This window comes from Pinus tabuliformis, chromosome 1_2 (assembly GCF_031772625.1).
Source record: "Pinus tabuliformis cultivar Carrire ecotype Pingquan chromosome 1_2, CPIR1, whole genome shotgun sequence".
Lineage (NCBI taxonomy): Eukaryota > Viridiplantae > Streptophyta > Pinopsida > Pinales > Pinaceae > Pinus > Pinus tabuliformis.
Genome location: NC_142298.1, coordinates 1212636321 through 1212708409, shown reverse-complemented (window position 1 = coordinate 1212708409; position 72089 = coordinate 1212636321). Strand labels below are relative to the sequence as shown.

The following is a 72089-nucleotide window of genomic DNA, read 5'->3' as shown; positions in this document are numbered from 1 at the left end:
TTTATGTGCCAGGGATGAGGAAGAACCTCATATCCGTCTCAGCTTTGGAGGACAGAGGATATGAGGTACTGTTCAGGGGAGGACAGGTGTTGATGTATCCCAGGGGCACTCCAGCTGATTCAGCTAGAGTGATAGGGGTACGCCATGCAAAGGTGTACAAGTTTGCATTCCAACCCCTTTTGGCATTGAGCAGTAGTACCGACAGCAGAGCTAGCAGTTCTGAGCTGTGTGAGATTTGGCACCGCAGGATGGGACATATGTATCATGTAGCCTTGAGGACATTGCGGGAGATCACTACAGGTGTGCCAGATTTCAGTACTGATCACTTTGATACTTGCAGAGGTTGTGCGATGGGCAAGTTTGCCAAATCCCCTTTTCCCAGCAGTGACAGCAGAGCGACGGGGATACTTGATTTGATTCATTCTGATGTGAGCGGTCGGATGTCTCATGTTTCCTTGAGTGGATATGAGTACTATGTTTTATTCATTGATGATCACTCCAGGAAGACCTGGATTTATTTTTTGAAGACCAAGAGTGAGGTCTTCAAGCGGTTTCAGGAGTTCAGAGCTCTTGTGGAGACTCAGACAGGTCGAAAGATCAAGTCCCTGAGGTCGAACAATGGAGGAGAGTACACCCTTGGAGAGTTTGTTGATTATTGTGCAGAGGCAGGCATTAGGAGGGAGTTCATTGTTCCTTACAACCCCCAGCAGAACGGGGTTGCGGAGAGGAAGAACAGATCCATCATAGGGGCTGCCAAAGCCATGATACATGATCAGGGGTTGCCATTATTCTTGTGGGCAGAGGCCTGCAACACAGTTGTTTACTTGCAGAACAGGAGTCCGCATCATGCCTTGGGGCACATGACTCCAGAGGAGGCTTTCTCTGGGAAGAAGCCTGATCTTGGTCATCTTCATATCTTTGGATGCGTTACATACTCCTATATACCCAAGGAGAAGAGGACCAAACTAGAGCCCACCGCAGAGAAGGGTATCTTTGTGGGCTACAGTGAGACCTCAAAGGCCTTTCGGATTTACATTCCTGCACAGAGGATAGTTGTTGTCAGACGGGATGTGAAGTTCGAGGAGGACAGGGCCTTTAGGAGGTCACGGGAGTTAGAGTATCTGGATCAGCCAGACCCTCAGCAGCAGTTGAGTCAGTCGCAGGGATCCAGTGGGCAGGGATCAGAAGGATCAGGAGGTACATCTATGAGGATGTCAGGTCCGTCAGTGAGCAGTGGCTCATCGAGCCAGAGGGGTGGTGCTCCGGGCAGCATGCAAAGCAGTTCACTAGGGAGTCCATTGATGGATAGTTCACACGGTACCTCAGCTTCTACAGGTTCAGGTGCAGGCAGGAGGACAGCAGACAGACAGTCAGGAGTTCAGGCTACTGATGATGATGAGGAGGAGGAGTTTCATTCTCCGGTGGGAGAAGTGCGCTCAGGGAAGAGGAAGCCCAAGTGGCTTCTGGACACCTTGAGAGATGCCACATCTGTTGCTGAGCCGAAGAGGCCGGTCAGAGAGAGTAGACCACCTGAGAGGTTTTGTAGCTATATGGCGATGGTTACCAGCATCCTTGACTCTGAGCCTTCTAGCTATGAGGAGGCAGCTAGCCAGCAGGTCTGGAGAGAGGCCATGCAGGAGGAGTATTCTTCTATCATGAAGAATGATGTTTGGGAGGAGGTGCCGAGGCTTGAGGGAAAATCCGTGGTTACTTCCAGATGGCTTTACAAGGTAAAGCATGCTGCAGATGGCAGCATTGAGAAATTCAAAGCGAGGTTTGTGGCTAGAGGGTTCTCCCAGGTAGAGGGAGTTGATTATGAGGAGACCTTCGCTCCCGTGGCTCGATATACTTCGATCCGCTCCATTATATTGATAGGAGCAGAGATGGGTTGGAAGATCCACCAGATGGATGTGAAGACCGCATTTCTCAATGGCTTCATACAGGAGGAGGTGTACATTGAGCAGCCACAGGGCTTTGAGGTGCATGGGAAGGAGTCCCATGTGTGCAGATTGAAGAAGGCCCTTTATGGCCTGAAGCAAGCTCCCAGAGCTTGGTACTCCAGGATAGATGCATACTTGCAGGGGATGGGTTTCACAAAGAGTGAGGCAGATCCGAACCTTTACTTTATTGTGATTGGTGAGGAGCCTCTCATTCTAGTGCTGTATGTGGATGACTTGATCATTACAGGTGCAGAGAGACTCATAGAGCACTGCAAGAGAGATCTTGCGACTAAGTTTGAGATGAAGGACATCGGCTTGATGCATTACTTTTTGGGTTTGGAGGTGTGGCAGGAGGAGGGGCATTTCTTCCTGGGGCAGGGGAAGTATATTGTGGACATCCTTAGCAGATTCCACATGGAGGATTGTAGACCCATGTCGACACCGATGATCACCAACTGGAAGAAGCTTCATGCTTCGGATTCCGAGTTGGTGGATCCCACATTGTACAGGCAGCTGATTGGTTCCTTGATGTATTTGGTAAACACTAGACAAGATATCTGTTTTGCAGTCAACACGATGAGTCAGTTTATGTGTGAGCCTAGGAAGGTTCACTGGGTGGCTGCAAAACACATTTTGTGGTACTTGCAGGGGACAGTGGATTATGGTTTGGACTACAGGCAGGGAGATGGAGTGAGATTGGCAGGATACACTGATTATGATTGGGCAGGTTGTGCTTCTGATAGGAAGAGCACTTCAGGGTGTTGTTTTGGGTTGGGTTCAGCAGTAGTGTCATGGTTCAGCCGGAAGCAGCAGTCAGTAGCACTGAGTTCAGCGGAAGCAGAGTATATGGCAGCCAGTCTAGCTAGTTGTGAGGCTATCTGGCTTCGCAAGATGTTGTTTGGCTTATTTGGTCAGTCGTTGAGACCTTCAGTGATTTACTGCGATAATCAGAGTTGCATTAAACTCACGGAGAATCTAGTATTTCATGACAGGTCAAAGCATATCGGGATCAGATATCATTTCATCAGAGACTATGTTCAGAAGGGAGTTGTGAAGCTTGAGTATATTTCCACTGATGAGCAGGTTGCAGATATCCTTACCAAAGCCTTACCACGGGGCAAGCATGTCTACTTCAGGGACAAGATGGGTGTGGTGAGGAACACCTTCCTCGGTAAGAGGGAGTGTTGAAATTTGGTACCGGAGGACAGGTGGTTCCCTTAGGCTTTGATCTTTGGCTTAGGGAAAAGTGTCCAAAAGAATTTAATTTTTCTCCTAAAGTGACTTTATAATTTTATAAAGTTAAATCTAATATAAAAGTGACTTTAAGTGATAAAGTTACTAAGTCTAATTTTAAAGTGACTTTTATAAAGTCAATGAAAAATTAGAAAGGAAAAGTGACTTTGGAAATAAATGACTAAGTGGGTCTTTATTAAAGTGGGGTGAATTAAAAAATAAAAAGTGAGATTTAAATGAGCATTTAATCTCAGCCATTGATCTAAATCTATTTCAGCCATTGGATTTAGAGATCACCCAAAAGTCACTTGGATCACCCAAAAGTCACTTGGAGTTATATTAAAGGAGGAAAAAGAGGAAAAGGTCATTCATTCTTTCATGAGCAGATTGGGAGAAGGAGAGCAAGAGAGCAAGAGAGATTTCTGAGCAGGGAGGAGAAGGAGACAGTAGTTTGGCATACATTCCAAGGCAGCAGTTGAGCATATTTGTACAGCTGATTCAGCACATAGTGAAAGGCAGATTTTTGCACAAAAATCGAGGAGCAGTTTGTTGATTTTTCTGCACACAAAACGGAGGCCGTACAGCATTTATTGCTGTCTTGTTTGCTGTAATTTCCAGATTGCTGTGAGGCACGGGAAAGGAGATAAGTTGTAAATTTTCTTGCTGATTTTTTGCTGAATAATTCTCACTGTAAAAAGACAATTTTCAGAAATAAAGAAGAGCTCTCAAACTGGTTTTCCCCAAGAGTTGTAGGGGGTTTTTCCAAGGTCAAGTTGACCAAAAATATCAGTGTTTTAATGTGTTTTAATGGCTGTTTTTGATTGCTGATTTTTAATTCTGCAATTTCCAACATTCTGAAAAATTTCCAGAATTTGTGTTTTCAGCAATATTTATTTTTTCAGTCTGTTAAATGTATGGTTATGGGAATGGGCATTTAACTACATGGGAGAAATAAGGAGAAACTGAAAACTGGGGTGGGAAAACAGAAATTTCTACATCAATAATAGGAAAGTTGCCACACCCACTAAAGCACCTATTAATACTACATGTGATATTCCAAATGAGGTAGTTGATCATGCAAATGACAATGAAAAATTTGGTTTCAAATGATAATGTAACAGGAATCAACAATTACTAATTGAGCACGCCAACCCAAGTAACCCCACCATCATGGTTGGTAGAGGCCATGATGAATAACAACAAACATAATGTGTCATCCACCAATGTGGAAAGAATGGTCATGCCTTCACAATCATTGTATCTAGCATTTGCCAACAAGTGTATTATAATTAATATAATACTCCTTAACTAAACCCTTTCAGTTTTATGTAAGGATCCAAAAACTACTATAGTTGTGCTTAACGAAAGTGAGAGAAATGTCTTATATGAGAATTATGTGTAGGTTTTAACCCGGTACAGAAATTACCTGCATACAAATTCTAAAACACAGAAAATAAACAATGCGAGAACATAACACATAAAACACATATACATAGAGATTTTCCCCTGGATCCCAAAACTGGGACTACCGGCTTGATTTTTCATTATATTCCTTTCAATGTTACAATACATATTTCTACATGCCGAAGCATCCAATACCATGGACCAAAAACCATCGCATCCAAAACCAAGGACCGAAAACCATCGCGTCCAAAAAACATGTGCAAAAATCATGCACAAAACCAAAACCAAAATTTTCAGGTCCAAAACCAAAATTTTCCGGGGCGCTGCCCCCGACCCCATAAAGTGGGGTTACGGGTACCCCTCAAACCCCCTCTGACCTCCCCCGCTCTAACCCCTGGTTAACTACGTGGGCTAGTCGTGGAAAGAATATAACACAACCCAACATTCTCCCACTTGTTGTTTTCTTTCCACAGGGGGCCACAAGAGAGCTTAGTCATTTATCCAGCGCTGTAATTCCCATTGTTTCTCTACACCAAGAGAACTTCTCAAAGCTCACATATTTTTTCAATGCATCTGTAGTATTCTTCAAAGTGTCAACCTTTACAAGCAACACCTTTTTGTCTTCTATCATATCCCTCACAAAGTGATACTGAACATCAATGTGCTTTGTCTTTGAATGATATGCGGGGTTCTTTGCCAAGAAAATTGCACTTTGACTGTCACAGCCTATCCTTATAGCTTCCTGTACTAACCCCATACTTGAACACAATCTCTACAACTAGATTGCTTCCTTGCTTGCATGAGTGGCTGCCATGTATTCTACCTCTGTAATTGATAGTGCCACTACAGATTTTTTCTTACTCATCCAGCTGACTGCACCTCCAAATAGGTTAAACACATACCCACTTGTAGATCTTCTCTGATCCAGGTCTCCAGCCCAGTCTACACCAACAAAGCCACGAATATCCAATACTCTGTCCAATCCTGGTCTTCCTTGGTATCACAAACCATAATCACTAGTACCACGCAAATACCTAAAAACCCACTTCACTATTGTCCAATGCTCCTTTCCCGGTTTTGACATAAACCTGCTCAATACTCCCACTACATGTGCAATGTCTAGTCTAGTACAGACCATTGCATACATCAGGCTACCGATTGCACTTGCATATGGAACACGAGACATGTCCTCTTCCTCTTCTTGTGTCTTGGGACACTATTCAACAGATAACCTTACACCTACAGGAATAGGAACCTTCACCAGTTTACTATCCTACATATTAAACCTCTGCAGTATTGTCTTGACATACTTCCTCTGGTTTCACCAGAGCTTCCTCTTTGCCCGATCTCATTTAATTTCCATGCCCAAAATATAGTTTGCAGCACCAAGATCTTTCATGTCGAATTTGGAGGACAATTGGGTCTTCAAATCCTGGATAATTTCTTTGTCATTTCCAACCAGCAACATATCATCCACATACAAAACCAGATAAATAACACGGTCACCAATTAATTTAAAATACACACAGTGATCTGCTTTGCTTCTGGTGAAGCCAAGTCCCCATATAAATGTATCAAATTTCTGATACCACATCCTTGGTGACTGTTTTAACCCATACAGAGACTTCTTTAACTTGCATACCAGTTCTTTCTTACCCTTCACCGCAAAGCCTTCAGGTTGCTTCATGTAGATTTCCTCTTCCAGATCCTCATGAAGAAATGTTGTCTTCACATCCATCTATTCTACCTCAAAATCAAAAGCAGCAGCAATAGATAAAAGTAATCTAATAGAAGTTACCTTGGCAACAGGAGAAAAAAAATCACCAAAATCAATTCCCGACACTTGGGAATAACCTTTTGCTACCAACCGAGCTTTGTATTTATCCATTTTTCCTTCTGGATTTGTCTTCTTTTTGAACACCCATTTGCTGCCAATGGGTTTCCTTCCAACCGACAACTCCACCAGATCCCAAGCCTCATTTTTGTGCAAAGATGCCATTTCATCAACCATGGCCTCTTTCTAGAGTTTTTCGTCCTCTAAATCCACTACTTCCTTCAGAGTTCTAGGATCATCATCAGTGATAGACAAAGAAAAATTTGAACAGAAAGCAGATGGACTATACCTTTCTAGCTTCCTTCTTTCTCGAACTGATCTTCTCATAACCGTAGTTTGTGGCTCTTCATCTTCTGATTCCTCCTATGTTGTAGAGTCTGATTCCTCCTCCTTTAGCTCAAACTCTATCTTCTCATATTCCTTTGGTTGGACTTCATGTTTAATAACATCTTTCAACTCTCTGAACACCACATCTCGGTTGTACACAATCTTCCTTGTTACTAGGTTCCAAAGCTTATAACCCTTTAAACCATCCTTATACCCAATAAAGATGCACTTTTCAAATTTACTATCCAACTTGGTTCGTTTCTCCTTTGTAACATGTACATATGCATCACATCCAAATACCCTTAGATGTGAAATAGAGGGCTTCTTACCAGTCCATACCTCTTGTGGAGTCTTATCCTCCAACACTGATGAAGGTGACCTATTGACCAGGTAACACGTAGTATCCACCGCCTCTGCCCAAAATTCTTGTCCTATCCCGGCACCACTGAGCATGCTTCTTGCCCTTTCCATCAACGTCTTGTTCATTCTTTCTACAACTCCACTTTTCTTAGGTGTATATGGAGTAGTCTTATGCCGTGATATACCACACTTCTTACAGAATTCTTCAAATTCCTTACTGCAAAACTCTCCACCAGTATTCATCCTCAACACCTTTATCTTCTTCTCTGTCTGATTTTCCACGAGAGCCTTAAATTCTTTAAACCTATCAAAGACTTCAGATTTCTTCTTAAGGAAATATATCCATGTATTCCTTGAGAAGTCATCTATAAATGATACATAGTAAACAGACTTACCCAGTGATGGAACCTTCATAGGTCCAAACACATCACTGTGCACAAGCTCTAATATCTGTTTCGCCCTCTTACTACCAGAGGGGAAACTCACCCGATTCTTCTTCCCATATACACAATTTTCACAGAAATCAAAATCCAGAGACCTATTACTCATACCTTCTACCATACCTATACCATGAAGTATTTGAAGGCCTTTCTCTCCGATATGTCCAAGATTTTGATGCCACAACATGGTCTTTTCTCCAGAGACCACTAGATTTTCTACTCCACTTTCAAGAACCACAGGACTGTTGCACCCATCAACAACAGTGCTACCTTGCAGCTTGTACAGATTTCCAATCCGAACTCCCCGCATCAATACCAGTGCTCCCCAAACCAATTTGCAGGTATCCTTCTTGAACACTGTTTTTACACCTACATCATCCAACTTGCTTACAGAAATCAGATTTCTGGCCAATGCAGGAATATGCAAAACACCCGAAAGTGTTCTAACCCTTCCACCTTGCAACTTCAATTTTACTTTTCTGCAACCAACAATTCTAGCCTTCCTGTCATCGCCCAAGAAGACATCACCACCATCGTATTTCTCATACTCGCAGAACCACTCTCTATGGGGAGTGAAGTGAAAGGATTCACCTGAGTCAATCAACCATGCCTCATGATCTACATGTGTACTTGAAGAAGCCAAGTACACATCCCCACCTTCATTTGAGGTGGTTTTCGCCTCTGCAGAAGGAGCATCATCAGATCCCTTTCCTTTGTCAGAAGCTTTAGATTTACAGTCCCTTTTGTAGTGCCCTTCCTTTCCGCATTTCTAGCACACCACCTTTATAGGTTTTCCTAGAGATTTAGATCTCCCTCTAGATTTAGATCTCCCACTCGATGACTTATTTTTGTTTCTATTCTGGGACCATCCTCGTACAGACAAGGCATCACCATTCTGGCTCTCCATATTTTTCCGTCTCATCTCCTCCGTCAGCAAGGATGAGACTATTTCATCAAATTGCAAGGCAATTGCATTGCTACCTATTGCAATAACTAGACTATCCCACGAATCTAGTAGAGAACACAACAAACTGATGCACTTATCTTCATCTGAAATTTTAATATCAACAAATGCTAACTGACTTACCACAGTATTAAATTCATTCAGATGCTCTATCACCAAGTCTCCATCTTTCATCCTCAGATTATACAGCTTTTTCTATAGGAACAGTTTATTCACCAGAGAATTAGATTGGTACAAAGTCCCTAACTTGTCCCACAAATCCTTCGTCGTAGCTTCCCCTGATACATTCAGCAATACTAAATCTGAGACACATAATCGTATTGTGCTCTTTGCCTTCCGATCCAACTTCTTCCATTCTTCATCGGACACTCCCGTTGGTTTAGTACCTGGATCTACCACAATCCACTGATCTTTATCCAACGACATATCCTCCATCTTGAGTTTCCACAACTCAAAACTCTAAGCATTAAATTTCTCAATCTCTATCTTTCCACTACTCACCATCTTCTTTCACCAACAGAATCAATCTCGTGGATCTCCCACTGAACAAGGTCTACCACAGGCCCGAGCGAAATCCCTCAGCAACAAAGGCGTCCCCTTGAAGCCAAAACAACTCTGATACCAAATGTAGGTTTTAACCCCATACAGAAATTACCTGCATATGAATTCTAAAACACAGAAAATAAACAATGCAAGATCATAACACATAAAACACATATACACAGAGATTTCCCCTGGATCCCAAAACTGTGACTACCAGCTTGATTTTTCATTATATTCCTTTCAATGTTACAATACATATTTATACATGCCGAAGCATCCAATACCATGGACCGAAAACCATCTCATCCAAAACCACGGACCGAAAACCATCGCGTCCAAAAACATGTGTGAAAATCATGCACAAAACCATAGGTGGATCTGCCCAACCTAACATAGGGTCCAAAACCAAAATTTTCTGGGGCGCTGCCCCAGACCCCATAAAGTGGGGTTACGGGTACTCCTCAAACCCCCTGTGACCTCCCCCCCTCTAAACCCTGGTTAACTACATGGGCTAGTCGTGGAAAGAATATAACACAACCCAACATTATGATCCATTGACAATGCTCATGACACATGAACCCTCTAACGAACCCCTTTGGAAGACCTGACATCCAGAACTATTAACCAGTTTTTGAAATAATAAGTTGAGGAAAAATAACCTTCCGTATAATCACTATATATTAGCATAGTAAAATTAGCAACAAACTAAAAGTAGCATTTTCATTGGGACAATATATCAACAAAACCATAATGGTAGCATCAACCATTCAGGATATAGGACATAACAATACTCAGCAAATTAGAAACATCAAACAATATTGCAACATATCAAAACTCTTGTCAAGATAATCCCCTCAAATTCAAGCAACAACATTCCCTGTGTTATAGCATATGGAAATCTTAAGATAATTGGCAATTCCAAGCTTATTATATAGTGGGAAAATAGAAAATATAAGATGAAAAACTCAATATTGCTACCCAAATCATCCACAAAACTATACAGGTAAGAACTCAATTTGTATATATTAATTTCCAATACAAATACATAAAACTGAAATCAAATTATTGGTCAATATTAAATTTTTCCAATTCTTGCAGGTACTCATCTAATATCATGAAATATAAAATTCATAAGCCACCGAAAAACCCTGCATCCACAAAATCCATGTAATAACCCACAGAAGCCATAAAAAATCCCAAAATCCCAAATATCCTTTAAAACCGTTTAACTAAGTGGAAAACCCCCAAATTTTATCTCAACCTAAGTCATAGAAACCACCAATTTTGGCAGCCACATAAGCCACAGAAAAAGCTTGCATCCACAGAAGCCACAAAAACCACATAATAACCTATAGAAGGCATAGAAAAACTCCAAATCCCAAATATCCCATAAAACCCTTTAACCAGTGGAAAACCCCCAAATTTTATCTCAACCTAAGCCACAGAACCCACCAATTGAAGCCATGGAAAAACCCTGCATCCACAAAAGCCATAGAATAACCCACAAAAGCCGTGAATGGTGTGAATATCAAGAAAATTGATGTGTTGACAAACACAGTTGCAGGTATGGCTGGCAGGATGAAGAATCATACAAGAGAATAACAACACCAACCTCCAAAATTCTATTGTAGCGAGGCAACCATTATGTCCAGTGTTGAGTCAAACAGGGTCAAGTGAGCGAGATAAATCAAACAAGGTTCCTTCCAATTCCAAACCAGAATCGCCAACATAGAAACCTTCAACAATGTCGTGCAACCAAAGAACTGGAACCCTTTACTACGCCCACATCCCACCTCTATGGCTGAACAGCACACCTCTACATCTGAACAACATAACTCCGCAATTGAACAACATGTCATTATGCGTTAGAAACGAACACCAAATACACCAAAAATGAACACCTCACACACAGGAACTGGCACAGAAAAAAAAACAGGTTTAGGGCTTGAACAACAATGAACAGGCAGGCAAACAACCTCCATAGGTGGCCCATACAATATCCCTAGACGACGCGAAAACATGGAGGTGGGCACCTTGATGCAAAGGAGATATGTGGAGGAGTGAGATGGACATGTGTCGTACAACTTATTCGGCTAGACAGGTGTCATTGTATGTCCACGTAAGGAGGTCACGCAACTGCTGGCCTCCCTCCCCTATTTCATATCTAAAAATTAGTTGAAGAAGTTTTACAAAATGATTTTAAAGGATTTTAATTAGGAATCTCCATTCCACTTTAAGTTGTAAAAACCACTTAGGTTGCAGATGCTTTTATGGGAATGAGTTGCTTTGTAAATTCAAAATATAGTTACGTTGATATGCATACTTATTTCAACCTCTAGATGTGGACTTCCAGAATTTGGATTTTTTTTGTGAATGAATGCACAAGATTAAATTTTAGTTGAATATTCTTCTCCATATAACCTAATTGACGATTGCGATTTCATTGAGGGTTATCAAAGGGTTGTCTCTTTCTCATTGCAAACACTTTAATGAATATTTTAATAAATCTTTAAGTGGTTGGGTGACATGTTAGTGGCAAAGGGAATCGGTTCATTACGAACATCCTTAGCAGTTGCCAATGCTTTATAATTACAAAGGATGCATGCGTCTATAATCACATTCACATTTCAGAATCAAATCTCCACCCGTCAAACACTCATGAATCAAGTAGGTATCACCTTTCAGAAGTAGATCTCCACTCGTCAAATTTTCATGAATATGGTAGTAAGAAAAATTCCCAACATCACCCCACACCCAGGTCGTTGTACCTTACCCCAACTTCCAATGCCGCCTCTTTGTGTCCCTTTGCCCCACTTCACTGTCCCCATTGTTTTCCCACCTCGGCCTGCTTGCGATCTGCCTTAACCACCACAAGCCCTCGAAGCCACCCAACCCGAGCTATCAATGGTTCTACATCCCCTAACATAGTGTAGAGGCTTCTCAACACCCATCACCACCTGTAAATGCGAATGACGCCCCCCATGGATGACCAAAATTCTCTTTAACAGGGGTAAAGAGCAAGAAATGTGTGGCACGGGGTGCATTGTAACAGAGCGAAGAGCACAAATTAACTGTGGAGATTCCCAACTAATTCCAAATCACACCAATGAAATTGCTGCAAAGAAACTCCCCAAGAAAACCAGAGGGTCACCAACAGCCTTGACCAACGAATCTACAGGGAACAAAGACACAAGCCAAGTAGCAACACAGTTAGCCATCAACTCAGAAGTCCCAAGACCCCCCAGATAATTCACTCTGTGGAAATCCCTAAGACAACCAACCTCTTGCCAACCCAAGTAACTAATTACCCAACTATGGGTCAAAGTCAACCACATAAATCCTTCAAGAGACAACCTGATAGCCATATATAAAGCTCTAAGACTGCAAAAAAATGTCAGAAACCACACATAGGAAAGGATATTTAACAATTTTTTGACCCTAATGTTGAGGAGGGGGCGTCGATTTCAGAAGTGACACCATTCCGAGACAGGGCACTAGCTGGAGAGGTCGAAAATACCAAAAAACTCAACGACTGACAACAGACCAATAAAAATCCATAGCTTCATACTAGACCTGAAGATCGCCAATATCCATATACCAACGTCCTTCGCCCGCTCCCACTCCCAATGAAGCTAATAGGTATTTTGAATGCCACACATTTACTCCCACCGTACTCCTAATTTGGTGAGAGGATAGGGAGGCCGACATCCACACCAACACCCAGGTGTTCAACATCATTTACCATGCATTCGGATCCCCTCGATGTTTGTCACTCCCATCAGGGATTTCCAATCTTTAATATGGGATGCAAAGGTACTACGATTTTTCTTTATAATTCTTCCAAAAAACAAATTCAACCAGGAATGAGTGTTTGCAAAGTTTATAAAACAACTTATGTGCATCAAAAGAGATTTGAATGTTCATTGAAAACTCATAATTGTTTATAGTATCTCCTTTATCCCACATATCTTACATCTATCCATTAGTGGGAATAACTATAGATAGATGTATAAAACACAGGCTAAGAAAGAAGAAAATCAACCCAGTCTAAGAAACAAAGTATATGATTCAAAGTTTGAAAAGGCAGGCAGGAATAGGTGAAGTAAATCAAGTCTATGTTACATACTTGATAACAATATTTATCTAAAACCATCATAAATATGAAAATTAAATTCCTTTGGTCTACTAACATTTCCTTCTATAGGAATTAGAATTATCAGACAAGATTTTTCATAAATGCCAACAAGGCAGATGTAATAGTAATAATGTAACAAAAGTAATACGATTACATCTTTCAACAAATGCACATAATGACATGAACAATAAATTTAAACTTTACGGTATTGGATAAATTTTGTATAATAAATTAATTCCTAAATACCCAAGTCATTTGAGAGTGTTGATGCGGGGACAAGCATGGGTGTGGGTAAGGGGATGCCATTTTTAAAATCAAATTGTGTGGGGGTTTAGGGGAGGAGGCATTAGACACACAAAAGATATAACATAAACCCCAAAAAAAATTGTTTAGCAGATTTCAATTATATGTAGATCATAAACACTAAAAGCATAAAACAGATTGCATTGGTGGTGGAATGCACGAGTTGTTAAAAGAGTTAGTAGGCACACAATTAAGTAATTTGGCATTATTGTCCCAGGGGGGAAATCAATTGGTTAATTCGAAGCTTGTGAAATTGTGGAAACAAGGTAACCCAAGTTCAAATCCCTCATGTAGTGAGCCTAGTTTACGGCGAGGAAACTTGAAAGTAAGAATAATTGCCATCATGCATGGAATTAGACCTTACAAACCAAAATTTTGGATTTTTTAGAGGGATCCCCCAGCTGGGAACATTCTGCACAAGTAAAAATGATGCATTTCCTAGCTCTGAGACATTTACTTTGGCAACACAACTTTATAATTTGGGGAATGATGTAACATAAGATAACACCTATCCACCTTTCCTCCATGCCAAAATAAATAAATTGTGTTTCTTCGGAAGGAAATACCAAATAAATATATCCTTCAAAAACCGAAGCTAACTCCATTAAGAACAATGAAACCAAAAAGCCAAAATCACCTTTTATGTAAGAATAAATGGACTGTGTTTAAATAGATTTCATCTTGCTTGAAATATATTACTCAAACCCTGGAATCTCATGCATGCCACAATTCCAACACATACAACTGTCTATGATGCAACACTAACCAAGAAAGTAAATCAATTAGTTATACATATCTTGCTGAAACCAATCATGTACTAAAAATACAAACCGCACTAGACAGAACGACCGATTAAAATTTACAAATTATTGGTGGATGCATCAAATGCCTCCAACTTTAGCAGTCTAGTGAAAAAAAACCTTGGGATATGGAACCCTTCATCTCTACAATGTTTTTCATATTCATCTCTACAATGTTTTTCAGATTCCCAATTTCCCGAGGAATCTTTCCTTGCAATCTCACAGTGGCGAAATACATAATACACGGTTGGCTATAATTTTTTATTATGGGCAGTAAAGAGCCACTGAAATAGTTGGAGTATGCAGTCATTGTCTCATCATTGGCAAGCTTTCCAATAGACAAAGGAATGATACATTGAGATTATTTGTATCCACCAATAGTGTAGTTAGGCTTATTATATTACCCAATCCAGGCGGAATAATACCTGATGTGTTGCTTGTACTGATATTTGGAACTGTAAGAAGGCTATAGTTTGCGATATCCAGAGGGATGAAGTGCATGAAGAAATTGTTGGCGACATTGAGTTCCTGAATCCCTATCCAGTTGGTTATGTGGCTAGGAACCGTGCCCGATAACCTATTGCCTAAAAGGTCGAGCTTCTCTAGGGAAACAATCTTGCCAATTACACTCGAAAAAAAGGGTAGAGTGTCCTTTGTATGGCAGGTAAATTGATGTGACCCACCTTCCATCACTGTTGTAGTGGACACCTTCCATCCTAAACAGATTGACATCAGAAGAGTTTTCGTTTCTCCAAATTGAAAGAACATTCAAAGAATTGAAAAATATGACTTGATTTGTAAAAGCGCCACTCCATCTGTTGATAGAGCGTTACCACTGCAAATAAGTGCAGGTAATCATCCAAAATAACTTACCTATGTATTAATCACAATAAAAATTAATATTAGACATGGAATATTATACACCATATTGTCTGCATTGTTGCTTGGATAAAGCAATATCCTAAACAACTGGCATTATTCATAGCTCAAGGTATATTTTGATCTAACTATTGGCATTAGTGAGGTTTCCTAGTACTCTATTTTCTTTGTGAAAAATATACTTCCCCAACGTGGAACTCTAATAGTTGAAAAACAACATGATTTTTTTCACTATTGGCAAAAGCCATTTCACATGTGCACGACATGGAGCCACCCTTACCATAAGCGTAATAGTAGCAGGGTGAATTTATCAGCTAAAGAAGTTGCATAGATGTCATGGATTTAAAATATTGGACAAATGTCACAACGTAACATATTGGACAAATGTCACAAGCATAACAAAAGGGGAGAGGAAAATGGATCATGAATGGATTCAAAAGAAAGGCCTATCAGACTTCCTAATTATAAGTGGAGAGAGATTACATTAATGGTCGGCAGTGTTTCCAAAATATGTTAAACAAGGTTAAACATGTTTCCAAAAGACTAAGAAACCTCGTTAAACATGTTACCACCATAAATTGATCCAATATCTGATTCAAATATATATTTTTTAGAGTTGTAATGCGCAAGAGGATAGCGCTACCATAAATGGCAGTCGTATATGTGGTAATCAAAACATATTGCATGAATATTTAATCTTGTTAGTTGATTTTAAAAAAATTGAAATTCCACAAGTCTACATTCACCCTGAGTTTTTGGTTTTGATTAATATTTAGAATTATAATTTAATTGTTTTATATTTTAAAAAAATTGACGAATTTTTCAAAATAAATCAAAAATTTATTGAAATTACAATTTTAAATTATATAATTTTAATTTGAATGTATTACTTTTTTTAATATTAAATATATTTATACATCGAAAACTATATATGTATATATATATAACAAACATAAAATGATTAAACAAATTAATTTATATCATCAATATCATGAGTGATCCATTAAAAGCATGAAATTACAAATTTAAAACTAGCAATTGTACCAGATGTTGTAAAGGAAACCTCGTAAGTCATACATTTGAGAAAAAGTGTGACATATAAAAATGTATTGAATATTTACCACTACCAAAAGAGAAAACTTAGTAACAAATCTCCATTTGAAGCTAGAATGTAAAAAGAACTCAGTTACATTATGCCAAATTTACATATTCTATAACCTTTCCAACATAGATTGTCTCTTAATTTTCAAAGATGTTCTTTCAATTTTCAATAAACACATTTCATAGATATTGAAGAAATACATGTAGTGAGTGACATTAGGTAAGCTAATTGAATAATATTAATTCACAAACAACATGATGGCTATATTTCCAAATCTAAATTTCCATCACAACTTTACAAATTTCTAACATCATCACCTGTTAGATGATGAAAATGAGCCAGATATTAGCTCCTAGTTATTCATAATTTTTGGTGTAAAATCTACAACTTTGATGGGAAACTAGTGCAATGCAATTGATAATGTTCATTATCTCTAGCGTTTCCTATGAGAACATCACTTCTCAAATGAAATACTTATAATCTCATAGATGGTCACTTCCAAGAGCACATTATTTGACTAGTTGATTTAAATGCTCTTTTGCTGAGATTTCACGTTGAATGTCCACCAATGAGAAGTAAATTGCACCTCGAAAATGTGAAGGTTAGGTGTGTCACCTTATCCAAAATTTTCTTTCAATGTGACAACTATTACTACTTTTGGAAAATAAGGTCAAAGAGGGTGGCGATGATGGTGTTGGAACTCCACTAAAGTCAAACGACTTGTGTATATAATATATTATTTCATATTTGATACGTATTTGATATTTTGTTATTTTCATTTCAATATTTTTCCCAAGTTACATATTTATTTTACCTGCAGCTGGATATAACATATTCAGTATTTCATTGACTTTTTATTAGTTTTTCTTTGACTAAAAAAATTAAAATCTATCCAAAGTTAAACATTATGAAATTAAATTTATAATTTTTAAATAAAATTTATTTCTATTTATCTCAAATATGATTGGTTGAAATGTCTCCCCTCTTATTGTGTAATGATGACAAGAATTGACTTTTGTGTACTCTATTATTAATTACTATGTACTATATCACTAATTACTATATACAATAAATATAAATAATTTGAAAAATAACATTATATATTAATTACTATGTACCATAAACACAAATGGTTTGTAATTAAATTCAAAAATTCCATTTTCTCATTGGTGTAAAGTATTGAATAGACAATTTTTATGGGTTTTATTTTTTAATTTACAATATATATAAATAGACAATTTTTATGGGTTTTATTTTTTAATTTACAATATATATATATATATATATATATATATATATATATTTGAAAATAATATCTAAAAATAACATGTGTATAGTTTGTACAACTCTCATTATATCAATCTATACTCTAATAACATGACATGTGTACTATAATATGAGCATTATATAAAAAATTTGTCATCATTCAATATTAAATAAATAATTATTAATGACATGACATGTGTACTACAATATGAGCATTATTTTTAAAAAATTGTTATCATTCAATATTAAGTAAATAATTATTAACTTGTTATCACTCTCTTCAATGTCAATTATATATATATAACATTTATATACCAAAAAAATGTTTAATTATATTGAAAAAATTAATAAAAAAAGGTTAAAAAATACTCATATAACTCATTTTACAATTTTATTATTGTTTGGAGTACATACAACACATCATGACATTAAAAATTTTTAAAAAACTAAGCGGCATGGAATGCTAGCTATGTGGCCTTGTTTAATATTAGGTTAAATATGTATATACCAAGTTCAGACATGTGATGTTTCCTTTATATCGGGTTAATCATTACCAACATCCAAAAATGTCAATGTCATAAAAATATAATATTATTTAATTTATTACGCTAATCTTATCAACATATCTTTTATAGTATGTAAACATGTGTTTCGTTAGTACTATTTATGTTACAACATATTCTTTATAGTAATTGAACATTTAAGTTTTGTTTATGTGATGGAATTCCAAAATCCGTGTATGCAACGCATGAGACCAAAGTTTAAGCTACGATGAAATCATCATAATGAGGGCAATGGAGATGCTTTTCATCATCAGGGGGTTGAAAATGTCATTATATAAGCAAGGTTTGTGGTGTTCGAAATCAAGAAAAAGTTTTTACTAATGCAGTGTTGACAAGGAGATGTGCATCTAAAAAATGAAGTCCATGAGCTTAGCAGTGATGGCAATCGGTCTAGTCACCATGGCGCTGGTTTAAGCCTAATGCGTCATTTACTCTTACCGATCAAGGTCTTCACTAATATCTACATCCTTAAATGAAATCAACAGAATACACAACCAGTGTAATCACATGGCGTAATTAGAAACCCTTATTAAGAATTGTAGGCATAAATAAGCCAAAAGAAAACCTCTTGAATTTCGCAATCTGCACTCTTAGCATAAACTATTTTTTAAAGATTGGATCAAATTAAATCATTAAAACCAAAAACATAAGAGAAAAATGAATCCTCCTGGGACATAAAGGCCATTCAACATATAGGCCATAACCTGACAACTACTATATGTTTAAAATTAGGAAGAAAAAGGGGCAGAGAACAAGGAAAATATTTGAAACCAAAATCGAAGATGGGAAAATAATCGACTATATGAAAGATGAACAAATAGATAAAATTGATACTTGAAGCAAATCAAAGGCAAGAAAGTACAACAATTTCTTTCGAAAAATAAGCAAAAACTGGAAAACATAATGAAGAAGACCATGTGTATAGCCATATTTAAATGACAGCAAGGGGAAGATGGTTTGTTCATAAACCATCTCTATCCCAGCCATCCAGGGCTCCAGAGCGTTTGTTCCAACTAAGCCTCTAGGACTAGTAACTCAACCCACAACTGTTGTCGGGCTACATTGCATTTGTCCAACCAAGGCTACGAGACAAGGAACTCAACCCACAAGGGGATCCATAGTGTTTTTCCAACCAAGGCTACGAGACTAGTAACTCAACCTAAGTTGTTACAGGGCTCCAGAGCATTTGTCCAACCAAGGCTCCAGGAACTAGTAACTCAACCCAATCTAAGGAAACATGAGAACCAACCAAAACAAAACAAGGAAGTAAACCCACAATATCCATGGTTATCTAAGAAATGGCAAGTCTAGGAAATCCACTTCCAATCGAGGAAATCCTCCATGTCAGTGACAGATCATGACCAATAATCCACATGCATATCCCATGCATGCCAAAACTTGTGAGGAAAACATACATACAACTCGGTACCTGCAAGCAAATCTCGTTGTAGCTATTGATCTCGATGTCCTCTTGCGCTTTCCTGCTCTTCCTTTGCCTTATTGCTCTAAAAATCCAAGTATGCCACACCCTCCAACAGTGGTCCAGGAAAACTCTAAGTATCCAAGAGTATGAGAGAGAGAAGAATGAGAGAGCTCCAAAACTAAATTGAAAAAAGGTTACCAACTAATCCTCAAAATCCTTTCTATGATTGAAGCCTCTATTTCTTTCATTTTCCATCATTTTACATCATTTTCCTTCATTTTCCTCCTCACATGCAACTTGTGGCCTTTCACCTCCCTTTTCTCCTAATTTCCATTATTTTCATAAATAAATGTGCCAAAAAATGCCATTTTGCCTTTCCAAAGCCTTAGTCATTTCCTTTGCCAATCTCCTTAGCCATTAAACAATCACAAGTGATCCCCATCACTAGGATTTTGTCCAACATTTAGCTTTGAATAAGTAACCCATCAACCATGGTTATTATTTTGCCTTTATTAACTTTTATTACATGGAATTTTCACCAGGGTTATTACATGGACAAAGGAAGACATGCTATGTGCAATTGATAACATATAGTTTAGGGGATATTTTGTATGTTCATTTGCAAAAAACAATGGAATTGCAACCTCAAGCATACATTATTGGATTAATGGGCTCACTCATACAAAGCGTAGAGGGCCTGTTACAGTTATGACTGAAGAGGAGGAGGCCAAGGTGGTTGTGTGGTGTAAGGAGATGGCCCAATTGGGACATGGGTTAGAGTTGATACAACTCAAATCCATAGTAGCTCAAATATATCAGGAGAGGCCAAACCCCTTCAAAGATGGGTTTCCTGGAAAATCTTGGTGGAGTGGGTTTAAAAAAAGGCATCTAGACCTTGTGTTATGAACAACCGAGGGCCTTGACAGAGACATGGTTTTAAATTTACGCCCTGCAATTGTGTCTAATTTCTATGAGACCCTTTCGCATGCATATGAGAAATACTCTTATGCCCCAAACCATATCTAGAATTGTGACGAAATAGACTTACAAGCTGGAAGGAATTGTGGCATGCGGGTAATTGCCAAGAGAGGGAGCATACGTGTGCCAAAATGTTTTCCTAGGAGCACGGCGTAGATCACTATTCTTTGTTGTGTCAATGCAACTATTTCTTCAATCTTATGCTTTTATTTATTTAAAGGTAAAACTCAACTTAAAAACAATATAAAAAATTGTAAACCAGGTGCATTCATGGTTGCACACCCCCATGCGTGGATGACAAAGAAACTCTTCTTGAATTGGCTTTTTCACTTTGTTGAATCTGCTTTAGGTGGTGTCTCGCCTAAAAATAGGCACCTACTAGTTTTAGATGGCCATCGAAGCCACATGGTTGTGTAGGAAATCGAGTAGGCCAACCATTTGGGCATTGACCTATTAACACTACCAACTCATACCACTCATAGATTGCAACCCCTTGATGTCAGGGTGTTTGGGCCTTTCAAGGACTATTTTAGGTCAAATCGAGCTTCAAGGATGACAAAGAATCTAGGGGTGGAGGTAAAAAGGTTTGAGCTAGCTAAGCTTTCAAGTAAAGCATCTAAAAGGGCTCTAACACCTTCTAATATCAAGGTTGGATTTAGGAGGACTCAAATTTGGCCACTGAATGTTGATGCTCTTATTCATGATACTAAATGCAACTAGGCATTTCTTGTGGAAGGTCAAGAAGCAGAGGACTTACATGACTGGTTTGATGCCCAAGAAGATGTGGATTGGTAGGAAGATGTTATTGTTGCTGAAGATATGATAGCCCTTTCTCAAGGGAACTTATATGGTGTTGATGATGAACATGTAAGTGAGACACAATTCAGTAATGAACCAATTGTCAATAATAGGGAGGTTGTCACACCCACTGAAGCACCTATTAATTTTACATGTGATATTCCAAATGAGGCAGTTGATCATGCAAATGACAATGAAAATGTGGTTTCAAATGATAATGTAACAGGAATCAACAATTACCAATTGAGCATGTCAACCTAAGTAACCCCACCATCATGGTTGGTAGAGGCCAGGATGAATAACAACATACATAATGTGTCATCCACCAATGAGGAAAGAATGGCCATGCCTTCACAATCATTGTATGTAGCATTTACTGACGAGTGTATTATAATTAATATAATACTCCTTGTTGGACACCTAATCCTCTAAGGGTTGGTGTGGAAGTTGAACAGCCAAAGGGAGTCCAAGAGACCACTTGGAATATGAATCCAAGGGTCACACCATGTACTATAAATGTATATCATGTCAATAATAGAGGTACTCTCATGCTTATCTTTCATATTCTGTTGCTGCCATGTATGTGTCTAACATGGTATAAGAGCCATGATGTGTTGCCTGTGTAGTCTTCTTCCTCACCATTTATGCCTTAGGTAGAAAAGAAAAAAAATGGCATGTTGTTATTCCCTGCAAAGTTGATCTAAGCTACCTTGAATAGCATTGGTATGGTCTTCATTACCTGTTGTGATTGCAATTTAGTAAGGACAGCACATAAAATCCTATGCGCCCAGAACTTGTCAACGCTACCTATCCTCAGTAAATAAAAAAAATATTAGAAATGACCTTTATAAGAAACAGAGACGTTACTCTTGAACATTTGGGATCTGAGCCAGCCTCTATTTTTAGTTTTCTGCTCTTTCTGGCAGCTCCAGAATCTGTCCTCTGTCAAATCTCTGCATTTGGACAGACCATCCTCTGCATTCAATGCATTTTTGAATTACCTCTGCGATGATTGGAAGGATTGCTGAGTTAACCTCTAGCTGAATAACTCTCATTGAAGTTGTTTGGAGTGGACCTTCAAATAGTCAAGGAATTTAGACTTCTGTGATCCATAACGTTTGTTTAGAAAAATCTTTGGCGAAATCACATAATTGATCATTTGTCGACGCGTTTCGAACCAACTAGTGTGGTTCATCGTCAGGACAAGTTGAAGATACAGATCCAGTATAGCGAGTTAAATAGTCCAAGCAGAGACTCCAACGGCTAAAAAGACTAACGGCTATTTTTCAACTTAAGGACCCAGTCAAACCCCTTTAACTAAATTAATATTAATATTCTTTATAATTATTATTATACTACTAGAGCTAAGTAAACTGGGTAAAAATTAACTAGATCAGAGATTATTAATCTATTTATATATTTAATATATAATTATATATAATATTTTTCAATACCTAATATAATACTATATTTAATATTTAGTTTTTAAATTATTAGAAAACTATAATTTTTACTAAAAATTGAATTAGATCAATGGTTAGTTATCAAACTAAATCATTTATTTATTTAAAATATTATATATATATATATATATATAAATTAATATATTACCATACCTAACATTCTAATAATATTATATTTAATGTTTAAATATATATATATATATATATATGTTTTTTTTTTTTTTTTTTTTTTTTTTTTTAATTATATATATATATAAATATATCAATTTAAAATTCTTTAATAACTAATCATTCTAATAAAAATTTTATTTAAAGTATAGATATTAAAATATTATATCAATTTCTATTTATATAATTAAAAAACTTTTTTTTAAATTTTTATCCTACACTATCTCTTAAGGTTAGTTCAATTAACTAGAACTAACAAAAAATCAAAATTAATCAAATGAATAAATGAAAAGTAATATTGATTAGTTAAGAAAAATGCATATTTTAATTATACATGTATTTATATTATAAGGATGTTAAAAATATAAGGTTAATAAAAAGTAAATAATTACCGTACAATCTAAGGATAGTTCAATCATATATTATGTTAAATATTCCCAGGTTGCCAAATTTAATAATCTTCGAATATAAAGGGAAAAAGAGGGGACTAAATCAAGATCATAAGGGCGATAATTAAAAGGAGAACAAATCAAATCAAGAGAAAAGCAAGCAAATAAACCACAAACACAGAGGAAACAAATCTTAAGGAAAGGAAACAAGAAACACAGAGACCATACCAAGCAAGGACCGTGGAGGCTAGGAAGATAGGGCTGGGACCAGCAGCTGCTGATCTTCCAGCTCAGCGAGATAGTGTAGGATAAAAATTTTAAAAAAGTTTTTTAATTATATAAATAGAAATTGATATAATATTTTAATATCTATACTTTAAATAAAAATTTTATTAGAATGATTAGTTATTAAAGAATTTTAAATTGATATATTTATATATATATATAATTAAAAATAAAAAATAAAAAAAAAAAAAAAAATAAAAACAGACATATATATATATATATATATTTAAACATTAAATATAATATTATTAGAATGTTAGGTATGGTAATATATTAATTTATATATATACTTATATATATATATATATATATATATATATATATATAATATTTTAAATAAATAAATGATTTAGTTTGATAACTAACCATTGATCTAATTCAATTTTTAGTAAAAATTATAGTTTTCTAATAATTTAAAAACTAAATATTAAATATAGTATTATATTAGGTATTGAAAAATATTATATATAATTATATATTAAATATATAAATAGATTAATAATCTCTGATCTAGTTAATTTTTACCCAGTTTATTTAGCTCTAGTAGTATAATAATAATTATAAAGAATATTAATATTAATTTAGTTAAAGGGGTTTGACTGGGTCCTTAAGTTGAAAAATAGCCGTTAGTCTTTTTAGCCGTTGGAGTCTCTGCTTGGACTATTTAACTCGCTATACTGGATCTGTATCTTCAACTTGTCCTGACGATGAACCACACTAGTTGGTTTGAAACGCGTCGACAAATGATCAATTATGTGATTTCGCCAAAGATTTTTCTAAACAAACTTCAAATAGTCGTTGAAATCGTTGAAGCCTTGGTGCAGTGAGCGTTCCACCTGTGTGTTAAAACACTGTGAGCTTGACCTAGACGTGTTGCAAGACTGCAATATGCATTTTGTGTCAACTGTTTCAAATATTGATGGCGTTTGGTAAGTACTTTTTGATGGTCGATGGCATATATGGTGAATGCATAAAGTTTTTATAGTCTATTGAATAGCCTAACATTGCATGACCCTTCTACTGTATTAAACCACCTCTGCGCTGAAACCACCTATGCACACAATTATTACCATAAAACAATGTCTCCATACCTATACCGCTCTTTACATACCTATACTGCTCTCCATATGCGATTAACCGTCGCTCCCCCATACGCTTCTAAAGTTTGGAACATCATTGCTCTTTTAACACTGTTGTTTGGAACACGACGACTCTTTTAACACTGGTGTCCCGCTCCAGGTTATATACATTAACGTAGTTGGTAGAGATAGTTAAACGTTGTCCTTCCAATACCACTAAGTTGACAATGTGCCTCTCCTGGTTCATTACCATGGAGTTAACGTTGTCTCCATAATACGCTTGGTTCATATTAATGTTGTCCAACATTTGAAGGCATCATACCAGGTGAAGGTCATATCGAAGGTACTGGTGATATCTGAGAAAGTGGGGATGGAGGCATTGTTGGGCCAACTTTAACCTGATAACTACACTTGTTCATGTCCATTCAAGTTTATCTTTAGCCATATCCTCCATCCACTCTCTCTGAAGCTTCTGTAATAATAACACAAGTATACTTTGCAACTCAGGATGAAAGCCGGGGGTAAACAGCTTGGGAATTTCCTCTTCACTGGTGTTTGCATGAACACACCTCCAGATCAACATTCGAAGGCATACTGCAACAGGGTCTAATTCTTCCTCTGAGGAAAGCGCAAGGAGTTCTTGAATGTGGGTTTTCTCGGTTGAATCCAATCCAGGTTTGCGAGTCCGCCAGAGAGACTGTAGAATGTATTCGATTGTCTCTTGGGTTTTTTCTCTCACCAGCTTTGGCAGATGCTCAAACAAGGATTGCTCCATTACATCACTGTAATATGCTCACTTGCCTCTTGTCTGAAACATCCGGTTTATCAGTGAGACTTCATGGTTGTAGAGACTTGTATGTGAATCTTGACTCAGACGAACGGTGATGGAAGTAAAGCAAGTTACGTGGCTGGAGTGATGAATCACCCAACTAGGTGAAGGTCACAGTGTTGAAACGGATATGGGTTTGTTCACTTTGAAACGGAGGAAGCTGCAAACACAGCCATTGAGAATTTTAATGGGACGTTGTTAGAGGGCAAGCAAGTATATGTGGGAAAGTTCATTAAAAGGAATGATAGGATTGGACCTTCTACCATCAAAAATTCACCAATTTGTATGTCAAGAATCTGGAAGATGATTGCATTTGTGAATCTGGACTGAAAAGATGTTTTGTAAGTAGGCTCTAGAACTAAAAAATTTCATTTGCAAAGAAAGTAGAAGATTGGCTCTTCTTTTGCACAGTGTGAGTAGTTTGAGAAGTAAGTACATTGAAGCAGCGAGTCATTTGCTGCGTTGAAATTGGTACTGGGTTGTCTACTACAATGAATTGGTGATATTGGTATCCTGCTACTCATCTAATAGTTGCAGCTATTTATCATTTTATAGGTCAATTTGTAGTTAAAGATAACATCATTTCTATGATTATATTGGTTTGAAATGGATCGAATGGATGATGTATTGAAACTACTGAATAATTTAATACATTCCATTGTTGACGAGATGGTTAAGATCAACAAAACCTCTCTTTCCAATATTAAAATTTGTCTCCAAAATGCACAGGAGAATATTGAGTTTTTGCAGCTTGAGACAAAGCTACAACAAGAAGAGCTACAACATTGTAAGCATCATTTTGTTTAGAACATTGAGATAGACTCCCATCAACAGCAAGTCAATAATGTTGAAGTTCATTCAGATTTAGTACCCAATGAAGCAGCATAGTTACATGCAGATGCAGAAATTCAGCCTACACTTCCCAAGTCGGTCATTAGACCTTGGGAAGAACTTGTCCATAAAAATCACATAACTGGTCTTGGATACGACAAGGATGTGTTCTTTCATATTCCAGACTATTCCAAACCCATCAAATTTCAGAGTGCAGGATTTCTTCATGAGACTTCACCTTCACCTGTTCCATATTCTGCTCCTTAACATTCACAATCAAAATTTGTTAAATGCCAACATTGTGACCGAGTTGGCCATATGAAATATCATTGCTTTGATCTTTATCCATGTAAGCACTGTCATAAAACCAATCATTATTCAAACAGATGCTTCAAAAGAAAGCCTCCTGCAAGAACAAAGATTCTTCTTGGATGGATCACTTCTTGGCAATGGGCATCAATGACCAAGAAGGTATTTCAGTCATATGTCCAAACTTGTTCTAGAGTATTCAACAGTCTCGCAGTTGAGTTTTCTGCATCATCTCACCTTGTATCTGACAGGGGGGAAGTGATGGTCATCTACAAGCTTCAAAGCCACATCAAGCGAGCTTGAGCCACAACCTGTCATACCAGATTCGAAGTTGTAGCCAAAGACAAAGATGCCCTTAAGCATGCCTTCAGTTGGTGATGCCTCTTCAAAAATTTTGGTGACACTTCCTCTAGCATAAGACTTCAGCTTCTTGCCATTTTTGGAAGAGTTCCAAGAATTGCATTAAGCATTCCAGAGTTGGTGGTAATCCTTAAACCATCACAAGTTGAGACCTCCATTTTTAGGTTGAGGTTCTCCCTTTTTATGTGGGGTGAGACCTCCATTTCAAGGTTGAAGGTTTCCCTCTTCAAAACATCAGAAGTACTTCCTCTAGTAGAATACCTCAGCTTCATGCCAGATTTGGAAGAGTTCCAGGAACTACACTAAGTATTCGAGTTTTGGTGGTCATCCTCAATCCACCTCCTTTATACCAACATTTCAGAGAGCACATTCAGCCTAGTTCTACCATGCATTTTTGCACATTTTGTATTATAACTCTCTTCTTGGACTCATACATACCCCTTCAGATTAAGGGGGGGAAGTTGGACACCTAATCCTCTAAGGGTTGGTGTGGAAGCTGAACAGCCAAAGGGAGTACAAGAGACCACTTGGAATATGAATCCAAGGGTCACACCATGTACTATAAATTTATATTATTTCAATAATAGAGGTACTCTTATGCTTATCTTTCATATTATGTTCCTGCCATGTATGTGTCTAACACTCCTTAACTAAACCCTTTCAGTTTTATGTAAGGATCCAAAAACTACCATAGTTGTGCTTAACAAAAGTGAGAGAAATGTCTTAAATAAGAACTATGATCCATTGAAAATGCTCATGACACATGAACCCTCTAACAAACCCCTTTGGAAGACCTGACATTCTAGAACTATTAACCAGTTTTTGAAATGATAAGTTGAGGAAAAATAACCTTCTCTATAATCACTAATTATTTGCATAATAAAATTAGCAACAAACTAAAAGTAGCATTTTCATTGGGACAGTATATCTTCAAAACAGTAATGGCAACGTCAACCACTCAAGATATAAGACATAACAATACTTAGTATGTTAGAAACATCAAAAATATTGCAGCATATCAAAACTCTTGTCAGAATATTCAGCTCAAATTCCAGCAACAACATTCCCTGTGTTATAGCATATGGAAATCTTAGGATAATTGGTGACTCCAAGCTTATTATACAGTGGAAAAATAGAAAATATAAGATGAAAAACTCAAGACTGCTACCCAAATCATCGACAGAACTATATAGGTAAGAACTCAAATTGTATATGTTAATTTTCAATACAAATACATAAAACTGAAATCAAATTATTGATCATTATTAAAGTTTTCCAATTCCTGTAGGTACTCATCTAATATCATGAAATAAAAAATGCAGAAATCAAATGTTGGCATCACAAATACAAAATAGTGCTTTGGCATGATATATAAAATTAATTTACACCCTAAATGACAGGCTCACATCAGAAACCCAAATTCCACAGAAGCCACCAATTATGGTAGCCATTGAAAAACCCTACATCCACAGAAGCCACAAAAGCCACATAATAACCCACAGATGCATAGAAAAACCCCAAATCCCAAATATCCCATAAAACCCTTTAACTAGTGGAAAACCCCAAATTTTATCTCAACCGAAGCCACATAAGCCATAGAGGCCACCAATTTTGGCAGCCACAGGAAAAAACCCTACGTCCACAGAAGCCATTGAAAACCCCCAAATCTAAAATATCCCATAAAACCCTTTAACCAGTGGAAAACCCCCAAATTTTATCTCAACCTAAGTCATTGAAGCCACATAAACCACCAATTTTGGCAGCCATAGAAGCCACAAAAAACCCCTGCATCCACAGAAGCCACAAAATCCATGTAATAACCCACAAAATCCATAAAAACCCAAAATCCCAAATATCCCTTAAAACCCTTTAACTAAGTGGGAAACCCCCAAATTTTATCTCAACCTAAGCCACAGAAATCATCAATTTTCGTAGCCACAGAAGCCACAGAAAACCCCTGCATCCACATAAGCCACATAATAACCTACAAAAGCCACAGTAAAACTCCAAATCCCAAATATCTCATAAAACCCTTTAACTATTGGAAAACCCCCAAATTTTATCTCAACCTAAGCCACAAAACCCACCAATTGAAGCCACAGAAAAACCCTACATCTACAGAAGCCACAAAAGCCACAAAATAATCCATAGAAGCCATAGAATGGTGTGAATACCGAGAAAATTGATGTGTTCACAAACACAGTTGCAAGTATGCCTGACAGGATGAAGAATCCTACCAGAGAACAATGACACCAGCCTCCAAATGTCTGCTACAGTGAGGTGACCATTGTGTCTAGCGTTGGGTCAAACAGGGTCGAGCGAGAAAGGGAAATCAAACAAAGTTCCCACCAATTCCGAACCAGATTCGACGACATAGAAACTTGCAACAACATTATGCAACCCAAGAACCAAAACCCTCTACTGCACCCACACCCCACCTCTGTGGCCGAACAACACACCTCTACCGTTGAACAACACAACTCCAGAACCGAACAACATGTCATTACGTGCGAGAAACAGACACCAAATACACCAGAAATGAACACCTCACACACAGGAACCGACAAAGCAATACGAACAGGTTTTGGGCTTGAACAATAATGAATAGGAATGCAAACAACGGCCAGAAGTGGCCCATACAATATCCTTAAATGACACAAAGACATGGAGGTTGGCTCCACGACGCGAAGGAGACATGTGGAGGAGCGAGATGGACATGCGTTGTATAGTTTACTCGGCTAGCCAGGTGTCATTGTATGTCCATGTAAGGAGGTCATGCAACTACTGGCCTCCCTCCCCTATTTCATATCTAAAAATTAGTTGAAGAAGTTTTCCAAAATGGTTTTAAGGGATTTTAATTAAGAATCTCTAATCCACTTTATGTCGTAAAAACCACTTAAGTTGTAATGCTTTTATGGGAATGACTTTCTTAGTAAATTCAAAATATAATTACGTTGATATGCGTACGTATTTCAACCTCTCGACGTGGACTTCCAGAATTTGAATTTTTTTTGTGAATGAATGCACAAGATTAAATGTTAGCTGAATATATAACCTAATTGACAGTAGTGATTTTAGTGAGGGTTATCAAAGGGTTGTCTCTTGCCCATTACAAACACTTTAATGAATATTTTAATAAATATTTAAGTGGTTGGGTGACATGTTAGTGGTGAGGGGAATCAGTTCATTACTGACATCCTTGGCAGTTTGGTGAACTGCCAAAGCTTTGTAATTACAAAAGATACACTCATCTATAATCACAGTCACATTTCAGAATCAACTCTCCACCCGTCAAACGCTCATGAATCAAGTAGGTATCACGTTTCAAAAACAACTCTCCACTCGTCAAACGTTCATGAATATGGTAAGTAAGAAAAATTCCCAACATTTTTTAAAATGAAATCTCTAATGTTTAAGCACGGTCTATTAATTATTTCAATGTTATTCTCTTTCTTTTATTTTTATAAATATATATAATTTTATTATTTTTCATTATTTTTAATTATTTTATTTTTTTCTATTCTCTTTTATTTAAAATATATTTCACTTTAGAAAGTGTAATAATAGGGATGTGTTTATTGAAAGTCCACAAAGATCCACAAATATTACATAGTTTAGGTTAACTTCAATAAAAGAGGTTGATGTGAATATATATCAATGAGCTTCACTCTCTCCATTTTATAGCAGTCATTCATTTTGTTATATAAATAATATCAATATAATAATTATCACAATATCATTTTGTTTTTTTTTCTGAGTAAAGACTATTCTATTAAGTAAAAAGAAAAGATAAAAATATTTACAAAGAGGTAGCAACCTCTGAGGGGGCTAAAGCCAGCCCTCTGTCTGAAGAATTCCTGCCCTCGGCACTTGACTGTTTGTTTACATATATAAAAACGAGAGCCCAGGACTCAATATCCCTAGACATCACCACCAAAAAGTACAAACAAGAGGACGATAGAGCATTACAATGAAAAAAGGCTGACGAGGACATCAGCGACAGCACAAAACCGCGTAACAAAAACCACCATTTTTTCGGACCGCCATCGACCAACGAGCGGTTTCCGTAAGGACGAGCCCGATAAAGCTTCCTGTTGATGCGTGGCTTTCGCATGACGTCATCAAGTCTGACTTTTCGGGGCGTAAAGTTCCGCCAAAAAAGGCCTTCCGAAATCCTCCTCCGCCGTCCGATCTTCTCCATCAATCCTCGCCGTTGATTGATTCTGCCCGAGGTGGTAGCTCTGCATCGTCGTTATTGGCTTTGCCCGGAGAACTAACCCAATCAATCATTACATTGTCTTCAACGTCCGTAATACTGCGACCAGGAGGCATCACCGGATACAGCACAGTGCCAGAGAACTGCGCCGGTGCACAGAAAATGACCTCCTCGTGTGAAGAAGTTTGCTGAAGACCTTCATCCTCTTCATGACCTTCATCTTGCTGCATCTCTGGAAGATTGGGGTTAACCTCTACCCTGCCTCCTTGAGTGTCCTTGGAATTCTGGGAGAGATTTCGATCAATTGAATGTTCGGCAGAGCCAGGAAGGTCATCTTCTTCCTCTGAGAAGATGACCGTTATAGTGGCCGAGATAGTGGGCTTGTGAAGCTTGCTCTTGAAAGTATAGCGGGAGGTGTGGATAGAACTGGAGTGGGAAGGACCAGAGTGGTCGGAAGGTGGAGAAGCAGGTGAGACTGAAACAAGCCGGGAGCAGCGTCGAGGAGCAGGACCTCCCCTTCCTCTAACCCTCCCTCGTGTGCCTGAATTTCTTCCCCTTCAGGCCATACTAGCAAGAAACGATAAACAGATGAGGCCGACCTGTTGCAGGTTTCGGTGGAATGCTCATGGCCTCCAATTTCTTGGCACTGTGCCTGACTCCTGTGAATCAATTCGACCTGGGATATCTCTGCTAGAATGAGCCAGAGAGAGTGCCGGGCTCTGGGCAATTGATATAGATCTTGATCTCATCATCCTGATGTACTTACCGCATTTGCTGTTCACCCAATTCCTCATTAATGGGACTTGATGCTCTGACAAAAGTCGCCTACTTGCTCTACGGTGGCATCTCACTCCGGCGTCGCTCGTACTGATATCCTCCCTCGGCATACCTTGATAGCGTGCCAGCATTAATGAACCATAAGTACCCTCCTTATGCCTCTTGCACCAGCCTATCTCCTCGCCTCCTTCCATCTGCTGCATTAACTTCTCATGTTGACACCCGCATCCGGGTGTGGTTCCTGTCTTGACTGCATATCTCTTGTTAATATGGAATGGAAGGTAGAAAGTTGGTTCTCCGAGGCTATGTCTTGTAGTGATCCTACAAAGAATTCTTTCCCACTGTCCACTCCAATATTGGCAAGAAAATCTGCTAGTTTGTTCCCTTCTCTTCAGATATGCTTGAAGGAGATATCTTGGTTGTTGTTGAGCCATTGTTGAAGACGTTCCAATCTAGTGGCCATTCTCCAGCTGCTGCTGACCTTCTGTACCGAGGATCCCTGTTGAATTTTTAATGCCATGTTGATAAGAATTTGGGAGTCCCCTTCAACTATCAGAGGGAGTAACTGTTGCTCCTGTGCTAGAGTTAATCCTCTCCATAGGCTTTCCAATTCTGCTGTGTTATTGGTATTCCAACCTATCGAACCAAAGAAAGATATGAGGGGCTTACCCTGGTAATCTCTGATGACTCCGCCATATCCTGTTTGACCAGGATTTCCTTTCGACACTCCATCAAAATTAAGTTGAAACACATTGATTGGTGGCGGAGACCAGCTCGCAGAGTTCCCTTGATGATTAGATGTGTTTCCATTGGCAGAAGTTGGATCTTGTAATTTTATCTGCCAATTGTCCCATATAGCTTGTTCCTGCGGATGCGATGGGAAATCCTCCTTAGACCAGCCTTTAATAGATAAAATTTCTCTGATGTTATGGTGTATCCCATTCCATATCTGCTCCAGTGTCATTGATTGATTTTTGAAAATCCTTCTGTTTCTCTCCTTCCAAATGTTCCACATCAGTAGTCCTGGAATGATTTGCCAAAGAGTGTTTAGAACCTTGCTTTGATATGGCTCTTGGGTCCAGTTGCGGAGGGTGTCGTTGATATCCCCCATCACTCTGCGATCCCTCTGACATCGGAATATGACCTTTTCCCACAATTTCCTTCTGAGCTGACAGTTTTGCATGAGGTGTAAGACTGATTCTTCTTCCTGATTACAGTTGAGACATATAGATGGTCCATAGAAGTTCCTTTTCCTGAGGTTGTCCCATGTTAGAACTCTGTTGTGTGAAAGAAGCCACAGAAAGGTTGAAACCTTCAGCCAAATAGGAGGATTCCAAATTCTGTCCCATATTTTGTCTTTGACTACTCTGTCTTTAATGATGATTTTGTAAGCTTCCTTGGTTGTGAAGATCCCATTTTCCTCATATCCCCATCTAAGAGTATCCATACCTGCTAGCTTTAGAATTTTTCGTTTTTGAAGCTCTGAGGATAGAGAAAGTTGAATCTGCTCCGAGCTGTAAGGTAAGATATGACACGCTTCTTTCCATTCTCTATATTCTTGGGTGGTTTGTGATTTCCAGAAATAACTTACCTTGTCAAACTGGTTGATTTCTCGTTCTGCAATTCCCTGTATGCTATCTTTGAGATTTGGAAGCTGCCAAGAGTCTCCCCAAAACCGCGCTGAAAGGCCATCTTTCACTTCCCAGAAGCTATGTTTTTGAATTAAATCTCGATGTTGGATTGTTGAATTCCAGATGATCGAGCCTTTACTGACTTCTGACATTTTAATTCTCTCCTCTAAGGGCAAGTTTCTAGCATATTTCGCTGTCCATAAGATTGCCCACGGGGTGTTTGCGTTTGAGAGCCACCTCCACCAGATTTTTGCCCCCATTGTTTTGTTGCTTTGTTCAGGATCTCTTAGCCCAATCCCTCCTGCTTTTTTAGGTAAGCAGACCTTCTCCCACTTGACTAAAGCCCACTTTCTATTTAGCCCCGAGCTTCCCCATAGGAAGTTTCGTTGTAGCTGCTTGATGGCTTTGAGAACCCATTTCGGTGCTGCCAGGATGGAGAAAAGGTAGAGAGGCATAGACTGCAGAACCGCTTTAATTAGCACTGTCCTACTGGCCAGATTTAAAGCTCTGTGAGTCCAGAGGAATAGTCTGGCCTCCAATTTTTCTAAAAGGCTGGTCCAAGAAGAATGCTTGAGAGCTGAAGCAATTAGAGGAGCTCCTAAGTATTTAGAAGGAAGGGAAGCTATGGTGAAACCGAGAATGCGTGCTATAGCTCGTTGGGTAGAGGGAGGAGTGTTAATAAAGAAGATCTGAGATTTGACCTTATTGATGAGGGCTCCTGAGGCATTCGAAAAATTGTCGAGAATGGCTTTAAAAGAGCGTGCTTCTTGCACAGAGGGGTGACCAAATAACATATTATCGTCAACAAATTGTTGGTGCGAGACAACGGGGGCTTGGTGGAGGGCTAGACCTTTTAGATTTTGGGCGAGAATGGCTAATTTTATGCTGCGTCCTAGGCCTTCTGCTAAGATGACAAACAAAAAGGGCGATAATGGGTCCCCTTGTCTAATGCCCATAGAGGGACGAAAGGTGGGGGACGGAAGACCATTGATGAGAATGGAAAAGAACGAGGAAGATAGAAGATTGTTGATCCATCTGATCTAGGGGAGGGTGAAACCAAAAGCTTTGAGGATTTTTTGCAGATAATCCCAGCTAATGCTGTCAAAAGCTTTAGATAAGTCAATTTTGAGAAGCATACCTGGTTGTTTTGATTGCTTGAGGGAATGTATTATTTCATGGGTTAAAATAATCCCATCCGTGATATGTCTTCCTTCTACGTAACCAGATTGTTCTGGAGATATAATGAGAGGAAGCATGGGCTTCAGTCTCAATGCTATGACCTTGGAGACAATCTTGTATATGATGTTGCATAAAGCTATAGGTCTGTACTTATCTGGAGTATTGGATTCCTCTGCTTTTGGAATTAAGGCGATGAAAGTTGCGTTCAGGGCTGGATACATCCATCTGAGCGTGCGCGATTCTTCCACCACCTGCCAGACTTCCCATTTGATTAGTTCCCAGAAGTGCTGAAAAAAATTGGAAGTAAACCCATCTGGTCCTGGCGCTTTCCCTGCTTTGAGTTGATTCGCCGCAGTTTCAACCTCTTGGAGACTTACAGGTTTGAGAAGGAGAGTGTTGTGATCTTCGGTGATTAATCTTGGTATCTACCCGATGATTGTGTCAATGGCCTCTGTTCTATCTATGTTGGGTTCCTGATTCATCTTCTTGAAATAGTTGATAAACTCCTGTTCTATTCCTTCGTGGGTTTCAATTTTGGTTCCCTGTTCATTGTAGACATAGGAGATTTGGTTGATCATTCTTCTTTGGACTGTGGTTTTGTGAAAGAATTTCGTATTCTTTTCACCTTCCTTCAACCATCTGACTCTCGATTTCTGCTTCCAGAGAGTTTCCTCCTGGAGGTCTCTTTCGAGGATTTTATTCTCTATAATCTGCTCCTTCTGGACTAGTTCTTCAGAGCGTCCTTCAGAGATCATTTTTTGCTGAATATCTTTCATTTCTTGGGTGAGGAGTTCCTTTGATTTGAATATGTTTCCAAAAATGGATTTGTTCCAGCGCTTTATTTGCTCTTTGAGGTGCTTCAACTTCCTGTGGAATATAGACATTTTTGTCCCATCCGTTGGATTGAAATTTTGCCAAGTTGATCTGATAAATTCATGGAATTCCGGATGTGTCAACCAGAAAGCCTCAAACCGAAATGGCCGTCTTGTGCTACTGCCCGGTCGGTTCCAGAGTAGGGCTATGGGCCAATGGTCCGAACCTGAGTAAGGGAGGATGGAGGCTGTAAAGTCTCCCCCTATATGCACTGCATTGTCGGAAATCAAAAATCGATCTAGGCGCGAGGCTACTTGCATCGGTGCTGCTCTTTTGTTATTCCAAGTGTGGAGGCCGTTGTTTGTAGGAATATCTATTAACCAGTTATTTTGAATGAAATCTTTTAATATTGAGCCGTCCCTGTTTGTTCTGCATCTCCCTCCCTTCTTTTCCTCTATAGAAGCGATCATGTTAAAATCTCCGCCTGAGACCCATAGCGGATAAGTCCTTTCTGCATTAAGCTGCGTTAAGGCTTCCAGGATTTCTATCTTGTGCTGGCTTTCTTGAGGGAAGTACACATTTGTTATGTGGCCATGGATATTAGTCCCCAAAATATGAAAAATTGCCTGTATGAAGTTTTTGTTAGCATGTATATTACTTAATTGGATCTTTTGTGCATCCCAGAGCACTGCAAGTCCTCCTGAGGCTCCCTGAGCATCTACAGCTGTAACTAGCCCCCCCGACCAGGCTTTTGCTGCAACTTTTTCCAAGACTGCCAAGTTACATTTTGTCTCCTGCAAAAAAAGTATTGCTAGTTTTTCTTCCATAAGCATGTTTTTTAAAAGTCTTCCTTTCTTTGGGCTATTGAGCCCTCTTATATTCCAAGAAATCATCTTCATTGGGAAGATTTGGGGTTGTTTTTGTAGTACTTTGTTAGCTTGGCATATCTGCCTGATTCAACCAAGACTTCACCGATCTTGATGGTTCGTTCTAAAGCCGTTTTTCTTCCTCGCTTTTTGTTGTCTTTGGTGATGAATTTCCCATCCCATTGACTGCCGATTTGAACCCCTAAGGAGTATTTCTTTTGGGCTTTGTTGAGTACTTCCACTAGGTTATCCACCTGTCTATCAGTTATTTTGTCGAGATTCCCTGTTTTGCATGCTTGTTCTAGACCCAGGATATCGAGCTCGCCAATATCTATTGATTCCGTGTCCTCATCCATGATCTGAGGTTCTTGATAGCTTCCTTCTCCTTCCTTCTCTTTTCCTGTAACTGGGTCCGTATTATCTATCTCCATTTCCGGGAGGTTCCAGGTTTTTGACGCGGTCTTGGTAATATTGCCCTCTTGTTCCACCTTCTTTTCCCCTTTTTGAGATTGGGATCCTTCAGTATTGTCCTGGATAGATATTTTTCCTTTGGATGTCAAGAGATCCGGATCCTGCACCTCTTCATTTGCCAGGACTTCAAAGCTGTTGCTTGTGGAGGGCTTTGATGGGTCCTTTTGAGCTGCCTTTGTCTGGACTGCAGGTTTTTTATGTCCTCTTCTTCGATTTGTCACCTTTGTAAAACCGTCCAATGGTTGGTTTTCCTGGTCAACTTGCGCTGGAGGATTGCTGTTTAACGGGAAATCTCTATAAAGGTGCCCTAGATCATGACATTTTCTACACCTAAAGGGTACATGCTCATAATCAATTAACTGGATCCATTTTGTATCTTCATGATCGATACTTACCGTATCAGGCAGGGGTTGCTTCAGATCCATGTAGATGCAGATCCGTGCATAAGAAGTGAATCTCTGCATTTTTGTGTCTTCCGCTACCTTCACAAAGTCTCCCAATGCCTTGCCGATAGCTTTGAGCGAGTCTTCTTCCCAATACTCCCATGGCAGTCCATACAGCCTGATCCATACCGGTGCCCAGCTTAGATCTTCCTTATCCGGATTGAACCGTGCGACCCATTCTCTGAGAAATAGCCCGGCAGAGTTGAAGAAGTACGGCCCTCCCTCAAATACTTTGTTTCTGTCTTCCAAGCAGTTGAAGACTGCGGTAAAAAACCCCTTCGGCCCAAGATGCAAGGATATGTGTCCTTTTGGGTGCCATTTAGCATTTATACAGGCTCTCAAGGCTTTCTCATTTGGCCAAAAACCTATAAATTTACCTATGAGAGCGTGATCTCTCATATATTGAATTCTGGCGTTGATTCGATGACTGGGTAGCTCCACTTTTGGCCTTATCGTGGCTACTGGCTTACATGTAGATGAGCTCACTTTTGGCTTGTCTGGCTGTGCCTGTTCTGTTTGCTTCTGCTGACTATTGTCGTTATTCCTCTCAGTATGCCCCTGTTCCTTTTCTGAACCTTCGCTATGCCCTGGCTGGATGTTGTTTACTGGAGGAGGCATCCCTCCTTCCCCCTGGCGGGGGTTCATCATTGCTGTCTGCCAAAGCCTGCAGCCTGTGAGCTGCTGCGCTGCTGCTGTCAGATCTGGTGGCTTCCGTCCAAAGGTCTTGCCGTTGCAGGTCTTCGCAGAAACCCTAGCACCAGAGAACTCGTGAATTCTAACTCATTTCACAATATCATTTTTTTATTATATATCAATATTTTCATTTGATTAACTACATAAATTTAATCATATTTATTACAGGTTAATTAAAAATTTTAAAATTATAAATTTTAATAATTTAAATTTCTAATATTATAAATTGATTATAAATTTTATTCATATTCATTATATGCATATAAATCTTATAATTATAAATTTTATAGCTTAAATTTCAATTATAAATCTTAAAATTATTAATTATGTATTGACCTATATCAATCACATTAATATGTATTAATGTGCTGGTTTATGTATATTTAAGATTTGTGTAGTGAGGATAATATCCATCCCAATGATAATATAATCCCTATTATATTTAGCGAATATATTAATGTGCTGGTTTATGTATATTCAAGATTTGTGTATTTATTAATGTGCTGGTTTATGTATATTTAAGATTTGTGTAGGGAGGATAATATCCATCCCAATGATAATATAATCCCTATTGTATTTAGCGAATTTAAGGCTGTACATACGTTATAGTTTAACGAAGTCCAAAATCCTCACAGAACTCAAAGCAATGTAGCATCGTAATGAACGACACACATGTATTGCTATAGCTTCACAAGACTCCAAACACCACTTAACTAGGGATACCCAACCTTAAGATGTTGCATATTATAATCCTAATATGGCGGGTGGGGAAATCTTAAGGAGCAGTGGGCCCATGTGGGGACAATTCATTTTTCAAGTATTATTTGTCATTTCAATTAATTGAAGTTTAGACTATAATTTCTGTGAAAGGCCCATATTTGTATTAACGAGTATATCAATATCCATGTGATGAATATAATTTGATATTAAATATTAACGACTATATCAATACCCATGTGATGAATATAATTTGATATTAAATATTTATATTTGTTAAAAATTTGATCTAAAATAATAATATTAATATATTAAAATATGTATTCAATAGATATAATAATATATTAAAATACGTATTTAAACTTCTTATTTCACAAACAAATATTAAATTTATTTCCATGGTTAATACTCTCATCTTGCAAAGATTATTCCTTCAAGAACTCATGCTAAGATATGGACGACTTCCAGATCCGGAAATGGTTGGGTACTCGATGGGGTCCTCTCATTGGGTACACGCCCACCATTGTTCGTTTAATGCGTGACTGGTATAGCTTTCATTTTTTGAAGGCCAAAGACTTCAACATCATTTGGAAACTCCCATGGGTTCATGGACGAAGTTATTTGGCTCTTCACAGGTGGTACATAGGTTTCGACCCCCTCCGCAACACCCCTCAGAATAATTTCATTTGGGTCAAATTACCTGCGCTGCCTATCGAACTGTGGACAAAGGAAACACTTTCCTTCATTGGCAATGCAATCGGGAGATTTGTCTACATTGATCCTGGATGCCTAGGAGCAAAAGATAAGAGGGTTGCTTGGCTTCTGATTGAAAAGGATTACAGGGGCGGTTTTCTGGATCGCATCGACCTGATTTGGGGCAATTTAACTGCTTGTCAAAGGCTGGACTACTGGGGCGTTCCTTTTAGGTGCGCTCAGTGTCATAGAATGGGACATTTAAAGGAAAAATGTCCTCGGGTGTTTCAAGGTAAGGCTTGGAAAAAGGTCTATAAGGTGAAAAACAATGCCAATGTCACTGCTGTGTCTCCCAATTATGATAACAGTGAATTTCGAAATTTCAAAGAAATATCACCTTCTGCTGATTTTCCCTCTCAATCCTGTTATCAGATTTTCCCATCTTCTCCTAAACATATGGGGGACCTGAACCATCGCCCTTCTCTATCGCCCAGGTATCACAAATCTACCATCATTCCTATTTTGAGATCGAATTCCGTGGGGAATTTTAAAGCGGTATGTGACTTTTCTCCCCTGTATCCCCCTCCTGAACCATCTCACGATGTCCCGATTGCCTCTCTCCCTCCTTTGCCCAAAGATTGCTCCCCATCCCTAAAGGAAGGAAACATCCACTTCATCCCCTCATCTTCCCCGTCACCTTTGAGACCTGATCATTCCCCTATTGATCTTGACAATCCCCCCCCACCATACACTCCTCTCTGAATTGCTCGGTTTCCAAAGGTAAAGCCCCCATGAGCTACATATCCCCCCCTTTCTCTCCTCTTCCATCCCCTACCAACTCCATTGGCAGCGACCTGGACATGTTGCTCCAGAAGAATTCGCTCCACTTACTTCCCCTGACTATCCATAAACCCCGTAGATCTTCTTCTCCTATCATCAGTCCAAATTCTGCAAATAATATCACTGTTCGCCGGAAAAACAATAGGGGAAGTAGACATTTTAGGGGCCGCAAAGGATCTCGGAACCTGGACTTTCAAGACTCCTCCCTTATTGATATTCCCATTTCTAACTTCTCTGGAACCGGGCCTCTTAGAGCAGAATTGCTCGAGAATAGTATCAAATGATGAATATGTTATCCATCAACATAAGGGGGCTTGGAGCAAACCCCAAGTATATTGCTCTAAAAAAATTATTTTTCTCATCTTCATACAGGTTGATTTTAATTCAGGAAACAATGCATAACAGTCAGGACACTATCTCATTCTTCAGGAGAATGTTTCCATCCTGGTATATAGCAGCAATGGAGGCGTCGGGCCTCTCTGGAGGACTAGCGGTGATATGGGATCCGAGATGGATCTCTGCAAGAACATTCAGATGCCTTGGGGGAATCTTGATCACTGCTAAATTTAGAGGATGTGCTGACAGGATTCATATATTGAATGTCTATGCACCTTACAAGGACCGAGCTTCCTATTGGGAATATTTCATTGCCTCTGGTATCTTGGAGAATGAAGCGCTCCTCATCGCGGGAGATCTTAACTGCACAATGGGACCAGATGAAGTTTGGGGGAAGGGGAAAAAACTGACTCTATTGGGGAAAAAATTAAGGAAGCAATGTTGCAATACAACTATGTAGACATCTGTCCAAAATCTTTGTCCCCCACTTGGGACAACGGTCGCTCGGGTGAAGCCTATATTGCTAAAAGGCTGGACAGATTCATCATGCATGAACAACTGATGGAGAAACATGGTATCCCGAGCTCTCACACTCTCCCTATTTTTATTTCGGACCATAGGCCGGTCTCTCTACAATGGATGAGTTCAAAATCACGGAAAAGTTACCCATTCAAGTTCAACAGGTATTGGCTAGAAGAAGAAGCATTTAACAACATGGTTCGGGAATTTTGGATGGTGAACAGTTTTACAACAGAAGCCTCTCCATCGGAGTACTTGATTGGCAAAATGAGCAATCTTAAATCCAAAGTGAAAGAATGGAAAATTCAGAAAAAAAAAAAACGATCAAATTGTGTTGAACTGAAGAAGATTGAAAAAGAACTAGCTGATATAGCAGATGGTATGACTTCCCATTCCATTCCATGGAGCACTCGGGCACGAATATGGGAACTTGGAAATAAGAAACAGAGTATACTAAAGATTGAAGAGATCTCATGGCGGCTCAAAAGCCGAGCAACTTGGCTGAAGGAGGGTGATAAGAACACAAAGTTCTTTCACCGATTTGCAAGCAAAAGAAGAGTTTCAAATTCTATTTGGCAAATCAAAAATGAAGAGGGAGATCATCTGTTCTCCCAAGAAGACATATCCAAAGAAGTTGTCAATCATTTTAAAAAAGCTTATAAATGAGAGACTAACAGGGAGATAAATGATATCTTATGGGGCATAGATCCTTTTCCAAGAATGTTCAATGATGAAGATAATGAAAGAATATTTGCTGCTGTAACAGAGGAGGAATTACTCTCTGTAATGAGATCATTTAAGAAGGACAAATGTCCCAACCTAGATGGCTGGACCATAGACATTTTCATCCATTTCTTTGATATTATGAAAAAAGACATCTTAGGGATGGTGGAAGAGACCAGAATCCAAGGGAGAATACATCAAAATATTTCATCCACCTATATAGCACTGATTCCGAAAAGAAAGGACTCCTTTTCTTTTGCAGACTACAGACCGATTTCTTTATGCAATGTCATCTATAAAATCATTTCTAAAATTATAGCAGAGAGAATCTGAGGCAATTTATCAGTCCATATCTCAAAAGAACAGCATGGGTTCCTAAGTGGCAGAAACATTCTAGAAGTTGTGGCCATAGCTCAAGAAGCTTTGCATTCTATGCAAACAAAAAATATTGGGGCTGCTATTCTTAAAATTGATTTAAAAAAAGCATACGACTGCCTAGACTGGAGCTATCTCAGATGTTTACTTATCAAAATCGGGCTAAATGACCTGTGCACAAAATGGATCATGGCGTGTGTGGAAGGAGTCAATTACGCGATTCTCATTAATGGATTTCCTACAACTTTTTTTCTGGCTGAAAGGGGTCTCCGTCAGGGGTGCTCATTATCTCCAATTTTATTCATCTTGGTCATGGATACCCTTAGTCTTCACATCAAAAGAGCGGTTGCTGCCGGAAAAATTGGCCCCCTTTCCATCTCCAGAGGTAACTTTCTTACACACAACTTCTTTGTGGATGACGTTCTTCTATTTGCTAGGCTTTGCAGACATACTTGGCAGATAATGCATGAGATAATAAATTTATTTCAAAAGCCTATGTGTCAACGAAGGTAAATCCACATTTCATTATGGTAAGGTTAATGAAGAGGAGATGGAATATATCTCACGGCTATTTAACATTCAGGTTGTTTCCATAAAAGAGGGGCTAATATATTTGGGGTATCATCTTAAATCCACGGGATATAATATTTCGGACTGGTCATGGATCATTGATAGATTTTATAAGATAATATCAGGGTGGGAATTTAAATGCTTATCGCTTGCTGGCATAATGATTTTAACACGGTCGGTTCTTGCTCAAATCAGTGTATATTGGGCGCATTTGTATTACATTCCATCGGCTATAGTTAATAAATTGAACAGCTTAATGGCAACCTTCATCTGGGTGGAAACAAGGAAAAGAGAAAATTCCATCTTACTAAATTGGAAAACATCTCCCTCCCAAAAACAAGGGAGGCTGGGGCATCATGAATCTGCGCCTCTTTAGCAGGGCTCTACTGTGCAAATCATTGTGGTGGGCAGCATTTGGAAAAAGCTTCTGGAGTCAAGCTATTAAAATGAAATACCTTGGGAATAATGATATTTACTATTGGTACAAGAACAGTTTTAAATGGCCCTCTCAAGGTTCGGCGATTTGGAGAAGTTTTCAAAAGATTCTTCCTTTTTTCTGCAGGAACTTCATATGGAAATTTCAAACTGGTAACAACATCCTTATAGGTGTTGATGCCATCAAGGGAGTAGAAATGGATCCAATAATCGCCCCACAGCTTCTTTCGCTCCTCCACCGAAAAGGTTTTTTCTACTGGACACAAGTAATAGAAGGATGGAAGAATGCCATTTCACAATGGAAAACATATAGAGAACTGGGCCTAGAAGGTGAAATCGCTGCCCATGGAATAGAATTATTTGCAATATGAGGAATGCAGGTTTTTGTAAAACTGAGGACAGAGATTGCATTGAATGGCAGGCAAAGAAAGGCAGATCCCTTATATTAGTAAGAGACATATATCTCTCATTGATAGAACAACAAAGAGAAACCTCCCGGAAAATCTTTCCACACTCTCTATGGAAGAAAAGGAGCTGGCAGGGACCAGCCATATGCATGAACTGTCTTTCCAACACAGAAGATAATTTGCACATTTTTTTAAATTGCCCACAATCTCAGTGTTTGTGGATGCAATTGGCTTCATATTTTGGCTTTCTTGCAATTTCACATCCTTCCATAACATAAGCATATGAATGGTGGGGTTCACACAAATCTATCTGGCGTCCCATTCCATTAATCGTTATCTAGTTCATATGGAAGTGGAGAAACAAAAGAATCTTCCAAAACAGCAAGGAGACTTTTGGTCGTATTATGGATAAGGTTATTCCTTATTACTTCTCCATTCTTCAAATCATGCCCCAATAGAAAAATCAACAGATGGCTGCCTCTGACTACCAGCAACTGTTCTTCCCAAGGGCTCACTTTGACGGTGCGACAAAAGATGGCATTTGTGCTTGTGGTGTTTACATTGGTATTTCAAATGATCTCCAATACTTCATATACTGGAATGGTGGCAAAGGGACAAATAACAAGGCAGAGGCCATGGCCCTACATGGTCTGCTTTTATTCTGTACTTTCATGGATATTGGACCTATAAATGTATATGGTGACTCGCAAATAATCATAGAACATGTGAAAGGCAAACATGAAATACAAAATGACAGCCTTACAGGATGGCTAGACAGGATTGCATCTCTATGGAAGCCTGTGACTTTCCCTATCTCACATATAAAGCACAATCAAAATGAGCAAGCGGATGTACTTTCAAAGAAAGGAATGCATACTCCATACAGTAACTATTAAAAAGCTTCTGGAGTCAAGCTATTAAAATGAAATACCTTGGGAATAATGATATTTACTATTGGTACAAGAACAGTTTTAAATGGCCCTCTCAAGGTTCGGCGATTTGGAGAAGTTTTCAAAAGATTCTTCCTTTTTTCTGCAGGAACTTCATATGGAAATTTCAAACTGGTAACAACATCCTTATAGGTGTTGATGCCATCAAGGGAGTAGAAATGGATCCAATAATCGCCCCACAGCTTCTTTCGCTCCTCCACCGAAAAGGTTTTTTCTACTGGACACAAGTAATAGAAGGATGGAAGAATGCCATTTCACAATGGAAAACATATAGAGAACTAGGCCTAGAAGGTGAAATCGCTGCCCATGGAATAGAATTATTTGCAATATGAGGAATGCAGGTTTTTGTAAAACTGAGGACAGAGATTGCATTGAATGGCAGGCAAAGAAAGGCAGGTCCCTTATATTAGTAAGAGACATATATCTCTCATTGATAGAACAACAAAGAGAAACCTCCCGGAAAATCTTTCCACACTCTCTATGGAAGAAAAGGAGCTGGCAGGGACCAGCCATATGCATGAACTGTCTTTCCAACACAGAAGATAATTTTCACATTTTTTTAAATTGCCCACAATCTCAGTGTTTGTGGATGCAATTGGCTTCATATTTTGGCTTTCTTGCAATTTCACATCCTTCCATAACATAAGCATATGAATGGTGGGGTTCACACAAATCTATCTGGCGTCCCATTCCATTAATCGTTATCTAGTTCATATGGAAGTGGAGAAACAAAAGAATCTTCCAAAACAGCAAGGAGACTTTTGGTCGTATTATGGATAAGGTTATTCCTTATTACTTCTCCATTCTTCAAATCATGCCCCAATAGAAAAATCAACAGATGGCTGCCTCTGACTACCAGCAACTGTTCTTCCCAAGGGCTCACTTTGACGGTGCGACAAAAGATGGCATTTGTGCTTGTGGTGTTTACATTGGTATTTCAAATGATCTCCAATACTTCATATACTGGAATGGTGGCAAAGGGACAAATAACAAGGCAGAGGCCATGGCCCTGCATGGTCTGCTTTTATTCTGTACTTTCATGGATATTGGACCTATAAATGTATATGGTGACTCGCAAATAATCATAGAACATGTGAAAGGCAAACATGAAATACAAAATGACAGCCTTACAGGATGGCTAGACAGGATTGCATCTCTATGGAAGCCTGTGACTTTCCCTATCTCACATATAAAGTACAATCAAAATGAGCAAGCGGATGTACTTTCAAAGAAAGGAATGCATACTCCATACAATAACTATTAAAAAGCTTCTGGAGTCAAGCTATTAAAATGAAATACCTTGGGAATAATGATATTTACTATTGGTACAAGCACAGTTTTAAATGGCCCTCTCAAGGTTCGGCGATTTGGAGAAGTTTTCAAAAGATTCTTCCTTTTTTCTGCAGGAACTTCATATGGAAATTTCAAACTGGTAACAACATCCTTATAGGTGTTGATGCCATCAAGGGAGTAGAAATGGATCCAATAATCGCCCCACAGCTTCTTTCGCTCCTCCACCGAAAAGGTTTTTTCTACTGGACACAAGTAATAGAAGGATGGAAGAATGCCATTTCACAATGGAAAACATATAGAGAACTGGGCCTAGAAGGTGAAATCGCTGCCCATGGAATAGAATTATTTGCAATATGAGGAATGCAGGTTTTTGTAAAACTGAGGACAGAGATTGCATTGAATGGCAGGCAAAGAAAGGCAGGTCCCTTATATTAGTAAGAGACATATATCTCTCATTGATAGAACAACAAAGAGAAACCTCCCGGAAAATCTTTCCACACTCTCTATGGAAGAAAAGGAGCTGGCAGGGACCAGCCATATGCATGAACTGTCTTTCCAACACAGAAGATAATTTTCACATTTTTTTAAATTGCCCACAATATCAGTGTTTGTGGATGCAATTGGCTTCATATTTTGGCTTTCCTGCAATTTCACATCCTTCCATAACATAAGCATATGAATGGTGGGGTTCACAAAAATCTATCTGGCGTCCCATTCCATTAATCGTTATCTGGTTCATATGGAAGTGGAGAAACAAAAGAATCTTCCAAAACAGCAAGGAGACTTTTGGTCGTATTATGGATAAGGTTATTCCTTATTACTTCTCCATTCTTCAAATCATGCCCCAATAGAAAAATCAACAGATGGCTGCCTCTGACTACCAGCAACTCTTCTTCCCAAGGGCTCACTTTGACGGTGCGACAAAAGATGGCATTTGTGCTTGTGGTGTTTACATTGGTATTTCAAATGATCTCCAATACTTCATATACTGGAATGGTGGCAAAGGGACAAATAACAAGGCAGAGGCCATGGCCCTGCATGGTCTGCTTTTATTCTGTACTTTCATGGATATTGGACCTATAAATGTATATGGTGACTCGCAAATAATCATAGAACATGTGAAAGGCAAACATGAAATACAAAATGACAGCCTTACAGGATGGCTAGACAGGATTGCATCTCTATGGAAGCCTGCGACTTTCCCTATCTCACATATAAAGCGCAATCAAAATGAGCAAGCGGATGTGCTTTCAAAGAAAGGAATGCATACTCCATACAGTAAGTGACACCTGAGCATCTCTATGGACCCCTGTACATATGTTATACAACCATTCTCTTTGCCCGACATATAAAGTCAACAATATTAGGTATGCTATAAGCTCCCTATTTTCTGGATAATTATCTCAAATCTACAGGTATTCTACATATACCAGATAGTTTTTTAAATTAGCTATGATGATATGAATATATGATGTCCAAAATTTTTTTATATGTATAAATGAAAGATGAACTGATGAAATATGCACAAAATAGGATGCCATATCTGGGACAAAAGCCCACCATTTTCTGTATATTCAGAACTGTTTTTGAACATTATATAAATACTATACTACTTTTTCTTCTGAAAAAAAAAAATAAAAAAATTGTCTCAATACATAGTGTCATTGGCAAAACCATAGTTTTTAAACAAATTATTAATATATTCATCTGCACTGAAAAGATTATATTTATATATTTAATTTTATATATTTTTAAGTTAATAAGTATTTCTATTTTGAAATGGTTTTTCATATTATTTTAATTTAATTATCAATAACTATTAAAAGGAAGGTAAATATTAATTTCTATTAAATATGTTAAAAATTTGTAGTGTTTTTCTTTGTGGTCAATTTTGTTGGTTATATAGTTGTATATTTATTAGTAGTATGTATGTGTTTAGTACTCTATAAATAAAAGATTATGGTTATCTTATTTTGTCTATTTATTGTAAATCTCTTGAGATTTTGAAAATATAACTTATCTATTTATTTAATTAATTTATCTTAAATTAATTATTTAAAAAAAATGATATATCAACACGTATCATATTATGCATATAATATTGATATCCCATAATATTAAACCAGAATTATTTACAATTTAAAATTTTCCATAATAAAATAAAAATAAATCTTCATAATTAAGAATATTATCAAACATTTTTTATTTTTAAAATACATATATATTTAATTCATACATTATTTTTTTATTATTAATAATAAAAATAATTTAAAATTAAATTAATTTTTAATTTAAATAATATTAAATATATTATTATATACATATTTATTATAAATAAATATAAAATATCACTAAATAATTTAATAATAATAATGATAAAGCGTTACAGGTCAAACAGATGTTGCACATTATAATCATATAACGATTGTAGGGAAACTACCCGTGAAGGCTACTTGTCCTCGCAATATGAAGCAGTTAGGCATATTTGGGGACAATTCATTTTTTAATTAATTAAATCTCATATTATAAATTTATTCCTTCCGTGCAATTATTCTGCTCCGCCACGGCAGATGCCGCCTTGGGGGATTAAACCGCTGATTGATAATGACGTCGACATCCTTAATCCCAAATATACCGTGGGCCCCATTTTGTATCAACGTGTCGGTTGCCCCACGGGACCGTTCGGCTTCGTTTTGAATACAACGGTCACCGTTCTTGTCTTAACGGTAATTTTGCGAATAGGTCGGGGCTTTTGGGGATATCTTCGGTTAGCTTTTGATTTTGACCAGTCATGTATTTGTTTTTAAAATTCAAATTCAACTCATTATTTAAGGGAGTATTTTGGGAGTGTTTTTTATTTCAATTTAAAAGTAGATGAGGATTCGTTGATTTTTTATTTTATTTTTAATTGAAAATTTAAAATGATTTTTAAGGGAATATGTTCATTATATGTTTAGTTTTAATGTTTTTTAAACGCTGTAATGTATTAAAAAGTTTGTTAGGTTGTATTGACTTTTAATAAATTTAAAAAATTATATCCGTGCCATGTGGTTCCCCCACTTACCAATTTCCTAAGGATTTGAGATTATTCCAATTTTAATAAATTCCTTTATTATAAGTTTTTCATTATTATTTATAGTGATTCATTTATATATAAACAAAATTTATTTAACAAAATGATCCATTATTTTTAATAAATTAAAAAAATTAGATTCATGTGGCTCCCCACCCACCAATTACCTAAAGATTTGAGATGTGGTTTGATGGTAAGTCACATGGACGAAGCTCGGGGAGACTGAAGTTCAAATCTCATTGAGTACAATGACTTGTTGTGTTGGCGGCTAGAGGGGCGGATTCTTCACCATGTGGTTAAAAAATAAATAAATTCCTCCATGATAAGTTCCTCATTATTATTTATAACTTTAATTTATAATTCTTTTTTTTTCTTAAGTAGTGTTGACCCATAACCTTTCTTTGCATGGTTAATCAAGTAAATGTGTATATTAGTAAGGCATTCTTTGTGTTGCAATAGTTTTTTTGGTTAGATTTACCAACATAGATCCATCTTAAGTACGATCTGGGATCAAATTTATTCACATGCAAACTTCTTTAGAGCATAAAATACAATGTGTTATTTTTCATTGTTTAAATTGTATTTTTGAATACTAAATATAATTATATAAGACCAAATAAAGGTTTTAACCATAAAACTTTTTTTTTCATGATATATACATAATTTATTTTAAATGATATATAATGTATATGCAATTGACATTAAAATATTTTAGATAACATGTACATCGAGACATTTTATGATGTACATTGAGACATTTTATGAAGCAAATTAAAATAGTTTTTTATTATTAACATATATTTAAGTATATGTCAATATTAATTAGTATTAAAACCAAATTATAAGATTTAAACAGCGTACTCAAACATTTTTTTATTTCTAATTACTTTACACCATATTCATTTCTTTTTATTATGACCAACATTATTTTTCTATTTAAAACAAAATTTTTAACTTTTATTTTTCTTTTAAAGGGAAGGGATGGACATACAAACTTACACATCCCTCTTATAAATGAGGCTCTAGGCTCAATGAAAATTTAGACTATATCAACTACATTAATATCATTAATATTTTTAATATGGTTATACTAGTTTAAAAAAAAATATTACTAATTATCATAACTTTTAAGTTTTTAATAAAAAAAAAGACTTTTTATTTATAAAACAAAACATTCCCTTAAAAAAATAATTAATTTTTTCATAAATTAATATAATTAATTAATCTCATTGTTTCTATCCATATAAATTTATTAAAAAAATTAAAATCTAAAATAAACTTATAATTTATAACATATATTTAATTAAATTTGATATAAATTTTTAATTTTATTTTAACTAAACTTAATTATATAACTTAAAAACATATATTATAATATTATATATTATTTTTAATTAAAAACATATATTATAGGTTATTTTTATTCTAATTCTAAAAACACATAATATTAATTATTAAATCTACCAAGATACTTGTAAAAGAAAATTATTCATTAGCCCACTAGTTGGAATAGAAAGCACACACCCTCATTAACTTAAATCTATATGGTTAAGTAGATTCGACATACAATTCATAAATTTATATTATAAATATTTTATAATACTAGGAATTGCCTCAAAAAGTATAAAGAGATGTTAATATTATTTTTAAATTGGAATAGTTGTATTGTTAAATTGAAAAAGTCATATTTTGATTTCAATAATTAAACAAATAGTAATTATATATATAGAGCTATGATTCAGAAATAATTAGGTCAATAGTGTAATACATGTACCACTCTCCTGGTATATCCTCAATTGATGATAGAATATCACCATACAAGTAAGAATTTGAGAGACTAACCAAAACATGACAATAGAATATCACCTTACAACTAAGAATTTGAGAGACCAATCAGAACTCTCAATAATCAAGCATAATCTTTAGGAAATGAGCATAATGATGTAGATAATAAACTTGAACTTCCTGGGATTCAACTTATTTTGCTTAATAAAACTAATGCCTAAACCATCTATGTTGTTGCGGGCATAGGGGTGTGTATAAGTAAGGGGGCACCAATGTTTATACTCTGGAAAAACTTGGGGAAAAGACACCCAGTTGTGCAAAATACAGTCTCGAGGAAAGAAGCAGGGGCATATTATCTGGGACTTTTGACCTCTGAAAAAAGAACCATACGTAACAAAAAAAGGGGCCACAACTTTGCGCAACACTTGAGGAAATTATACCATTAACTTCAACAACAATATTGTGGTACTTTAATTATTGATGTAATTTCAGCCAAACTTAAATCACAACGGAATATTTTTGTAATTGTCATTTGAAAAAACACAAATTTTGTTAGGAGATATTTTTTGATATGCAAGTAGAAAAAATTGGTTTCAAAACATGAACACATAAATGAATTTCATTAAACATTTTCAACAGTCGTTGAATTCTTTTTAGTCCAACATAGAACATCAAATTTCATTCATGATGTCAAGTCATCATTTTCACCTTGGTAAACATTTCGAATACACACCATGATGTTGAGTCAAAGCCTTAAAGACAGATTCAGTCATATTTTGTGCAATTCAAACATGTTTGTAATGTTTGAGTGAAATATATAATCACTAATGTTCATGAGTGTGTGTAGAATAGAAGGTCATCATTTTTACCCCGGTAAGACTTAACAGGTACACATCGTGATGTTGATTTAAAGCCTTAAAGACATATTCAGTAAATTTTGTGCAATTCAAGAATTTATGTAATATTTGAGTGAAATTTATCTTACCTATGACCACCATGCAACCTACTACCATATACCCCGTTAGTTATGTCCTCCTGCTCATATCCGATCCGATGTGGTCCCTATCACTACAAATATGACAAAATTTGAAGTATCACTACATTTACCTCTACTTATTTCTCATGTGCCTACATGATTCTATCATTATTTGCCTTACAACTCCTTATTTCTTCCTTTAAGCTTCTCAATGTATCTACCAAATTGGAAGAGTTCGCAACACCATACTGCTTCTTATTCATGGGGAGAGTCTTTGTAGTCTACCATCTTTCTAGCCATTTGATATTTCTTCTTGTAAGGTATATCATGTCAGCTAAACCAAATCACAATAAATCAGTGTACCTTAGTATAGCTCGCGGAGGATACCTTGTCTGTATGATCAAAAAATCAGTGTGATACATGTATAAGATAATCATGACAACTTATAGAAACATAACACATAAGCATATAACCATGCAATCATCATTCTAGCTAGGGTCCAGTCATCAATGCATGACCTTATCAACAATGCATACCATGACCTCATCCATGATGACACCATTGCATCACAGTACACTTTACCACATGCAAACATTAACATGCATAAGAAATGTATAACCAACCACACACATGCATACACACATGTAATCAAGCATAACTGAACAATACTTGTAACCAAACCTATAAGAATGATACATGTAACCAAACATACAAGAATGCAACCAAACATACGAGAATGTAATCAAGCATACAAAATGATACATGTGAGTGAAATATAACAATATGTAACCAATCATACACTCATGATGATGAATTCCAGAATACACACATCAACTTCCACATGGTGACATCACTACAACCGTGATCAACATTATGCAAATGCAACAAGCACATGGAATGAAAGCGTAAGCGACACACATGCAACCGACATGCATGCATGACCAACACACAGGCCATTAAGTTTGGAGGGTGAACCATGCTCTGATACCACTCTATAACACCCTGCTCCCACATCTACCCATGCAATCGGCTACCCAGGGTAAACATGCGGCAAGAGGCCACTATGATATTATTTGACCTCCTAAGTCATGTTAAGCAACAAAAACACACCATACAAACATTCAACATACATTAGGACCCTCAGGAACCAATCCAACCTTTCTTCCAACCAACCCCTGGGTCCCACTGAGCTTTTGGACCACTTGACCTCTAGAAGTTCTCACACTTTAGGCATGCCAGCATCCAAGGACCTCTAGACGCTCTCACATGCCTGCAAGTCAGTATCCATGAAACTTTTTCACAATGTTGTGCCAGCATCCCTAGGATTTCAACCACTTTTTCAGGCCCAGAGCCCAGGCCACTGCCCAGAATAGAATGGCATCTTCAGAATAGTAAGATAATAGGGAAATGACAGTGCAAAAGAAATTACTTGAATAAGACCTTGACTAGACCCCTACAAGCCATGACAACCATTTTGTCAAACATATCACAAATATGTAATCTACAGGTGTAAATAAAAGATATGAGAATAGGGTCTCATAATTAGCTAAGAATCACTAAGAAACATTTATGCCTCAACACATAAAATGTCATTTCATACATTAGGTCATAGATACATTGTTCATTCATTTATTAGTAGAAACATGATGAGAGCCATACATAGATGTGGTCATAAAACATGTATATAACCAACATAATAGCAACATAAATACTAATGAAATCACAACCATATAAACCAGTATAGTACTCATAGAAATACAAGAAGAAATAACCTCATATTGATGATGCAAAATCCAAACCCGAGATATGACTTCCACATTCCACCCAACCGTAGAATGACTGAGCCAAATCTCTCTTCATCCATTAACCCTTATGCCATATTCCAAGCATGAATGTGGGATCTCATAAAACACATCAATCCAAAACCATCTAGGGCTTCAAGAGGCCATCCAACTCAACCCATCAAAGAGTGATTCCACCTCACAATTGGACATTACCAAACCATCATCAGATCAATCTCTATTCCAGCCATCCAGGGCTCCAGAGCGTTTGTTCCAACAAAGGCTCCAGGACTAGTAACTCAACCCACGGCTGTTTTCGGGCTCCAAAGCATTTTTCCAACCAAGGTACGGGACTAGGAACTCAACCTAAGTTGTTACAAGGCTCTAGAACGTTTGTCCAACCAAGGTTTCAGGAACTAGTAACTCAACCCAAGCTAAGGAAATATGAGAACCAACCAAATCCAAACAAGGAAATAAACCCACAATCTCCATGGCTATCTAGGAAATGACAAGTCTAGGAAATCCACTGTCAATTGAGGAAATCCTCCAGGCCAGTGATAGATCATGACCAATAATCCACATGCATATGCCATGCATGCTAAAACTAGTGAGGAAACAATACGTGCAACTCGGTACCCGCAGGAAAATCTCGTTGTACATACTGATTCTGATGCCCTCTTGCAATTTCCTGCTCTTCCTTTGCCTTCTCGCTCCAAAAATCCAAGTATGCCACACCCTCCAAGAGTGCTCCAAGAAAACTCTAAGTATCTAAGAGTATGAGAGAGAGAATATTGAGACAACTCCAAAACTGAATTGAATAAAGGTTACCAACTGGTCCTCAAAAGACTTTTTATGAGTGAGGCCTCTATTTCCTTCATTTTCCCATAATTTTCCTTCATTTTTCTCCTCACATGCAACCTGTGACCTTTCACCTACCTTTTCTCTTAATTTCCATTATTTTCATAAATAAATATGCCAAAAAATGCCATTTTGCCTTTCCAAAGCCTTAATCATTTCCTTTTCCAATCTCCTTAGCCATTAAACAATCACAAGTGATCCCCATCACTAGGATTTTGTCCAACATTCAGCTTGGAATAAGTAACCCATCAACCGTGGTTATTATTTACCTTTATTAAATTTTATTACATGGAATTTTCACTAGGGTTATTACATGGACAAAGGAAGACAAGCTATGTGCAATTGATGACATATAGTTTAGGGGATATTTTGTATGTGCATTTGCAAAAAACAATGGAATTGCAACCTCGAGCATACATTATTGGATTGATGGGCTCACTCATACAAAGCGTAGAGGGCCAGTTACAATTATGACTGAAGAGGAGGAGGTTGAGGTGGTTGTGTGGTGTAAGGAGATGGCCTAATTGGGACATGGGTTAGAGTTGATACAACTCAAATCGATAGTAGCTTAAATATATCAAGGGAGGCCAAACCCCTTCAAAGATGGGTTTACTGGAAAATCTTGGTGGAGTGGGTTTAAAAAGAGGCATCTAGACCTTGTGTTACAAACAACCGAGGGCCTTGACAGAGACAGAGTTTTAAATTTATGCCCTGCAATTGTGTCTAATTTCTATGAGACCCTTTCCCGTGCATATGAGAAATACTCTTATTCCCCAAACCATATCTAGAATTGTGACGAAATAGACTTACAAGCTAGAAGGAATTGTGGCATGCAAGTAATTTCCAAGAGAGGGAGCATACATGTGCCAAAATATTTTCCTAGGAGCACGACATCGACCACTATTCTTTGTTGTGTCAATGAATTATTTCTTCAATCTTATGTTTTTATTTATTTAAAGGTAAAAATAAACTTAAAAACTATATACAAAATTGTGAACCAGGTGCATGCATGGTTGCACATCCCCATGCATGGATGACAAAGGAACTCTTCTTGAATTGGATTTTTCACTTTGTTGCATCTGTGTCAGGTGGTGTCTCGCCTGAAAATAGGCACCTACTGGTTTTAGATGGCCATGGAAGCCACATGGTTGTGTAGGAAATCGAGTAGGCATCGATTTGGGCATTGAACTATTAACACTGCCAACTCATATCACTCATATATTGAAACCCCTTGATGTCAAGGTGTTTGGGCCTTTCAAGGACTGTTTCAGGTTAGATCGAGCTTCAAGGATGACAAAGAATCCAGGGGTAGAGGTAAAAAGGTTTGAGCTATCTGAACTTGCAAGTAAAGCATATAAAAGGTCTCTAACACCTTCTAATATCAACATTGGATTTAGTAGGGCTCGAATTTGGCAACTGAATGTTGATGCTCTTATTCATGATACTAGTTGTAGCTAGGCATTTTTTGTGGAAGGTCAAGAAGCAGAGGACTTACATCACTAGGTTGATGCCCAAGAATATGTGGATTGGCAGGAAGATGGTATTGTTGTTGAAGATAAGATAACCCTTTCTCAAGGGAACTTCTATGGTGATGATTGTTTAAGTCCCAATTTTGCTCATTTTTTATAATATTTCTGAGGCCTTAACCCCCATATTTTGAACCCTTCTTATCCTTAAAAACCCTCTTTTACTACATTTTGTGTGTTTTCACCAAGAGGGTGTAATGAACTTGAAAGAATGCAAATTATTTCAATATGTATCATTTTACTTTAATTCCTAAATATTTTTGAAGTTAAACATTATCTAATTGAATCACCTACAATGTCAAAGGAGCTGACCAAATCTTGCACAGATCAACCATTTTCTGAAGTGGTTCCGAGATTCCTACAACTACTTTGCAATTTCCTGCAAGTTCACCTATTTCTTGTAGATGCGGAGATTTCCTGTAGTGATATTCGTGGTTGAGTATGTTCTGGTCAGCCTCAAAGAGAATGAAGACATGGGTTTTGTTGAGAAAGTCACCAATATGGATGTTGTCCTATTGGTCACCTCAGAAATTCCATTGAAACCGCCCAAACCGTCATTCCTTTTTCAGATGGTCGTATTGAGAGGCAGTTCCAACAGCTTCACGAGGTTTATTCAATCCATGCTTTTAGTCATGGATCGAGTTCATCATGCTTATTTTTGTTAAATTTATCATCTATTGTTAGTCAGCAGTTGCAGGGTGTTAGATTTTCTAATTTGAGGCAGATTATGCCCATGTATTTGTATAAAATAACTTTATGTTTATTGGGATAGGGACAGGGGGGGGTAGAGGGGAGAGTGAGTGGTTGGAAAGATAAAATATATCAAACCCTGTATTGCTATATATTTTCTAGATTAATATAATACTTTATGTTCTACTGAATTTCATTGAGTAAATCCTTTCGTAGTTAAAGGGGTTGTGAGCAAGGGAGGGCCCCCTTTACTCACAACTCCTATAGCTGCAGATTTGTTTTTTTTCCATTTATTTTTGTCATGTATCAATAGAATTAGTACTCAGTTTACATTTCTCTTTTCTAATTTGTAGCAGCTTGTTAATGATGGTTAAATGTGAGTTTATTTGATGAATTATTTGGTTGTTTGAATAGGCTTTCATTTCTGTTATGCAATGTGTGAATTGGGTTAATTGTTGTTGTTTGGGTTTGTATCTTTTCTTGATATGCATCAACAATAGTAGGTCTATAGAGGGATGATTAAATCCACTCCATAGCCTTTGCTTCCAAATATTGATAGAGGAAAAGATTTCTCGAAGCTATGTGTTTGTGATTTTATTTAGAATAGCACTTACAGTATTAGTCTGCATATATTTTGTGCAACATCTCACAAGCTTACCTACCCTCGGTTGATAATTTATTTTTATCAAATTATGAGTCTATAATTTGCCCAAACATTTTGGTGCCTTTACCGGGGAGGTGCTAAGGGATGATACTGGAAGTGTTATAGTATGATATCTTTTGTTTGAATTTTTCAGGCTTGGGGGAGTCAAAATGGTAAGACGGTAAGGCCTATGCACCTGTGGACATCAGAATTCGCCAAAGCCATGTGCTGGTTTTGTTAAGTAGAAGTATTTAATTTTTTTGCATAATATATGAACAGGATCCAATATTTTTAAATGTTTTTACTGGTGGTGTGAGCACCACTTCGTCCACTAATAAACTGGTAAGGAAAAGGAAGTTCGTAAAGAATAAAGAAACGGAGATGGAGGAATCCAAGAAGGGGTTTACAACTCTAAGCAAGGTTTGGTAGTTGATCCTAAGCAAACTAATACTCCCACAACAACTTCTTCTGCCAGAAAATCCTCTGTTACTGCTCATTCAGAATTTGCAATGGCACCTCAAAGGCCATTGAAACCATGTCCTACAGGTATGTTATGTTAAAATAGAAACAAGAAATGATAAAAATAGAATCCAATATATTCCAATTTAGTCTCACCAGCTACTTGAAAAATAATTAATTAATTCATCTTGGATTAATTAGTTGGAGAAATTCAAGCTAGAAGTCTTTCTGAAGTCATGCAAAAATTATCCCTTAAATTAAGGAGATTATCCCTTAATTAAGAGATAAGGATGAGTTATAATTAGTTAGCTCAGTTAACTGAGTTATGTCCAGTTAAATTAGTTCCAAACAGTTTAAGTAACTAATTGTGAGTTCAGTCAGTTAATGCATGCATGCATCAAACTAGTGTACTCTAGATAACTGAAGATTCTCTCATAAATAACTCATGCATGTCTATTTAGAGAAAGACCCAGTGGAGATTAAAGAGGAACATTGTACTATTAGTTGCATGAGTTTCCTATAAAGGAAACTCATCCATGCGGAAGGGACAAGGTTCCTTGAGGATTGCACAGATTTACAAGGTGTAAGATCAGTGTGAGTGATTAATGTTACACTTGGTAGCAGCTGGATCACCCAGGAGAAACAATGCAAGGAAATAGGAGGCTTGGAGGGCTAAGGAGAAGGTTTGTGAGAATCCTTGTTTGCCTGTGAGCATCCAGGAGGATTGTACAGAGAGCTAGCTAGCTGTGAGAGCTAAAGCTTTGTGTAATCTTGATGTATTTCCACCTTGTATGAAAATACATATAGTGGGGTTTTTGGCTAAGGCATTCCCCAAAGTATTCCTCTGTGTTTCATGTGCATTGATTCTGCTTCTGGTTATATGTGTTCTACTTGATCTTGCTCAAATCTATTAAGCTTCCGCAAGTTTGATTGTAGAAGTAGATTAAAGTATTTTGCTTTAGTTATATTGCATTATCAGGTTAATCTACAATGAGAATTTCTACATGGTATCAGAGAAAAGGTTATCGGAGCAGTGAACAGTATATCGAGAAGAGAATTTGAAGTTTGAAGTTGGGGGTTGCAGGTGCAAATCGAATTCATCTCATACTTCAAGGTTAGTCAATGGAGTTCTATGGCTTCAAACTGGAGTATGCCTTGGAAGGAAGCTCAAATTACATAGCATGAAAAGATTTCATTGATCAAGAAAACCAAAATCTAGCTTCAACTAATGCACAAGAGTTGGCTCAGTGGAAAAGGTGTGTGGCGAGGGAAAGACGGATCATCCTTGAGGGAGTTCGAGACCATATTGTCTCGAGTCTCCATGGGAAGGATACTCCATATTCAATGTGGAAGACATTGAAGGACCTCTAACAGAACAGTAGCAACTAGAGGAAATTGGCGCTCAAGGATAAGCTTCAAAGAATCAAGATGGAGAACTACGATACTATTTCCACATATCTGAACAAGTTCACCACTTGTAAAAATGAGCTTAGTAGTGTGGGAATAACTACTACTGATGATGATATGGTGAGCCTCGCTCTCCTTGTCCTTCCAAATAGCTGGAATAGCTACCAGGACTCTGTGAATGCAAGGGAGAAACTGCTAGATTGGGAACGACTGTGGTCGGATCTCATGCAGGAGGAGATTAGGAGGAGCACACAAGATGGTTCTTTATCCAAGGATGATGATGAAGAAAATCTGGCCTTAGAAAGTAAGGCAAGGAAAAGGAAGGAGAAGGATTCTCATTCCAAATCAAATTCTTCTCATGGAGGGAAGAAGGTTGACAAGTCTAAAGTGAGATGCTTTAATTGTCATGATATGGGTCATTATGTGACAAATTGCCCATCGAAGAAGTCCAAGAAGGGATCCTCAGAAGGATCTAAAGGTGAGGCATTAGCCTCTCAGTTCGAGATGGACTTCACCCTCATCGCATGCATGGTGTCATCGATGATGGGTTGGGGTTGGTTTCTTGATGGTGGAGCCTCATTCAACATGACCAGTGATAAAAGTTTATTTAGTACCTTGGAGGAGAAAGACCTCAAGATGCGCATAGAGATGGGTGACGATGAAAGGTATAGTGTTTCAAGAGTGGGCACGGTTTCTTTTCAGAGGGAGCATGGAGCTGTTATCACCTTGACAGATGTGAAGTATGTGCCTGGTGTTGGTCACTTTAATTGCTTATCAATTCAAACAACCAAGTGCTACATAAATTGACAACCCAGGGAAGTTTGTTATTTCAAAGGCAACTGCGTACTATATGTACTCAATCTTAAAAGAAGTAAAAGTTGTAGTAAAGACTAGTCACACCTTGCTTAAACAAACTGAAGCTCCACTCTGAGTTACAACAAAAACAATCTATTGCAGACAACTACCAAAGAATGCTTAATTTCATTAAAGGAGTAATCTAAAGAATCAATTTGTAAAGGAAAGTGCTGGCTATACTGTAATAGAGAACAGGACCCTATTCCCAGAGCGGAAATCTTCAGCACCTGTTTCTGATTATCAAGCTGCCAACTCACTCTGTAAACTCAATTTCCAATGCAACACACATGAATTAACTGTGGATAAAATAAACACTGCAACAATCGATTGGAAAGAAAGAGTTGCAGCAATAAGGCAAAAATGATATTCAGTAAATAGTACTGTTAACAAAGCATGAACGAAAGACACACTTAACACATTGCAGAAATATAATGGGTGAATCTTGTGATGAAGGTGGGCCCTCTCCTTCTCACAAGATTCCTCAGGAGACAAGAACTAGAAAGAAATGTTCAAAACAAGATTTTATTCATCTACCAATATGTCATGTTACAGAAGAAAGGATTCCAGTTCTGTTCCTCCAACTAAGCCCTTCCCCGTAGTATGTTCCTCTCCCTCTAATGTAGATGTCTCCTCTTTTTAAAGAGGAGACATTTATTACAACAGATTACATTGTAAGTCCTATTTTAACCCTTTATACAAAAATAGGGAAGTCATTTTTCCCATCAAAAAAATGTTCTTACAATAATACTGTCTTTAGATCATGGTCATTACATCTAGTGTAGCAGCTCCTTCGGTGATCTTCTTTTGTTGCTGTCAAATCTAGACTGCAAATCACAACTGTTCAGCCACGAGATTTGCGCGTCATTCCTAGTGTTTCAACAACTATGGAAGTAATCTTGCAATTTCCAGGCAGTTTCAGCAACGTGGACTACACATTGTTCTTTAACCGTTCAACAATTATCAATTCAATGGTTAACAATGAAGATAGCGTAGTTATATGTAAAATAATTAAACATATAGTGATGAGAAGAAATATTGTGTACCTTTGGAATAATTGGGTTAAAACAGTAACAAGGACTTTAAATATAAGTTGAAAAAGGATGACATCATAACAAAATGTATGGTCAAAAAGAGACAATATGAGGTCCTAACATCCCCCCAACTGAAAGGGTTGCATGTCCTCATGCAAATTTTACTCTAATTCTGAGTCCGAGTACTGGGCTGTACAGTGCAAATTACTTAGACAGCAAGTATAGAAGGTGCTATCAACAAAATCTCTGAAACCCTAGACATTCTGTAGTCTCTGCCATGGTACGAGCTCCTCCGTTTTGGGCAACCTGAAATAAGCCTTATATTGCTGTACTGGCAACCATAGAAGAGGAAAGTGAAAATGATATCCTAACCACTTTTTAGCACACTGTTGAATGCATTTGACATAATTAGGTAGTCGTGAAATTGCTACTTGAAGATTAAGCGGATTAAAGGGATGATATTCCTTTCTCTCCTTAGGGCAGTGTTCCCAAAATAGATTGTTTGCCTGTAAGGCAAGAGCTCCCTTGGCTTTGACATAATATTGGCAATCCTGTAAAACTGCTGCCTGTAATTCTCTCAGATGCTCGGTCATTCCTGGTTCCCTTAAAAACCGATGATGTTCAATGAAAAAAACAACAACATTCTGTGGTTCAGATCGAATCCACAGAAGGCGATTATCTTCATTGTGTTTTGTTGAAAGGAAGGAATTTTGCCACTTGATTTGATTGGCCAAGAAAGAGACAAAGGTTCTAATCTGAATATCCCCAACCAGAGGAATCAGATTAAGCTTTCTATCCTCAAGCATGGCTTCATTATGGAGGTATAGTTCACAGAGTAAATTTTGTTCACTGAATGATGCCTCTGTGAATGTTTTGATAAACTATTGAGGTGTAGATACCTCAAAAGATCGTCCATCTCTGTTCGCCTTCGCTTGGAAGAACGCTAGGTGCTCTGCCAGAAACACAGAATAATTAAAGGATGGTTTCCTGGTGGCCAATAGTCTTTGAACCAGATCAAACATGAAAGACAATTTAGTTTTCAACTGTTTATTTTCCTTGTTCTGTGCACAAGATTGTTCCAACACTTCCCAATTTTCATATACATGATTTTGCCATGATAATTTATGTTCCTGCAAGATCCTTTCCTGTGACATAACATATTCCTTCTTCCATATATCCATTGTGTTTGAGTACTTGTGGTCTGAGTGAAGACAGTCTTTGAATGCCGAGGTTCAGTCTGGGTAAACACAGTCTTTGTAGGCCTTGATGCAGGATTTTTAGTTTTGACAACCAGAGTAGGCCGAGATACTTGCGGTTTCACTTATTTTTCAAAAATCCTTGAAGGCCCTGCTAGTTCTTGTGTAATAGCAGAGTGTTCCTTTTTAACTATACCAGGAGTCAATGCAAGAGTGGCTCCAGGCAATGGGACTTTGACTATCTTATAACCAGCTTGATGATAAATATTACCACATTGGTTGCACATGTATTCATTAGATTGATCTTTCTCTGCACTTTTCTCAGTTGCAGATGTTTCATGAGCTAAAGTATATAGATTAAGCTCTCTTTCATAGGCTTCCCTTTCCACTATTAGTTCTTGCTTATAAACCTCAAGCTCTGATTTCAGAAACTCGTTTTCTTGTAAAAGGGAAGCCAAGGTGACTGGGCTTTGTGTAGCAGTCACAGTCTCAGTAGCTGATTCCAATGAATGGAGGGGTTGTTGTTGGGTAGCAGCTTCATTGTTTGCAGCCTCAGCAGGTAGTTTTGTGTGACATCTTCTGAACCATCAGCTGGTTCTGTAACTGCTATATCATCCTGTGCATCCAAATTTTGCATATCAGCAGATGGTTCTTGTGTGACAGCTGCTGACTGTGTAGCTGGTTCCTGATTATCTATATTTTGTCCATCAGCAGGTGGTTCTAGTGTGACACTTATTGAGTCAGTAGTTGGTTCTTGTGGGGCAGCTACATCTGGGTCATCGATTTTATGGACATCAGCAAGTTGTTCTTGTGTGGCAACTGCTGAGTCAGTAGCTGGAGTAGCTACGTCATGGTCATATGTTTCATGGACATTAGTAGGTGGTTCTTGTGTGGCAACTGCTGAGTCGGTAGCTGGTTCTTGTGGGACAGCTACATCTAGATCGTCTGTTTTATGGTCATCAGTAGGTGGTTCTTGTGTAGCACTTTTTGAGTCGGTAGCTGGTTCTTGTGGGGCAGCTACATCTGGGTCGTCTGTTTTATGGACATCAGCAGGTGGTTCTTATGTAGCACCTGCTGAGTCGGTAGCTAGTTCTTGTGGGGCAGCTACATGTTGTATATCATCTTGGGTATCCACTTTTGATGGATCAGCCGCTGGTTCTTGTGTGACAGCTACATTCTATGAAAGGAATGATGTCACAAAATCCTGTGCATTTTGCATTTCAGTACCCAAGGGTGAGGTAAGTAAAGATTCAGGACCTTGGGACTGTGGTGGGGCATGGGGTTTTAGGATAATAGGTGGGGAATTTAGGGTAGTGGTTTTAATTGCTGCTTCAAAAGACGTCCTCGTTCATCTTCAAGGTAAAAAGGCAAGAAAAACAGTGGTTTTTCTTTTATGAGTAGCTTTCTCTAGGGTAGGAGGGTCGTCAGAAGTGATAGCTTCTTTAATTGAGGCCCTTGTTCATCTTTTTGGTAGGGGTGCAACCTTCTCTTGCATTTTCCTTTTTAGCTTAGTAATGGGGATGTTATCATCTGAATCATCACTGGGGATATGGACAGTGGGAGTGGATGATTTAGCTAAATTGTGGGGTGGGGTCGATGCAATGGAAGGATCAATTGGATTAACTGCTACGGGTGGTGGGGAATCAAAGACGTTCCCTGGTTATTGTGCAGAAGGATTTTCAATTTGCTGAGGGATTCCAGGGGTCTGTTGGGGATTTTCGGCATTTAATTGGGGAGTTCTAGCTGCTATTTGAGAAGTTTCAGCAGTTTCCTGAGGGTTTTCGACTGCTGCTCGAGGAACTTCAGCGGTTTCTTGGGGATTTTTGGCTACTTCTTGAGGAATTTCAACATCTTCATGGGGTTCCGAAGGTGGGTTGTTAAGGAGAGGGGGGTTCTGTTGAGTAAAGCCCCTCTGAATTAGAAGCTGAACAAGACGATGGTGAGTGAGGGAAAGGAGTGGGTACTTCACATTCATGGAATAATGTGACATATTCTTTAGACACCCAAGTAGATAATATGGCATATTTAACAGACGATCATGTCTTAAATGATTCAACAGGACAAAATCATGCTGATAAACTACCTGGTAACGTCCTTCGCAGGTGAGATAGTGCTTGAAAAATTCGGCAACCTTCGGCCATGGAAGTGGTAATGAATGAAGTGCAACACCCCTGCCTTTAGGCTCGACCCGCTCTCCTGGTAGAAGGAAGTCTTGTTGTGTGTTCAAAATGATGTGTTTGTGATTGAACCATCGAATGCCAGCGGCCGGTAAACCTGAAACCTGTGCTATATCATCCTCTGTTACTGGAATTCAGACTCCTTGAATGGTAGAGTAGCCTTCCTGTAGATTACGTGCGAATTCAAGGACTTGCTGAGGATCAAATCCTTGAAGCCTTCGAAAATAATCTACCCAGCCTACCTACTGAAAAATCTGATATACCTCTGGGTGCAATTCCAATAGAGCTATTGAACCGGGTTCATTTCGAATAGCGTTGCCTCCCATAGTTACTTGCTTCAGTCAAATGCACAATACAGAGCCGAGTTACCGCACCCGAAACATAGTAAGTTTTGGAAATAAGGTCGTGACATAATAAGACGAAGATGGGGTGACGAGACATGATCATGGTAAAAAATGACGGTGATTGGCGTATTGTGAAATGATTGCCAAATTTTGGTTTTCCCCCCCAACTGCGGCTAAAATGATAAGTTTAAATGTACGGCGATTGCGGTAATCATGTCACAATCTTCTCATTAACTATAGTTTAATATTTACACATAAAAAACACATACCTCATGCTTACCTTCGATTGATATTCTAAAAATATAATGCCGTCGCTAATAGATCACCAATGATTATAAAAAAGGGTTTTGTAATATGAGGGCATTTATATGAAAGGCTTTTATAAACATAGGAGGAGGTAGTGAAAAATCAAAATTATAAGGATCAATAAATGATTCTCACAATGGGGAGTAATATGTATCCATTCTTTTGAGAGGAATTAATGTTCCAATTGTGGGAAAAATGGAGAAAATTGGTGTTTTAGGGAGAGATGGAAAAAGTCAGTGTTTCAGCAATGAGAAAAATTGGTGTTTCAACAACGGGAAAAAAGAAAAAAGTTGGTGTTTCAGCAACGAGAAAAATAAAGAGAGATGTTGCTGTAAAGCAAAATAGGAAAGTGTTGTTGAGAGGTGATGTGGGGAAATGAGCTATGAATTGAGGTGAGATGAGAATGCTTCCCAAAATGAAACTTGATCCTGCTTGCAATACAATTGTTCTTTTCAACCAACCTCCTAATCTGAGACCTGCAAAATAATAAATTGTAACAGGGCAACCCTTGACAAGGATTATTAGTTAAGAAATATAATCTAATAAAGAAACATATAATGTAGAGATTAAATGCAATGAAGGGCAGCAGGCTCCCCCAAAAAGATATAGTGTGAATCTGTCGTGCAAGTGGCCTTAAAATCCTCTTTAGAAATTGGTTGCTAGTATGGACGGAGTCGATACCCATTCACTAACAATGGTGTTCTAGAATCATCAATTGTTAGGAGTCTTACTATTCCATTGGGAAAAACAGTATCTATCTTGTAAGGTCCCAGCCACCTTGTTCGCAATTTTCCTTGAAAATTTTCAAACCAGGATTCATACAGTAGAGCCCAATTACATTTTTGGAACTGCTTATGCTTAATAGTTTTATCATGCCACCTGGTCCTTTGTTGTTGAACCATAGTTGTTTGATGGATGGCATCCAACCTCTTTTCATCCAATTCCTAAAGCTGCTGCAACCTAGCTGTCTGTGCATTAGTCAAATCAAGGTTAACAGCTAAAGTAGTTCTTAAGGTTTTGATTTCAAATTCCACGGGAAAAACAACACGTTTTCCATAGACCAATTCATAGGGTGAAAAACCTGTAGTGTTCCTTCAGGTAGTTCTGTAAGCCCATAATGCTTCAAGCAGCTTTTGAGACCAATCCTTCCTATTTTCCTTCACTGTTTTTGTTAAAATGGCTTCTATGACTTTATTTGTACTTTCCACCTGACCATTAGCTTGGGGGTGGTAAGGTGTAGTCATTTTATAATTAATATGATATTTTTGAAGCGTAGCTTTAAAACCATGAGAATTGAAAGGAGGTCCTCCATCTGTGACTAGTTCTCTAGGCACTCCAAACCTAATGAAGATTTCTTCAAATAAAAAGGTTAAAACAGAGTCTTCATTAGCTCTAATAAGTGCCTTAGCTTCCACTCATTTAGTCATATAATCAGTACAAACAATATGTACACTCTTTAGTTGGATGGAGGGTTGATGGGTCCTATAAAGTCTGGAGTCCATCTTTCAAAGGGTTCAAATATTACCTAGGGGTTCAGTGGCATTTCATCTCTATGATTAGGTTGACCCATTCTCTGACAACTATCACATGCCCTAACATATTTCTTTGCATCCTTGAAAAGTGAGGGCCAATAATAACCCATCCTGAGAATTTTATGTGTTGTTCTCTTATCAGCAAAATGCCCTCTACAAGGGCCATCATGACAAGCCTACAATATATCATAAACCTCATATTCTCTAATGCATCTTCAGATCTCTTGATCAAGTCCTGTATGGAAAAGACACCCACTTATCTAGCTATACCGAGCACTTTGTTGAATGATCTTTCTTTTCTCCCGACGTGATAGGTGTGATGGTATCTTCCCTGCAACCAGATAATTAGCAATGTCTTCATACCACAGTGAGTGAGCAGATACTGCAAACAAGTACTCATCAGGAAATGAATCATCTACTGGAGTATTATCATCAGTTTTTATCCGAGAAAGGAAATCAACAACTACATTTTCTTTACCTGGTCGATTGTCTAGTCAATTTAACGTCTTAAATTGCTCTACATAAATTATCAATCCGGGTATCATAAACTGATGAAGTGCGGTGCACCATATGTGCTTAGTTAACCTTTTTCTTACTTCATCGTTTTATAGTTTATGTTGTTTTGGGGGTTTTGTTCTTGTTGGTTTCCTAAAGTGTCTAATGCAAATGGAAATCCTATTCTAAGGTCTTAAGAATACTTTTAAAGGATAAGTATGGATAGAGATTTCAAGACAAGGCCTATGTCCCTAATGGTAACTTTTAAAACTTAGCACTTCAAAAGATCTTAAAACATGTTATTGATGGAATTAATACTTAAACAAAAGTGTAAATATGCAGCTACTTCAATCAAAATAGAATACAACAACCAAACAATGAGCTAGTGACTATGAAACCCAATATCCTTGCTGCTGTATAAAAAGAAAACTGAACTTAAAGCAATTCAAAAACTATAAGCAAAGTAAACTAAATCATATTACATCAACCCATATTCTGACCCCTCACCTTTCGACTCGCTCTGGCTATAGGAGGTAATCATAAACAAATTGAGTAATCTGATATCTAAATTGCATAAAATGAAACTAAGATCAAATTACGCATTCATACTCCAATCCCTCACCATTCGACTCGCTCTGGCTATAGGAGGTAACCGAAAATGACATGAGCAATCTAATCACTAACTTGGAGAAAAGTAAACTAAATCATATTACATCAAATAATATTCTGATTCCTCACTATTTGAGTCACTTGGCTATAGGAAGGTATCATAAACAAATGGAGTAATATGATATCTAAATTGCATGAAATGAAATTGCATAAAATGAAACTAAATCATACTACATCAAATAATATCATGATTCCTCACTATTTGAGTCGCTTGGCTATAGGAAGGTAATCATTAACAAATGGAGTAGTGTGATATCTAAATTTGCATGAAAGTAAATGAGCAAAACAAAACTGAAAGAAATAACAATGCTGGAATTAGAACTCAGAAAATAAATCAGCAGAATGACAAGATGATTCCATCATGTCATTAGTCATTAAAAAGCTATGTGCATTACTAATCTACAATCAACCGATTGAACACACTTGCATGAATTAAAATTGCATGAATGAAAAATCTAATCTATCAAACTTGAAAGCAATCAAATGACATAATGAAATCAAAGCAAAATTTACAAAATGAAATCTACTTTACCTTACATTCTAATATGCTCCATGACATCTACTTCACATCTCCTTCCATGTTGAGAACATCAAAGCTTTATTCAAATTCTTCAAAATTACAAAGTACAACAAAGTTCTCCAAAGCTTTCAAAAGCCATCAAAGAAGAACTACAAACTCCAAGCTAAATAACTCACAAGCTAAAAGACTAACAAGCTAACAAATGAAGGAGAGAGATCTCCTATTTATACAAAAAGATGAGAAGCCATCTCATTAATGAGAGTCCATGAATCTCTTCCTCTACCTCTAGAGTCCTAATCAAAATAGGAACTGATAAGACACATGTCTTCTTAGAGTTACAATACAATTAGGAGATGTGACACATATCCTCATGATCCCATGATTCTTTCCACTCAAATTCGAATTTGGCCTTAGAATGCCACATAAGGGTCTTCTAGAAGCCTCCTTTCAACCTACACATGTCAACAATCTCAACCCATTTGTTAGGCATAAGCATATGCACATTATTTTCTAATTTTTAACCACAAATTCACTTAAAAGGCTTAGAATTAATAAAGATTGGAAACACATAAATGTGGCCCAATGATAATGAAAGTGGGATGAATGTGGTGACATAATAGTAAAATGGAGGTGAAATGGAGGTGATATAATGGACATAATAGTGAAAGTGTAATGGAAATGAATGACATTTTCAAGACTCAACATACCCCCCAACTGAAGCTATTGCATGTCCTCATGCAATATATATTACATTAACTCTTTTGATCCTTGAGCTTTGGCTTAACTTTGCATGATATCATTTGATAACTTCATATTTCTGCAAAGTGTTTTACTTGAATTGCAACATGGTTGGTTCTTGTGTTACAACCATTTTTTTTTTGTTGCCTTCTATTTTGATCTTTGAACTTTGCATAATGATATTTTGATTACTATTGCAAAGTATATCTTTATTGGATTGCATGATGGTTGGTTCTTGTGTGACAACCATGATTTTGTTTGTATCCAATTTATCCTTTAAGCACTTTTTCAAAAGCCATTGTATGCTCATAATAGCAATGTAATAATTAATATATGTTGGAAGTATGTGGGCTCTTGAATATGATATGGACATGGCAAGATATGAATATGAATTTATTCCCCCCCCCAAACTGATGGTATTGGCAATTTTATGAAATGAGGAAGAGAAATGTTTTTCCAACAATTATCATTCTAGCTTTTTATGGAATTCTATGGTCAAAAGTTAGAAAATGACGTACCTTCACTTACCCTTTGGAATGGATGAGTTCTATGTGTGGTGGCTGCAAAATTCTGATCATATTCTTTTTCAAGTGGATGAACAAGAGGAGTCATGGATAAAGAGATAAGATGACTTTTTATTGCTTCTACTAAAACTTGCTGAATCTGCTCCAAAATGTTGAAAATAATAGTCTTCATGTCTTCAAAACTCATTGGCACAATTCCTACTATGTGAAAAGATGTTCTGATGTCGAACATAGTAAGAAATTGTTGTCTTTGTGGCCATTAATGGATGCCACTAGTCAACACGAGAACTCTCACTATTGATGACAATGAGAGTCAAGATGCCCAAACACATCTTGCTAGGTACGAATGCATTTGTCGATGTCGAGTCACCTAGAAGATCTAACGAACAAGGGACATTAATGTATTCCCATTGTTTGTCAGCATGAGGACTTTCCATTAAGGCATGTAAGCCTCAAGGTGTTTTTACAAAGAACTTAGACTCAAAGGACTATGGATTCAATAATTTGCATTGAAGCAGGGCTTATTTGCGGAATGAAAATGAGAAAGAATGGAAGATGAAAATGGAAAATGGCAATGGAGAGTAGAAATGGAAATGGGCAATAAGCATGTGAATGAGCCTCTTACTTTTATTTGTGGGTTATGAATGGACAAAAAGAGATGGAAAGTGTATGTGAATGTAAATGGAAAATATGGAGGAAAATGAGATGAATGGTTTATTATGAAGTATGGATGTGATGGAGACAATAGTATCTGAAATTTTTTCAAGTGTTTGGATCTGATTTTGCATCAGCATATTTCCTCTTTGTTTCTGATCATCCTCTTATGAAACAAATTGGTCTCTTAGAGAGACACCATTCTCTTGTAGTCATTTGTCCTTCCTCCTGGAACCTGCAAAAAAACTAATACTTCTTCTGCAATGGAATGTAAGATTATCAAAGGAGAGAGGTGATCAATCTCTCTAGTTATGATATTTACACACAAAACTAAGAATTTGTATTAATGAAACAAGTTCTCAAAGGAAAAATCAAAAGAATTTATACCTGCTTTGGAATTGGTGCCCAAGTTGAATGTTGCTTCTTTTCAGCAATTTATTTCATTATTTTCCATTTCAAACTCTAATGATGGATTTATCATTGTGTAGATCTTGTTGAGATCTTTCCAATGGTACTTAAATCATCAAAACCTGATTTTGTATGAGAAAGATAAGCTTATTTGAACAATGAGGTTTTTCTGGCTACAGAATTAGAGAACAGCTGCGGAATTGGACTTTAGCTGCGGAATGTGCATAGTTTCTGTAGCTAAAAATATTGAATAAAAAGTTAGCCATTCATCTTTCATCATCAGTCCAAAATTAATCAATATCTTCAGAAAAGTGAGCAAATAACTTATTCATTTCATTGATTCAAAATTATTATTTTTTCTTGACATGCAGCGACTCAGTGTGGCGACTTATTGATAACACACAATTTGACTTCCCTTTGACCGGGGTCTTTTTCATCAAATTGGATCAAATGAATAGGACACCATCCATGTAATGACATTCCCCCAGCTACCCATGTGGCTTGTTTTGCTTGATGACACCTGCAACCTAGAGTTTAACAAAATAGCTGCGAAAAGTTGAACCAGCTGCAGAAAGTTGAATCAGCTGCGGAAAGTGGTTGAAACAGTCAACCATCAGACACATATCCCTGACTGCCCCTTTTATCTAGCTAAATAAAGTTCAACTGATTTAGCTCCCCCAATGAGCCCTATCATTTTTTTTATTTTTTTTTAATTTATTTTTTTCATTTTTTTACTGTTTACCTGAAAAATAAAAACTTTGAAATATGAAGCAAAACAGTTTTAAAGATGGAAATAGATCAGAGTAACAAATCTTGTGCTGCTCATATTTTTTTTATTAGTATTTGTCACCAACAATTCCTATGCATGTTGTAACAGAAACAACCAAATCAATCTCAAAATAATTGGGAATTTTAACGTGCATGTGCACTACCTACTCGACTCTACATCTCTGAGAAATGGGTCATTCAGAGGTGCTGCAGCAGAAGGCCTTGCTGATGCCATTGTCATATATTTTCAATAACTTGCCTTATTTCTTGATTGGTAACCTTTTCCACTGCCGCAAGCCTTAGAGCAGAACTCACCTTTTTATAAATTTGAACAATGCTACCATACGCCTTGTAAGGAATCCCCCGAATAACAAAGGAATAAACATATGCCAAAGGAATAAACATCGACAAATTCATATAATTCTAGTGCCGTGTTTGATCCTCTTATTGTTAAACAGGAAGTAGCGGAACAAGCGCAGATGGTTGGCAACAATTTCACGGGTTTTAATGACAAAGAGTTGTGTTCAATTAGGATAAGTCACATAATGGAGAGCCGTCTTAAATCAGAATTGTTGTTAACAAGCGTTAATGAATTGCAAACGGGTGGCATAAGGGAAGAAGACGTGGTGGCAACAATCAACAATGGTTAATCATCAGCACGCCATTATTCCAAATCGAAAGCAATTAAATCAACTATCAGTTAATTGATTCAAATCTCGTTT

The 72089-nt window shown here is 37.5% G+C and overlaps 4 protein-coding genes across 4 annotated transcripts; 3 read left to right on the top strand and 1 right to left on the bottom strand.

Moving 5' to 3' along the window:
* Nucleotides 1–25091: 25091 nt before the first annotated feature.
* LOC149210623 (uncharacterized) lies at nucleotides 25092–25451 on the bottom strand. The gene has a single exon (XM_089399026.1). It carries the CDS (start codon nucleotides 25449–25451, stop codon nucleotides 25092–25094), a length of 360 nt encoding a protein of 119 aa, XP_089255152.1.
* Nucleotides 25452–44179: 18728 nt separating this feature from the next.
* LOC149210622 (uncharacterized) lies at nucleotides 44180–44605 on the top strand. The gene has a single exon (XM_089399025.1). The coding sequence runs from the start codon at nucleotides 44180–44182 to the stop codon at nucleotides 44603–44605; it is 426 nt and encodes a 141-aa protein (XP_089255151.1).
* An 892-nt stretch (nucleotides 44606–45497) lies between these two features.
* Nucleotides 45498–45923, top strand: LOC149210621 (uncharacterized). Its single transcript, XM_089399024.1, has one exon. It carries the CDS (start codon nucleotides 45498–45500, stop codon nucleotides 45921–45923), a length of 426 nt encoding a protein of 141 aa, XP_089255150.1.
* An 892-nt stretch (nucleotides 45924–46815) lies between these two features.
* On the top strand, nucleotides 46816–47238 carry LOC149210620 (uncharacterized). The gene has a single exon (XM_089399023.1). The coding sequence runs from the start codon at nucleotides 46816–46818 to the stop codon at nucleotides 47236–47238; it is 423 nt and encodes a 140-aa protein (XP_089255149.1).
* The last annotated feature ends 24851 nt before the right edge of the window (nucleotides 47239–72089 follow it).

What these genes read in the sequence shown, in the direction of transcription:
- LOC149210621 (XM_089399024.1), top strand. Translation starts at nt 45,498, where the DNA reads ATGGCTGCCTCTGACTACCAGCAACTGTTCTTCCCAAGGGCTCACTTT.
- LOC149210620 (XM_089399023.1), top strand. Translation starts at nt 46,816, where the DNA reads ATGGCTGCCTCTGACTACCAGCAACTCTTCTTCCCAAGGGCTCACTTT.
- LOC149210622 (XM_089399025.1), top strand. Translation starts at nt 44,180, where the DNA reads ATGGCTGCCTCTGACTACCAGCAACTGTTCTTCCCAAGGGCTCACTTT.
- LOC149210623 (XM_089399026.1), bottom strand. Translation starts at nt 25,451, where the DNA reads ATGGAGCAATCCTTGTTTGAGCATCTGCCAAAGCTGGTGAGAGAAAAA.